At 47.9% G+C, this 71,499-nt stretch overlaps 4 protein-coding genes and 1 pseudogene across 4 annotated transcripts in view; all 5 read left to right on the forward strand.

Annotated features, from left to right (window-relative positions):
- Positions 1-1,054, forward strand: part of LOC135964540 (exonuclease GOR-like) — a 1,877-nt gene extending 823 nt beyond the window's left edge. The window contains exon 1 of the mRNA XM_065518683.1: positions 1-1,054. This exon is cut by the window's left edge and continues 823 nt beyond it. Within this exon, the coding sequence (XP_065374755.1) occupies positions 1-1,034 (1,034 nt within the window). The 3' untranslated portion in view covers positions 1,035-1,054.
- Positions 1,055-17,110: 16,056 nt separating this feature from the next.
- LOC135964509 (exonuclease GOR-like) lies at positions 17,111-20,354 on the forward strand (annotated as a pseudogene).
- A 12,396-nt stretch (positions 20,355-32,750) lies between these two features.
- LOC102128370 (exonuclease GOR) lies at positions 32,751-35,753 on the forward strand. The gene has a single exon (XM_015455218.4). The coding sequence runs from the start codon at positions 33,946-33,948 to the stop codon at positions 35,731-35,733; it is 1,788 nt and encodes a 595-aa protein (XP_015310704.3). The 5' UTR covers positions 32,751-33,945; the 3' UTR covers positions 35,734-35,753.
- A 5,810-nt stretch (positions 35,754-41,563) lies between these two features.
- Positions 41,564-44,549, forward strand: LOC135964541 (exonuclease GOR-like). The gene has a single exon (XM_065518684.2). The coding sequence runs from the start codon at positions 42,742-42,744 to the stop codon at positions 44,527-44,529; it is 1,788 nt and encodes a 595-aa protein (XP_065374756.1). The 5' UTR covers positions 41,564-42,741; the 3' UTR covers positions 44,530-44,549.
- A 20,611-nt stretch (positions 44,550-65,160) lies between these two features.
- Positions 65,161-67,196, forward strand: LOC135964542 (exonuclease GOR-like). Its single transcript, XM_065518685.1, has one exon. It carries the CDS (start codon positions 65,206-65,208, stop codon positions 66,991-66,993), a length of 1,788 nt encoding a protein of 595 aa, XP_065374757.1. The 5' UTR covers positions 65,161-65,205; the 3' UTR covers positions 66,994-67,196.
- Positions 67,197-71,499: the final 4,303 nt, after the last annotated feature.

Genomic DNA, 71,499 nt, shown 5'->3' on the forward strand with positions numbered 1-71,499 from the left:
CCCTCAAGAGACTGAAGGGCCTGACCCCCAGCTCCATGCCCGGCCTCAGCAGGACCGCTCTGTACAGCCGCCTCCAGGACTTCCTGCTCACTCGGGAGCAGCTCAAGGAGAACGGCTACCCCTTCCCGCACCCCGAGCGGCCCGGAGGCGCCGTCCTCTTCACTGCCCAGGGGAAGGGGCCAGGCGACTCCTCCCGCAGGGTCTGCTGCCGCTGTGGCACCGAGTACCTGGTGTCCCCTTCGGGCCGCTGTGTACGCGACCAGGTGTGTTACTACCACTGGGGGAGGGTCCGCTCCAGCCAAGTGGCCGGAGGCCGGCTTACCCAGTACACCTGCTGTGCAGCCGCTCCTGGCTCCGTGGGCTGCCAGGTGGCAAAGCAGCACGTGCGGGACGGCCGCAAGGAGAGCCTGGATGGCTTCGTGAAGACCTTCAAGAAAGAGTTTTCCAGAGACGCTTATCCCGGAATCTACGCCTTGGACTGTGAGATGTGCTACACCACGCACGGCCTAGAGCTGACCCGTGTCACCGTGGTGGACGCCGACATGCGGGTGGTGTACGACACCTTCGTCAAGCCCGACAACGAGATCGTGGACTACAACACCAGGTTTTCCGGCGTGACCGAGGCCGACGTCGCCCAGACCAGCATCACGTTGCCGAAAGTCCAAGCCATCCTGCTGAGCTTTTTCAGCGCCCAAACCATCCTCATCGGGCACAGCCTGGAGAGCGACCTGCTGGCCCTGAAGCTGATCCACAGCACCGTGGTGGACACGGCGGTGCTCTTCCCGCACTACCGGGGTTTCCCCTACAAGCGCTCCCTAAGGAATCTCACGGCCGACTACCTCGGACAGATCATCCAGGACAGCCAGGACGGGCACGACTCCTGCCAGGACGCAAACGCCTGCCTGCAGCTGGTGATGTGGAAAGTCCGAGAGCGCGCCGGGATCCAGCGAGGCCACCCGTCCGCCTCTCCCGCCGCCCTGGCCTGTCCTCAGACCCAGGCCTCTTCCACAACTGCGATCGCTCCCGAGAGCTAACCCAGTCCACCTGGCCGCAAAGCGACAGAAACCGAAGCAGCCGGTTTTGCAGGAGAGGGAAAAAAGCCAAGACTAACCCCGACCCCGACTTCCAGTCCCCCGGAGTCCCTGCCGCGGCCCCTCGCGACTGTCCCCATCCCTCTGCCCCTCCCAGACCTCTATCCTTCCACCAATCGCCTCCACCAGCCCCGAGCCCCCACTCCCAGGCCCCCGAGTCCCTGCCGCGGTCCCTCGCGACTGTCTCCATCCCTCAGCCCATCCCAGACCTCTGTCCTTCTTCCACCGCTAGCCTCCCTCAGCCCACCTGGACTTCCTTGGTCTCTGAGAACAAAGCCAGCCCCCTGGCCCTCCAGCCTCCTGCCAGTCTTCCCTGCTGGGCGTCTTCCTCTTCTCTGGGGCTTTCGGAACCTCCCCTCCCCCACCCGAGTTTTCCCCCACCCCCGGGGGCTGGCACAGAATCAATGTCTCTAGGAATTTCAAACGTAAAAATAAAAGAATTTAAAAACGACGGAAAGGCATTTGCTCCTCCATGTGCGCTCACCTGTTTTTCTGTAGAGGCACCACGCTGAGGTGGGTGAAGCACTTGGGCTCTGGAATTACACATCTGGCTTCAAATTCAACTTCCACCACTTACTGGCTTTGTCATATTGGACAAAGGACGTTTTTGTGCTTCTACGTATTTATCTTTAAAGCGTGATCATAAGGTCACGATAAGGCATGAATGAAGCAACACATGGCAGGCCTTGAAACAATCGCACATAGTAGGTATTCGATTCATGTTAACTATGTTTCCTTCTTAAAATGGCTTACATTGGGAAATCGTGAACACTGTATCATTAACCCTTGGAACAACCCAATGGGTAGGTAAATAAAGCTTAATTTTATACCTCAAGAAACCATGCGTCTTCACCTGCGCCAAATGCTCATGATTGTAAGGAGCACTGGTGGTTCGTTTATTATGTACTTGGTACTTTGCACCTATTAACCCAGTTAATCCTCTTAATAGTTGTGAGAGGGATAGCGTTCTTATCCCCATTTTACAGGTGAGGAAACTGAAGCACAAGTGTTAAGCAGTTTATCTGAGGTATCCTAGCTACAAGTCAGGTGCAGTCAGCCTGGCTGCAGAGCCCTTGCTCTGTCCGCTGCACTACCTGACTTCCCAGGAGTATGTATGGTGAGAGTCAAAGTGGATTCTTCCACACAACCAACCAATTACAATGTCTGAATCAGTCAGGCGACTTGCAACTGGGCTCCAGGAGAGAAGGAATCATCACACCTCTCTAAATCCATGTTCCCATTTTGAATCTTCAATGAGAGACGAGACGCTAAGTAGCTAGTTTTGGTGGAGTGGCTGATTTTACACGTGTTTGTGTGTGTGTGTGCGTGCGTGTGTGTGTGTGTGTGTGTGTATGTGCACCTAACTAAAGTAAACTGATAGTTTGAATGCTTACAGTACCATTAATTTAATTTGTATATGTGAGCCCCACACACCTATATACAAACACACCCTGATCCAGAACAATGACTTAGTGAAGAACGGGATTTCCACTCTGTCACACAAATTCAGGAAAGCACTGAAGTAGGGCATTTCTGATTGATTTTACCATTGCTGGAATTTTCCTTTACAACATAGACTCCTTCTGTGGAGATTCCATAAATAAAGTCTTTTTTTTTTATTGTGCGATATTTCTTTTAATTTTCATAATTTATTTAAATTTTAAATTTTAATTTTAAGTTGAAAATAAAAATTATACGTTCATGTCGTTCAACATGAGGTTTCATATATGTATACGTTGTGGAATGACAAAATGGAGCTAATTAGCATACTCATTTCCTCACATACATATTTCATTGTGATGAGAACATGTTTACAATCTACACTTACAGCTGTTTTCAAGTATACAATGCTTAGTTATTAACTATAGTTATCATGCTGTTCAGTAGATCTCTAGAACTATTCCTATCTGAAACTTTATATTGTTTGACTAACATCTCCCCCATCCCTCCTGGGCCCCTGCCTCGGGTAACCACCATTCTGCTCTCTACAACCATGAGTTCAATTTTGTTAGATTCCACGTAGAAGTGAGATCATGCAGCATTTGTCTTTCTGTGCTTGCTCTTTACAACTTTGTCACGTATTTATTCATCTTTCCAGACAAGGTCTCACTCTGTCACCCTGGCTGGAGTACAGTGACACAAACACGGCTCACCATGGCCTCCACCTCCCGCGGTCAAGAGATCCTCCCACTTCAGCCTCCTGAGTAGCTAATACCACAGGCGTCCACACCACACCTGGCTAATTGTTGTATTTTTTCTAGAGATGGGCTTCCTCCATGTTGCCCAGGTTGATCGCCAACTCCTGGGCTCAAGTGCTCCACCTGTCTTGGCATGCCAAAGAACCGGGATTAGAGGCATGAGCCACCGTGCCCGGCCTCGGCTTTATTTCACTCAGTATAACATCGTCTAGGCTCATTCATGTTACAAATGACATGTTTCCCTTCTTTTTTTTTAAATAGCATTCTATTGGATGTGTATGTCTTTTTTTTTTTTTTTTTTTTGACAGAGTTTCCCTCCCGTCGCCCGGACAGGAGTGCAGTGGCATGATGTTGGCTCACTACATCCTCTGCCTCCCAGGTGCAAGCTGATCTGGGCACAATGGTGTTCATAGCCACTGCAGGATTCATCTTCAACATCTTCTCATCTCTTCTTAAAACAAGCTGTACCTTCGTCAACAGCTGATTTCTTCGGGGGACTCTCCTTATAAGCTTTACATAAAACATCAATGAATTCTTCATTCCTCCACCCAAGCTTCACCGTAAATTTGATGTTTGTTTTTGCTGCCATTTTAGCGGAATTCGTGTTGCTCTGATAGGAGGCCTTTTCAGTGGGTGTCTCATCCTTCTTAGTGCCTCAGAGTGGATCTGGTTCAGAAAGGTTATAACAAGTTAGTATAAGTTTGTTTTAGTGTAAAACAACTGAAATCCATGCAGAGATTTTTCACAACGTCCATTTTCTGTGAACCTTTTGAAGACCCCCTGTGTTAAACGTTGGCCAGGTCCTTGGAGAGAAGTGGATGCCGTCCACTTCCTGTCCTCAAATTGCCCACAGTGCAGGAGTGCACAGAGCAGGGAAAGGCCACCCCAGAGAGGTCCTGCCCTCCAGCGTGCAGCAGACTGCCGGCCCAATCCTGACTCCCTGGTGTGCTGTGTGGGCCAGAGCAAGTTGATGAACCTCCCTGAAGCTCAGTTTACTCCTATGTAGCTCAGAACCAGTAGCCATGATAGGACTGCTTGGCAGGGACGGTTAATTAACTCAGGAAAAGCAACCTAGCTCCAAGGGTAGCAACCAGGAGTTCCAGTTGATTCCATCCGCAGACCCTCTGAGGCGTTCCCAAGCTGCGGTGTGGTGGAATATTAATTGGGTTTAGAGTGATTGGATTGAAGTGCCAATCTAATCAAGGAGAAGTCCCGCCCAAAGGGCAAAAAGCCAAGACTAACCCCGACCCCGACTCCCAGTCCCCCGGAGTACCTACCGCGGCCCCTCGCGACTGCCCCCATCCCTCTGCCCCTCCCAGACCTCTATCCTTCCACCAATCGCCTCCCCCAGTCCCGAGCCCCCACTCCCAGGCCCCCGAGTCCCTGCCGCGGTCCCTCGCGCCTGGCCCCATCCCTCTGCCCCTCCCAGACCTCTGTCCTTCTTCCACCGCTAGCCTCCCTCAGCCCACCTGGACTTCCATGATCTCTGAGAACAAAGCCAGCCCCCTGGCCCCCCAGCCTCCTGCCAGTCTTCCCTCCTGGGCGTCTTCCTCTTCTCTGGGGCTTTCGGAACCTCCCCTCCCCCACCCGAGTTTTCCCCCACCCCCGGGGGCTGGCACAGAATCAATGTCTCTAGGAATTTCAAACGTAAAAATAAAAGAATTTAAAAACGACGGAAAGGCATTTGCTCCTCCATGTGCGCTCACCTGTTTTTCTGTAGAGGCACCACGCTGAGGTGGGTGAAGCACTTGGGCTCTGGAATTACACATCTGGCTTCAAATTCAACTTCCACCACTTACTGGCTTTGTCATATTGGACAAAGGACGTTTTTGTGCTTCTACGTATTTATCTTTAAAGCGTGATCATAAGGTCACGATAAGGCATGAATGAAGCAACACATGGCAGGCCTTGAAACAATCGCACATAGTAGGTATTCGATTCATGTTAACTATGTTTCCTTCTTAAAATGGCTTACATTGGGAAATCGTGAACACTGTATCATTAACCCTTGGAACAACCCAATGGGTAGGTAAATAAAGCTTAATTTTATACCTCAAGAAACCATGCGTCTTCACCTGCGCCAAATGCTCATGATTGTAAGGAGCACTGGTGGTTCGTTTATTATGTACTTGGTACTTTGCACCTATTAACCCAGTTAATCCTCTTAATAGTTGTGAGAGGGATAGCGTTCTTATCCCCATTTTACAGGTGAGGAAACTGAAGCACAAGTGTTAAGCAGTTTATCTGAGGTATCCTAGCTACAAGTCAGGTGCAGTCAGCCTGGCTGCAGAGCCCTTGCTCTGTCCGCTGCACTACCTGACTTCCCAGGAGTATGTATGGTGAGAGTCAAAGTGGATTCTTCCACACAACCAACCAATTACAATGTCTGAATCAGTCAGGCGACTTGCAACTGGGCTCCAGGAGAGAAGGAATCATCACACCTCTCTAAATCCATGTTCCCATTTTGAATCTTCAATGAGAGACGAGACGCTAAGTAGCTAGTTTTGGTGGAGTGGCTGATTTTACACGTGTTTGTGTGTGTGTGTGCGTGCGTGTGTGTGTGTGTGTGTGTGTATGTGCACCTAACTAAAGTAAACTGATAGTTTGAATGCTTACAGTACCATTAATTTAATTTGTATATGTGAGCCCCACACACCTATATACAAACACACCCTGATCCAGAACAATGACTTAGTGAAGAACGGGATTTCCACTCTGTCACACAAATTCAGGAAAGCACTGAAGTAGGGCATTTCTGATTGATTTTACCATTGCTGGAATTTTCCTTTACAACATAGACTCCTTCTGTGGAGATTCCATAAATAAAGTCTTTTTTTTTTATTGTGCGATATTTCTTTTAATTTTCATAATTTATTTAAATTTTAAATTTTAATTTTAAGTTGAAAATAAAAATTATACGTTCATGTCGTTCAACATGAGGTTTCATATATGTATACGTTGTGGAATGACAAAATGGAGCTAATTAGCATACTCATTTCCTCACATACATATTTCATTGTGATGAGAACATGTTTACAATCTACACTTACAGCTGTTTTCAAGTATACAATGCTTAGTTATTAACTATAGTTATCATGCTGTTCAGTAGATCTCTAGAACTATTCCTATCTGAAACTTTATATTGTTTGACTAACATCTCCCCCATCCCTCCTGGGCCCCTGCCTCGGGTAACCACCATTCTGCTCTCTACAACCATGAGTTCAATTTTGTTAGATTCCACGTAGAAGTGAGATCATGCAGCATTTGTCTTTCTGTGCTTGCTCTTTACAACTTTGTCACGTATTTATTCATCTTTCCAGACAAGGTCTCACTCTGTCACCCTGGCTGGAGTACAGTGACACAAACACGGCTCACCATGGCCTCCACCTCCCGCGGTCAAGAGATCCTCCCACTTCAGCCTCCTGAGTAGCTAATACCACAGGCGTCCACACCACACCTGGCTAATTGTTGTATTTTTTCTAGAGATGGGCTTCCTCCATGTTGCCCAGGTTGATCGCCAACTCCTGGGCTCAAGTGCTCCACCTGTCTTGGCATGCCAAAGAACCGGGATTAGAGGCATGAGCCACCGTGCCCGGCCTCGGCTTTATTTCACTCAGTATAACATCGTCTAGGCTCATTCATGTTACAAATGACATGTTTCCCTTCTTTTTTTTTAAATAGCATTCTATTGGATGTGTATGTCTTTTTTTTTTTTTTTTTTTTGACAGAGTTTCCCTCCCGTCGCCCGGACAGGAGTGCAGTGGCATGATGTTGGCTCACTACATCCTCTGCCTCCCAGGTGCAAGCTGATCTGGGCACAATGGTGTTCATAGCCACTGCAGGATTCATCTTCAACATCTTCTCATCTCTTCTTAAAACAAGCTGTACCTTCGTCAACAGCTGATTTCTTCGGGGGACTCTCCTTATAAGCTTTACATAAAACATCAATGAATTCTTCATTCCTCCACCCAAGCTTCACCGTAAATTTGATGTTTGTTTTTGCTGCCATTTTAGCGGAATTCGTGTTGCTCTGATAGGAGGCCTTTTCAGTGGGTGTCTCATCCTTCTTAGTGCCTCAGAGTGGATCTGGTTCAGAAAGGTTATAACAAGTTAGTATAAGTTTGTTTTAGTGTAAAACAACTGAAATCCATGCAGAGATTTTTCACAACGTCCATTTTCTGTGAACCTTTTGAAGACCCCCTGTGTTAAACGTTGGCCAGGTCCTTGGAGAGAAGTGGATGCCGTCCACTTCCTGTCCTCAAATTGCCCACAGTGCAGGAGTGCACAGAGCAGGGAAAGGCCACCCCAGAGAGGTCCTGCCCTCCAGCGTGCAGCAGACTGCCGGCCCAATCCTGACTCCCTGGTGTGCTGTGTGGGCCAGAGCAAGTTGATGAACCTCCCTGAAGCTCAGTTTACTCCTATGTAGCTCAGAACCAGTAGCCATGATAGGACTGCTTGGCAGGGACGGTTAATTAACTCAGGAAAAGCAACCTAGCTCCAAGGGTAGCAACCAGGAGTTCCAGTTGATTCCATCCGCAGACCCTCTGAGGCGTTCCCAAGCTGCGGTGTGGTGGAATATTAATTGGGTTTAGAGTGATTGGATTGAAGTGCCAATCTAATCAAGGAGAAGTCCCGCCCAAAGGGCAAAAAGCCAAGACTAACCCCGACCCCGACTCCCAGTCCCCCGGAGTACCTACCGCGGCCCCTCGCGACTGCCCCCATCCCTCTGCCCCTCCCAGACCTCTATCCTTCCACCAATCGCCTCCCCCAGTCCCGAGCCCCCACTCCCAGGCCCCCGAGTCCCTGCCGCGGTCCCTCGCGCCTGGCCCCATCCCTCTGCCCCTCCCAGACCTCTGTCCTTCTTCCACCGCTAGCCTCCCTCAGCCCACCTGGACTTCCATGATCTCTGAGAACAAAGCCAGCCCCCTGGCCCCCCAGCCTCCTGCCAGTCTTCCCTCCTGGGCGTCTTCCTCTTCTCTGGGGCTTTCGGAACCTCCCCTCCCCCACCCGAGCTTTCCCCCACCCCCAGGGGCAGGCAAAGAATCAATGTCTCTAGGAATTTCAAATGTAAAAATAAAAGAATTTAAAAACAACGGAAAGGCATTTGCTCCTCCATGTGCGCTTACCTGTTTTTCTGTAGAGGCACCACGCTGAGGTGGGTGAAGCACTTGGGCTCTGGAATTACACATCTGGCTTCAAATTCAACTTACACCACTTACTGGCTTTGTCATATTGGACAAAGGGCGTTTTTGTGCTTCTACGTATTTATCTTTAAAGCGTGATCATAAGGTCACGATAAGGCATGAATGAAGCAACACATGGCAGGCCTTGAAACAATCGCACATAGTAGGTATTCGATTCATGTTAACTATGTTTCCTTCTTAAAATGGCTTACATTGGGAAATCGTGAACACTGTATCATTAACCCTTGGAACAACCCAATGGGTAGGTAAATAAAGCTTAATTTTATACCTCAAGAAACCATGCGTCTTCACCTGCGCCAAATGCTCATGATTGTAAGGAGCACTGGTGGTTCGTTTATTATGTACTTGGTACTTTGCACCTATTAACCCAGTTAGTCCTCATAATAGTTGTGAGAGAGATAGCGTTTTATCCCCATTTTACAGATGAGGAAACTGAAGCACAAGTGTTAAGCAGTTTATCTGAGGTATCCTAGCTACAAGTCAGGTGCAGTCAGCCTGGCTGCAGAGCCCTTGCTCTGTCCGCTGCACTACCTGACTTCCCAGGAGTATGTATGGTGAGAGTCAAAGTGGATTCTTCCACACAACCAACCAATTACAATGTCTGAATCAGTCAGGCGAGTTCCAACTGGGCTCCAGGAGAGAAGGAATCATCACGCCTGTCTAAATCCATGTTCCCATTTTGAATCTTCAATGAGAGACGAGACGCTAAGTAGCTAGTTTTGGTGGAGTGGCTGATTTTACACGTGTTTGTGTGTGTGTGTGCGTGCGTGTGTGTGTGTGTGTGTGTATGTGCACCTAACTAAAGTAAACTGATAGTTTGAATGCTTACAGTACCATTAATTTAATTTGTATATGTGAGCCCCACACACCTATATACAAACACACCCTGATCCAGAACAATGACTTAGTGAAGAACGGGATTTCCACTCTGTCACACAAATTCAGGAAAGCACTGAAGTAGGGCATTTCTGATTGATTTTACCATTGCTGGAATTTTCCTTTACAACATAGACTCCTTCTGTGGAGATTCCATAAATAAAGTCTTTTTTTTTTATTGTGCGATATTTCTTTTAATTTTCATAATTTATTTAAATTTTAAATTTTAATTTTAAGTTGAAAATAAAAATTATACGTTCATGTCGTTCAACATGAGGTTTCATATATGTATACGTTGTGGAATGACAAAATGGAGCTAATTAGCATACTCATTTCCTCACATACATATTTCATTGTGATGAGAACATGTTTACAATCTACACTTACAGCTGTTTTCAAGTATACAATGCTTAGTTATTAACTATAGTTATCATGCTGTTCAGTAGATCTCTAGAACTATTCCTATCTGAAACTTTATATTGTTTGACTAACATCTCCCCCATCCCTCCTGGGCCCCTGCCTCGGGTAACCACCATTCTGCTCTCTACAACCATGAGTTCAATTTTGTTAGATTCCACGTAGAAGTGAGATCATGCAGCATTTGTCTTTCTGTGCTTGCTCTTTACAACTTTGTCACGTATTTATTCATCTTTCCAGACAAGGTCTCACTCTGTCACCCTGGCTGGAGTACAGTGACACAAACACGGCTCACCATGGCCTCCACCTCCCGCGGTCAAGAGATCCTCCCACTTCAGCCTCCTGAGTAGCTAATACCACAGGCGTCCACACCACACCTGGCTAATTGTTGTATTTTTTCTAGAGATGGGCTTCCTCCATGTTGCCCAGGTTGATCGCCAACTCCTGGGCTCAAGTGCTCCACCTGTCTTGGCATGCCAAAGAACCGGGATTAGAGGCATGAGCCACCGTGCCCGGCCTCGGCTTTATTTCACTCAGTATAACATCGTCTAGGCTCATTCATGTTACAAATGACATGTTTCCCTTCTTTTTTTTTAAATAGCATTCTATTGGATGTGTATGTCTTTTTTTTTTTTTTTTTTTTGACAGAGTTTCCCTCCCGTCGCCCGGACAGGAGTGCAGTGGCATGATGTTGGCTCACTACATCCTCTGCCTCCCAGGTGCAAGCTGATCTGGGCACAATGGTGTTCATAGCCACTGCAGGATTCATCTTCAACATCTTCTCATCTCTTCTTAAAACAAGCTGTACCTTCGTCAACAGCTGATTTCTTCGGGGGACTCTCCTTATAAGCTTTACATAAAACATCAATGAATTCTTCATTCCTCCACCCAAGCTTCACCGTAAATTTGATGTTTGTTTTTGCTGCCATTTTAGCGGAATTCGTGTTGCTCTGATAGGAGGCCTTTTCAGTGGGTGTCTCATCCTTCTTAGTGCCTCAGAGTGGATCTGGTTCAGAAAGGTTATAACAAGTTAGTATAAGTTTGTTTTAGTGTAAAACAACTGAAATCCATGCAGAGATTTTTCACAACGTCCATTTTCTGTGAACCTTTTGAAGACCCCCTGTGTTAAACGTTGGCCAGGTCCTTGGAGAGAAGTGGATGCCGTCCACTTCCTGTCCTCAAATTGCCCACAGTGCAGGAGTGCACAGAGCAGGGAAAGGCCACCCCAGAGAGGTCCTGCCCTCCAGCGTGCAGCAGACTGCCGGCCCAATCCTGACTCCCTGGTGTGCTGTGTGGGCCAGAGCAAGTTGATGAACCTCCCTGAAGCTCAGTTTACTCCTATGTAGCTCAGAACCAGTAGCCATGATAGGACTGCTTGGCAGGGACGGTTAATTAACTCAGGAAAAGCAACCTAGCTCCAAGGGTAGCAACCAGGAGTTCCAGTTGATTCCATCCGCAGACCCTCTGAGGCGTTCCCAAGCTGCGGTGTGGTGGAATATTAATTGGGTTTAGAGTGATTGGATTGAAGTGCCAATCTAATCAAGGAGAAGTCCCGCCCAAAGGGCAAAAAGCCAAGACTAACCCCGACCCCGACTCCCAGTCCCCCGGAGTACCTACCGCGGCCCCTCGCGACTGCCCCCATCCCTCTGCCCCTCCCAGACCTCTATCCTTCCACCAATCGCCTCCCCCAGCCCCGAGCCCCCACTCCCAGGCCCCCGAGTCCCTGCCGCGGTCCCTCACGCTTGGCCCCATCCCTCTGCCCCTCCCAGACCTCTGTCCTTCTTCCACCGCTAGACTCCCTCAGCCCACCTGGACTTCCATGATCTCTGAGAACAAAGCCAGCCCCCTGGCCCCCCAGCCTCCTGCCAGTCTTCCCTCCTGGGCGTCTTCCTCTTCTCTGGGGCTTTCGGAACCTCCCCTCCCCCACCCGAGCTTTCCCCCACCCCCGGGGGCTGGCAAAGAATCAATGTCTCTAGGAATTTCAAAAAATAAAAGAATTTAAAAACAACGAAAAGGCATTTGCTCCTCCATGTGCCCTCACCTGTTTTTCTGTAGAGGCACCACGCTGAGGTGGGTGAAGCACTTGGGCTCTGGAATTACACATCTGGCTTCAAATTCAACTTACACCACTTACTGGCTTTGTCATATTGGACAAAGGACGTTTTTGTGCTTCTACGTATTTATCTTTAAAGCGTGATCATAAGGTCACGATAAGGCATGAATGAAGCAACACATGGCAGGCCTTGAAACAATCGCACATAGTAGGTATTCGATTCATGTTAACTGTGTTTCCTTCTTAAAATGGCTTACATTGGGAAATCGTGAACACTGTATCATTAACCCTTGGAACAACCCAATGGGTAGGTAAATAAAGCTTAATTTTATACCTCAAGAAACCATGCGTCTTCACCTGCGCCAAATGCTCATGATTGTAAGGAGCACTGGTGGTTCGTTTATTATGTACTTGGTACTTTGCACCTATTAACCCAGTTAATCCTCTTAATAGTTGTGAGAGGGATAGCGTTCTTATCCCCATTTTACAGATGAGGAAACTGAAGCACAAGTGTTAAGCAGTTTATCTGAGGTATCCTAGCTACAAGTCAGGTGCAGTCAGCCTGGCTGCAGAGCCCTTGCTCTGTCCGCTGCACTACCTGACTTCCCAGGAGTATGTATGGTGAGAGTCAAAGTGGATTCTTCCACACAACCAACCAATTACAATGTCTGAATCAGTCAGGCGACTTGCAACTGGGCTCCAGGAGAGAAGGAATCATCACACCTCTCTAAATCCATGTTCCCATTTTGAATCTTCAATGAGAGACGAGACGCTAAGTAGCTAGTTTTGGTGGAGTGGCTGATTTTACACGTGTTTGTGTGTGTGTGTGCGTGCGTGTGTGTGTGTGTGTGTGTATGTGCACCTAACTAAAGTAAACTGATAGTTTGAATGCTTACAGTACCATTAATTTAATTTGTATATGTGAGCCCCACACACCTATATACAAACACACCCTGATCCAGAACAATGACTTAGTGAAGAACGGGATTTCCACTCTGTCACACAAATTCAGGAAAGCACTGAAGTAGGGCATTTCTGATTGATTTTACCATTGCTGGAATTTTCCTTTACAACATAGACTCCTTCTGTGGAGATTCCATAAATAAAGTCTTTTTTTTTTATTGTGCGATATTTCTTTTAATTTTCATAATTTATTTAAATTTTAAATTTTAATTTTAAGTTGAAAATAAAAATTATACGTTCATGTCGTTCAACATGAGGTTTCATATATGTATACGTTGTGGAATGACAAAATGGAGCTAATTAGCATACTCATTTCCTCACATACATATTTCATTGTGATGAGAACATGTTTACAATCTACACTTACAGCTGTTTTCAAGTATACAATGCTTAGTTATTAACTATAGTTATCATGCTGTTCAGTAGATCTCTAGAACTATTCCTATCTGAAACTTTATATTGTTTGACTAACATCTCCCCCATCCCTCCTGGGCCCCTGCCTCGGGTAACCACCATTCTGCTCTCTACAACCATGAGTTCAATTTTGTTAGATTCCACGTAGAAGTGAGATCATGCAGCATTTGTCTTTCTGTGCTTGCTCTTTACAACTTTGTCACGTATTTATTCATCTTTCCAGACAAGGTCTCACTCTGTCACCCTGGCTGGAGTACAGTGACACAAACACGGCTCACCATGGCCTCCACCTCCCGCGGTCAAGAGATCCTCCCACTTCAGCCTCCTGAGTAGCTAATACCACAGGCGTCCACACCACACCTGGCTAATTGTTGTATTTTTTCTAGAGATGGGCTTCCTCCATGTTGCCCAGGTTGATCGCCAACACCTGGGCTCAAGTGCTCCACCTGTCTTGGCATGCCAAAGAACCGGGATTAGAGGCATGAGCCACCGTGCCCGGCCTCGGCTTTATTTCACTCAGTATAACATCGTCTAGGCTCATTCATGTTACAAATGACATGTTTCCCTTCTTTTTTTTTAAATAGCATTCTATTGGATGTGTATGTCTTTTTTTTTTTTTTTTTTTTTTTGACAGAGTTTCCCTCCCGTCGCCCGGACAGGAGTGCAGTGGCATGATGTTGGCTCACTACATCCTCTGCCTCCCAGGTGCAAGCTGATCTGGGCACAATGGTGTTCATAGCCACTGCAGGATTCATCTTCAACATCTTCTCATCTCTTCTTAAAACAAGCTGTACCTTCGTCAACAGCTGATTTCTTCGGGGGACTCTCCTTATAAGCTTTACATAAAACATCAATGAATTCTTCATTCCTCCACCCAAGCTTCACCGTAAATTTGATGTTTGTTTTTGCTGCCATTTTAGCGGAATTCGTGTTGCTCTGATAGGAGGCCTTTTCAGTGGGTGTCTCATCCTTCTTAGTGCCTCAGAGTGGATCTGGTTCAGAAAGGTTATAACAAGTTAGTATAAGTTTGTTTTAGTGTAAAACAACTGAAATCCATGCAGAGATTTTTCACAACGTCCATTTTCTGTGAACCTTTTGAAGACCCCCTGTGTTAAACGTTGGCCAGGTCCTTGGAGAGAAGTGGATGCCGTCCACTTCCTGTCCTCAAATTGCCCACAGTGCAGGAGTGCACAGAGCAGGGAAAGGCCACCCCAGAGAGGTCCTGCCCTCCAGCGTGCAGCAGACTGCCGGCCCAATCCTGACTCCCTGGTGTGCTGTGTGGGCCAGAGCAAGTTGATGAACCTCCCTGAAGCTCAGTTTACTCCTATGTAGCTCAGAACCAGTAGCCATGATAGGACTGCTTGGCAGGGACGGTTAATTAACTCAGGAAAAGCAACCTAGCTCCAAGGGTAGCAACCAGGAGTTCCAGTTGATTCCATCCGCAGACCCTCTGAGGCGTTCCCAAGCTGCGGTGTGGTGGAATATTAATTGGGTTTAGAGTGATTGGATTGAAGTGCCAATCTAATCAAGGAGAAGTCCCGCCCAAAGGGCAAAAAGCCAAGACTAACCCCGACCCCGACTCCCAGTCCCCCGGAGTACCTACCGCGGCCCCTCGCGACTGCCCCCATCCCTCTGCCCCTCCCAGACCTCTATCCTTCCACCAATCGCCTCCCCCAGCCCCGAGCCCCCACTCCCAGGCCCCCGAGTCCCTGCCGCGGTCCCTCGCGCCTGGCCCCATCCCTCTGCCCCTCCCAGACCTCTGTCCTTCTTCCACCGCTAGCCTCCCTCAGCCCACCTGGACTTCCATGATCTCTGAGAACAAAGCCAGCCCCCTGGCCCCCCAGCCTCCTGCCAGTCTTCCCTCCTGGGCGTCTTCCTCTTCTCTGGGGCTTTCGGAACCTCCCCTCCCCCACCCGAGCTTTCCCCCACCCCCAGGGGCAGGCAAAGAATCAATGTCTCTAGGAATTTCAAATGTAAAAATAAAAGAATTTAAAAACAACGGAAAGGCATTTGCTCCTCCATGTGCGCTTACCTGTTTTTCTGTAGAGGCACCACGCTGAGGTGGGTGAAGCACTTGGGCTCTGGAATTACACATCTGGCTTCAAATTCAACTTACACCACTTACTGGCTTTGTCATATTGGACAAAGGACGTTTTTGTGCTTCTACGTATTTATCTTTAAAGCGTGATCATAAGGTCACGATAAGGCATGAATGAAGCAACACATGGCAGGCCTTGAAACAATCGCACATAGTAGGTACTCCATTCATGTTAACTCTGTTTCCTTCTTATAATAGCTTATAATGGGAATTCGTGAAGACTGTATCATTAATCCTTGGAACAACCCAATGGGTAGGTAAATAAAGCTTAATTTTATACCTCAAGAAACCATGCGTCTTCACCTGCGCCAAATGCTCATGATTGTAAGGAGCACTGGTGGTTCGTTTATTATGTACTTGGTACTTTGCACCTATTAACCCAGTTAGTCCTCTTAATAGTTGTGAGAGGAATAGCGTTCTTATCCCCATTTTACAGATGAGGAAACTGAAGCACAAGTGTTAAGCAGTTTATCCGAGGTATCCTAGCTACAAGACAGGTGCAGTCAGCCTGGCTGCAGAGCCCTTGCTCTGTCCGCTGCACTACCTGACTTCCCAGGAGTATGTATGGTGAGAGTCAAAGTGGATTCTTCCACACAACCAACCAATTACAATGTCTGATCAGTCAGGCGACTTCCAACTGGGCTCCAGGAGAGAAGGAATCATCACACCTCTCTAAATCCATGTTCCCATTTTGAATCTTCAATGAGAGACGAGACACTAAGTAGCTAGTTTTGGTGGAGTGGCTGATTTTACACGTGTTTGTGTGTGTGTGTGTGTGTGTGCATGCGTGTGTGTGTGTGTGTGTGTGTCTGTGTACCTCACTAAAGTAAACTGATAGTTTGAATGCTTACAGTACCATTAATTTAATTTGTATATGTGAGCCCCCACACACCTATATACAAACACACCCTGATCCAGAACAATGACTTAGTGAAGAACTGGATTTCCACTCTGTCACACAAACTGAGGAAAACACTGAAGTAGGGCATTTCTGATTGATTTTACCGTTGCTGAAATTTTCTTTTCCTTTATAACATAGACTCCTTCTTTGGAGATTTCAAAAATAAAATATTTTTTTTATTGTATGTTATTTCTTTTAATTTTCATAATTTATTTAAACTTAATTTTAAGTTGAAAATAAAAATTATATATGTTCATGGCATTCAACGTGAGGTTTCATATATGTATACATTGTGGAATGACAAAATGGAGCTAATTAGTATACTCATTTCCTCACATACATATTTCATTGTGATGAGAACATGTTTACAATCTACACTTACAGCTGTTTTCAAGTATACAATGCTTAGTTATTAACTATAGTTGTCATGCTGTTCAGTAGATCTCTAGAACTATTCCTATCTGAAATTTTGTATTGTTTGACTAACATCTCCCGAGTCCCTCCACGGCCCCTGCCTCTGGTAACCACCTTTCTGCTCTCTACAAGCATGAGTTCAACTTTGTTAGATTCCACGTAGAAGTGAGATCATGCAGCATTTGTCTTTCTGTCTTTGCTCTTTACAACTTTGTCACGTATTTATTCACCTTTCCAGAGGGGGTCTCACTCTGTCACCCAGGCTGGAGTACAGTGACACAAACACGGCTCACCATGGCCTCCACCTCCCGTGGTCAAGAGATCCTCCCACTTCAGCCTCCTGAGTAGCTAATACCACAGGCGTCCACACCACACCTGGCTAATTGTTGTATTTTTTCTAGAGATGGGCTTCCTCCATGTTGCCCAGGTCGATCGCCAACTCCTGGGCTCAAGTGCTCCACATGTCTTGGCATGCCAAAGAACCGGGATTAGAGGCATGAGCCACCGTGCCCGGCCTCGGCTTTATTTCACTCAGTATAACATCGTCTAGGCTCATTCATGTTACAAATGACATGTTCACCTTCCTTTTTTTTAAATAGCATTCTATTGGATGTGTATGTTTTTTTTTTTTTTTTTTTTTTTTTTTTTTGACAGAGTTTCCCTCCCGTCGCCCGGACAGGAGTGCAGTGGCATGATGTTGGCTCACTACATCCTCTGCCTCCCGGGTGCAAGCTGATCTGGGCACAATGGTGTTCATAGCCACTGCAGGATTCATCTTCAACATCTTCTCATCTCTTCTTAAAACAAGCTGTACCTTCGTCAACAGCTGATTTCTTCGGGGGACTCTCCTTATAAGCTTTACATAAAACATCAATGAATTCTTCATTCCTCCACCCAAGCTTCACCGTAAATTTGATGTTTGTTTTTGCTGCCATTTTAGCGGAATTCGTGTTGCTCTGATAGGAGTCCTTTTCAGTGGGTGTCTCATGCTTCTTAGTGCCTCAGAGTGGATCTGGTTCAGAAAGGTTATAACAAGTTAGTATAAGTTTTAGTGTAAAACAACTGAAATCCATGCAGAGATTTTTCACAACGTCCATTTTCTGTGAACCTTTTGAAGACCCCCTGTGTTGAACGTTGGCCATGTCCTTGGAGAGAAGTGGATGCCGTCCACTTCCTGTCCTCAAATTGCCCACAGTGCAGGAGTGCACAGAGCAGGGAAAGGCCACCCCAGCGAGGTCCTGCCCTCCAACGTGCAGCAGACTGCCGGCCCAATCCTGACTCCCTGGTGTGCTGTGTGGGCCAGAGCAAGTTGACGAACCTCCCTGAAGCTCAGTTTACTCCTATGTAGCTCAGAACCAGTAGCCATGATAGGACTGCTTGGCAGGGACGGTTAATTAACTCAGGAAAAGCAACCTAGCTCCAAGGGTAGCAACCAGGAGTTCCAGTTGATTCCATCCGCAGACCCTCTGAGGCGTTCCCAAGCTGCGGTGTGGCGGAAAATTAATTGGGTTTAGTGTGATTGGATTGAAGTGCCAATCTAATCAAGGGGAAGTCCCGCCCACTCTGCCCTGTGCCTATATAAAGGCGAGGCGCGGCGGCCGCGGCACTCACTGAAGCCCGCGAGTCCGCAGAGCAGCAGAGCCAGGCCAGTGCTCCAGAAGGCAGCAAGATGTTGAGAGCCACAGCTCCTTGCTGGTTCCCACCCGGATATCCAGAAGCTAAGAAGGTGGCCGAGGAGCTGGCCCTCGAGGCTCTAGAGCTCCCACTGCCCTCTCATCAACCTGCCCGGAACTTCGGGCTCTGGGTGCCCCAGATGTACAACCAGGCCTCAGCGCTTGTGGGGATCCAGGCGGAGCCTCAGAATAGCGGTCCGGCCGTGGCCCCAGAGTGGCCCAAGATGGTGACGGAGGCGTGGTACTTCCCTGCGCAGAGGGCATCGGCCTGCCAGCCGCCAGCCGCCCCAAGGCTGACAGAGAGGCCCCCCGCAGTCCGCATCTCAGCCCCCAGGGAGAGGAAGAGGATCGCCCACTTTCCCAGCCCTTGCTTGGACACAGGTCCCACAGATGCCAAGAGAACCCTGGCGTCCAGCAGCCACCAACGCTCCGATGGCTCCAAGGTCGGCACACAGCCATGGAAGACGCACAACAGGTCAGGGATGGCATACAGGACCTCCACCACCGACAGCTCTAAGCGAATCGCCCATCGTCCATCCTTACGGAGTCTGAAGAAACCCATCCTCCTCCGAAAGTCTGGGTGCCGAGTCCCCACCGTCATCCGCCGAGGCTATCTCCAACTGCTCACCAAAGAGTGTCTCCAGTTCTGCGCCTCCGAGCAGGAGGCGAAGGAGAAGGCGCTGAACGAGGAGAAGGTGGCCCACGACCGCAGCCCCAACAAGAACGTCTACCTGAATGTGGTGCTGAACGCCCTCAAGAGACTGAAGGGCCTGACCCCCAGCTCCATGCCCGGCCTCAGCAGGACCGCTCTGTACAGCCGCCTCCAGGACTTCCTGCTCACTCGGGAGCAGCTCAAGGAGAACGGCTACCCCTTCCCGCACCCCGAGCGGCCCGGAGGCGCCGTCCTCTTCACTGCCCAGGGGAAGGGGCCAGGCGACTCCTCCCGCAGGGTCTGCTGCCGCTGTGGCACCGAGTACCTGGTGTCCCCTTCGGGCCGCTGTGTACGCGACCAGGTGTGTTACTACCACTGGGGGAGGGTCCGCTCCAGCCAAGTGGCCGGAGGCCGGCTTACCCAGTACACCTGCTGTGCAGCCGCTCCTGGCTCCGTGGGCTGCCAGGTGGCAAAGCAGCACGTGCGGGACGGCCGCAAGGAGAGCCTGGATGGCTTCGTGAAGACCTTCAAGAAAGAGTTTTCCAGAGACGCTTATCCCGGAATCTACGCCTTGGACTGTGAGATGTGCTACACCACGCACGGCCTAGAGCTGACCCGTGTCACCGTGGTGGACGCCGACATGCGGGTGGTGTACGACACCTTCGTCAAGCCCGACAACGAGATCGTGGACTACAACACCAGGTTTTCCGGCGTGACCGAGGCCGACGTCGCCCAGACCAGCATCACGTTGCCGAAAGTCCAAGCCATCCTGCTGAGCTTTTTCAGCGCCCAAACCATCCTCATCGGGCACAGCCTGGAGAGCGACCTGCTGGCCCTGAAGCTGATCCACAGCACCGTGGTGGACACGGCGGTGCTCTTCCCGCACTACCGGGGTTTCCCCTACAAGCGCTCCCTAAGGAATCTCACGGCCGACTACCTCGGACAGATCATCCAGGACAGCCAGGACGGGCACGACTCCTGCCAGGACGCAAACGCCTGCCTGCAGCTGGTGATGTGGAAAGTCCGCGAGCGCCCGTCCGCCTCTCCCGCCGCCCTGGCCTGTCCTCAGACCCAGGCCTCTTCCACAACTGCGATCGCTCCCGAGAGCTAACCCAGTCCACCTGGCCGCAAAGCGACAGAAACCGAAGCAGCCGGTTTTGCAGGAGAGGGAAAAAAGCCAAGACTAACCCCGACCCCGACTTCCAGTCCCCCGGAGTCCCTGCCGCGGCCCCTCGCGACTGTCCCCATCCCTCTGCCCCTCCCAGACCTCTATCCTTCCACCAATCGCCTCCACCAGCCCCGAGCCCCCACTCCCAGGCCCCCGAGTCCCTGCCGCGGTCCCTCGCGACTGTCTCCATCCCTCAGCCCATCCCAGACCTCTGTCCTTCTTCCACCGCTAGCCTCCCTCAGCCCACCTGGACTTCCTTGGTCTCTGAGAACAAAGCCAGCCCCCTGGCCCTCCAGCCTCCTGCCAGTCTTCCCTGCTGGGCGTCTTCCTCTTCTCTGGGGCTTTCGGAACCTCCCCTCCCCCACCCGAGTTTTCCCCCACCCCCGGGGGCTGGCACAGAATCAATGTCTCTAGGAATTTCAAACGTAAAAATAAAAGAATTTAAAAACGACGGAAAGGCATTTGCTCCTCCATGTGCGCTCACCTGTTTTTCTGTAGAGGCACCACGCTGAGGTGGGTGAAGCACTTGGGCTCTGGAATTACACATCTGGCTTCAAATTCAACTTCCACCACTTACTGGCTTTGTCATATTGGACAAAGGACGTTTTTGTGCTTCTACGTATTTATCTTTAAAGCGTGATCATAAGGTCACGATAAGGCATGAATGAAGCAACACATGGCAGGCCTTGAAACAATCGCACATAGTAGGTATTCGATTCATGTTAACTGTGTTTCCTTCTTAAAATGGCTTACATTGGGAAATCGTGAACACTGTATCATTAACCCTTGGAACAACCCAATGGGTAGGTAAATAAAGCTTAATTTTATACCTCAAGAAACCATGCGTCTTCACCTGCGCCAAATGCTCATGATTGTAAGGAGCACTGGTGGTTCGTTTATTATGTACTTGGTACTTTGCACCTATTAACCCAGTTAATCCTCTTAATAGTTGTGAGAGGGATAGCGTTCTTATCCCCATTTTACAGATGAGGAAACTGAAGCACAAGTGTTAAGCAGTTTATCTGAGGTATCCTAGCTACAAGTCAGGTGCAGTCAGCCTGGCTGCAGAGCCCTTGCTCTGTCCGCTGCACTACCTGACTTCCCAGGAGTATGTATGGTGAGAGTCAAAGTGGATTCTTCCACACAACCAACCAATTACAATGTCTGAATCAGTCAGGCGACTTGCAACTGGGCTCCAGGAGAGAAGGAATCATCACACCTCTCTAAATCCATGTTCCCATTTTGAATCTTCAATGAGAGACGAGACGCTAAGTAGCTAGTTTTGGTGGAGTGGCTGATTTTACACGTGTTTGTGTGTGTGTGTGCGTGCGTGTGTGTGTGTGTGTGTGTATGTGCACCTAACTAAAGTAAACTGATAGTTTGAATGCTTACAGTACCATTAATTTAATTTGTATATGTGAGCCCCACACACCTATATACAAACACACCCTGATCCAGAACAATGACTTAGTGAAGAACGGGATTTCCACTCTGTCACACAAATTCAGGAAAGCACTGAAGTAGGGCATTTCTGATTGATTTTACCATTGCTGGAATTTTCCTTTACAACATAGACTCCTTCTGTGGAGATTCCATAAATAAAGTCTTTTTTTTTTATTGTGCGATATTTCTTTTAATTTTCATAATTTATTTAAATTTTAAATTTTAATTTTAAGTTGAAAATAAAAATTATACGTTCATGTCGTTCAACATGAGGTTTCATATATGTATACGTTGTGGAATGACAAAATGGAGTTATTAGCATACTCATTTCCTCACATACATATTTCATTGTGATGAGAACATGTTTACAATCTACACTTACAGCTGTTTTCAAGTATACAATGCTTAGTTATTAACTATAGTTATCATGCTGTTCAGTAGATCTCTAGAACTATTCCTATCTGAAACTTTATATTGTTAGACTAACATCTCCCCCATCCCTCCTGGGCCCCTGCCTCGGGTAACCACCATTCTGCTCTCTACAACCATGAGTTCAATTTTGTTAGATTCCACGTAGAAGTGAGATCATGCAGCATTTGTCTTTCTGTGCTTGCTCTTTACAACTTTGTCACGTATTTATTCATCTTTCCAGACAAGGTCTCACTCTGTCACCCTGGCTGGAGTACAGTGACACAAACACGGCTCACCATGGCCTCCACCTCCCGCGGTCAAGAGATCCTCCCACTTCAGCCTCCTGAGTAGCTAATACCACAGGCGTCCACACCACACCTGGCTAATTGTTGTATTTTTTCTAGAGATGGGCTTCCTCCATGTTGCCCAGGTTGATCGCCAACTCCTGGGCTCAAGTGCTCCACCTGTCTTGGCATGCCAAAGAACCGGGATTAGAGGCATGAGCCACCGTGCCCGGCCTCGGCTTTATTTCACTCAGTATAACATCGTCTAGGCTCATTCATGTTACAAATGACATGTTTCCCTTCTTTTTTTTTAAATAGCATTCTATTGGATGTGTATGTCTTTTTTTTTTTTTTTTTTTTTTTTGACAGAGTTTCCCTCCCGTCGCCCGGACAGGAGTGCAGTGGCATGATGTTGGCTCACTACATCCTCTGCCTCCCAGGTGCAAGCTGATCTGGGCACAATGGTGTTCATAGCCACTGCAGGATTCATCTTCAACATCTTCTCATCTCTTCTTAAAACAAGCTGTACCTTCGTCAACAGCTGATTTCTTCGGGGGACTCTCCTTATAAGCTTTACATAAAACATCAATGAATTCTTCATTCCTCCACCCAAGCTTCACCGTAAATTTGATGTTTGTTTTTGCTGCCATTTTAGCGGAATTCGTGTTGCTCTGATAGGAGGCCTTTTCAGTGGGTGTCTCATCCTTCTTAGTGCCTCAGAGTGGATCTGGTTCAGAAAGGTTATAACAAGTTAGTATAAGTTTGTTTTAGTGTAAAACAACTGAAATCCATGCAGAGATTTTTCACAACGTCCATTTTCTGTGAACCTTTTGAAGACCCCCTGTGTTAAACGTTGGCCAGGTCCTTGGAGAGAAGTGGATGCCGTCCACTTCCTGTCCTCAAATTGCCCACAGTGCAGGAGTGCACAGAGCAGGGAAAGGCCACCCCAGAGAGGTCCTGCCCTCCAGCGTGCAGCAGACTGCCGGCCCAATCCTGACTCCCTGGTGTGCTGTGTGGGCCAGAGCAAGTTGATGAACCTCCCTGAAGCTCAGTTTACTCCTATGTAGCTCAGAACCAGTAGCCATGATAGGACTGCTTGGCAGGGACGGTTAATTAACTCAGGAAAAGCAACCTAGCTCCAAGGGTAGCAACCAGGAGTTCCAGTTGATTCCATCCGCAGACCCTCTGAGGCGTTCCCAAGCTGCGGTGTGGTGGAATATTAATTGGGTTTAGAGTGATTGGATTGAAGTGCCAATCTAATCAAGGAGAAGTCCCGCCCAAAGGGCAAAAAGCCAAGACTAACCCCGACCCCGACTCCCAGTCCCCCGGAGTACCTACCGCGGCCCCTCGCGACTGCCCCCATCCCTCTGCCCCTCCCAGACCTCTATCCTTCCACCAATCGCCTCCCCCAGCCCCGAGCCCCCACTCCCAGGCCCCCGAGTCCCTGCCGCGGTCCCTCGCGCCTGGCCCCATCCCTCTGCCCCTCCCAGACCTCTGTCCTTCTTCCACCGCTAGCCTCCCTCAGCCCACCTGGACTTCCATGATCTCTGAGAACAAAGCCAGCCCCCTGGCCCCCCAGCCTCCTGCCAGTCTTCCCTCCTGGGCGTCTTCCTCTTCTCTGGGGCTTTCGGAACCTCCCCTCCCCCACCCGAGCTTTCCCCCACCCCCGGGGGCTGGCAAAGAATCAATGTCTCTAGGAATTTCAAATGTAAAAATAAAAGAATTTAAAAACAACGGAAAGGCATTTGCTCCTCCATGTGCGCTTACCTGTTTTTCTGTAGAGGCACCACGCTGAGGTGGGTGAAGCACTTGGGCTCTGGAATTACACATCTGGCTTCAAATTCAACTTACACCACTTACTGGCTTTGTCATATTCGACAAAAGACGTCTTTGTGCGTCTTCGTTTTTTCTTTAATGTGTAATCATAATTGTCACGGTGAGGAATGAATGAAGCAACACATGGCAAGCCTTGAAACAATCGCACATAGTAGGTACTCCATTCATGTTAACTCTGTTTCCTTCTTATAATAGCTTATAATGGGAATTCGTGAAGACTGTATCATTAATCCTTGGAACAACCCAATGGGTAGGTAAATAAAGCTTAATTTTATACCTCAAGAAACCATGCGTCTTCACCTGCGCCAAATGCTCATGATTGTAAGGAGCACTGGTGGTTCGTTTATTATGTACTTGGTACTTTGCACCTATTAACCCAGTTAGTCCTCTTAATAGTTGTGAGAGGAATAGCGTTCTCATCCCCATTTTACAGATGAGGAAACTGAAGCACAAGTGTTAAGCAGTTTATCCGAGGTATCCTAGCTACAAGACAGGTGCAGTCAGCCTGGCTGCAGAGCCCTTGCTCTGTCCGCTGCACTACCTGACTTCCCAGGAGTATGTATGGTGAGAGTCAAAGTGGATTCTTCCACACAACCAACCAATTACAATGTCTGATCAGTCAGGCGACTTCCAACTGGGCTCCAGGAGAGAAGGAATCATCACACCTCTCTAAATCCATGTTCCCATTTTGAATCTTCAATGAGAGACGAGACACTAAGTAGCTAGTTTTGGTGGAGTGGCTGATTTTACACGTGTTTGTGTGTGTGTGTGTGTGTGTGTGTGTGCGTGCGTGTGTGTGTGTGTGTGTGTGTCTGTGTACCTCACTAAAGTAAACTGATAGTTTGAATGCTTACAGTACCATTAATTTAATTTGTATATGTGAGCCCCCACACACCTATATACAAACACACCCTGTTCCAGAACAATGACTTAGTGAAGAACTGGATTTCCACTCTGTCACACAAACTGAGGAAAGCACTGAAGTAGGGCATTTCTGATTGATTTTACCGTTGCTGGAATTTTCCTTTACAACATAGACTCCTTCTGTGGAGATTCCATAAATAAAGTCTTTTTTTTTTTATTGTGCGATATTTCTTTTAATTTTCATAATTTATTTAAATTTTAAATTTTAATTTTAAGTTGAAAATAAAAATTATACGTTCATGTCGTTCAACATGAGGTTTCATATATGTATACGTTGTGCAATGACAAAATGGAGCTAATTAGCATACTCATTTCCTCACATACATATTTCATTGTGATGAGAACATGTTTACAATCTACACTTACAGCTGTTTTCAAGTATACAATGCTTAGTTATTAACTATAGTTATCATGCTGTTCAGTAGATCTCTAGAACTATTCCTATCTGAAACTTTATATTGTGTGACTAACATCTCCCCCATCCCTCCTGGGCCCCTGCCTCGGGTAACCACCATTCTGCTCTCTACAACCATGAGTTCAATTTTGTTAGATTCCACGTAGAAGTGAGATCATGCAGCATTTGTCTTTCTGTGCTTGCTCTTTACAACTTTGTCACGTATTTATTCATCTTTCCAGACAAGGTCTCACTCTGTCACCCTGGCTGGAGTACAGTGACACAAACACGGCTCACCATGGCCTCCACCTCCCGCGGTCAAGAGATCCTCCCACTTCAGCCTCCTGAGTAGCTAATACCACAGGCGTCCACACCACACCTGGCTAATTGTTGTATTTTTTCTAGAGATGGGCTTCCTCCATGTTGCCCAGGTTGATCGCCAACTCCTGGGCTCAAGTGCTCCACCTGTCTTGGCATGCCAAAGAACCGGGATTAGAGGCATGAGCCACCGTGCCCGGCCTCGGCTTTATTTCACTCAGTATAACATCGTCTAGGCTCATTCATGTTACAAATGACATGTTTCCCTTCTTTTTTTTTAAATAGCATTCTATTGGATGTGTATGTCTTTTTTTTTTTTTTTTTTTTTTTGACAGAGTTTCCCTCCCGTCGCCCGGACAGGAGTGCAGTGGCATGATGTTGGCTCACTACATCCTCTGCCTCCCAGGTGCAAGCTGATCTGGGCACAATGGTGTTCATAGCCACTGCAGGATTCATCTTCAACATCTTCTCATCTCTTCTTAAAACAAGCTGTACCTTCGTCAACAGCTGATTTCTTCGGGGGACTCTCCTTATAAGCTTTACATAAAACATCAATGAATTCTTCATTCCTCCACCCAAGCTTCACCGTAAATTTGATGTTTGTTTTTGCTGCCATTTTAGCGGAATTCGTGTTGCTCTGATAGGAGGCCTTTTCAGTGGGTGTCTCATCCTTCTTAGTGCCTCAGAGTGGATCTGGTTCAGAAAGGTTATAACAAGTTAGTATAAGTTTGTTTTAGTGTAAAACAACTGAAATCCATGCAGAGATTTTTCACAACGTCCATTTTCTGTGAACCTTTTGAAGACCCCCTGTGTTAAACGTTGGCCAGGTCCTTGGAGAGAAGTGGATGCCGTCCACTTCCTGTCCTCAAATTGCCCACAGTGCAGGAGTGCACAGAGCAGGGAAAGGCCACCCCAGAGAGGTCCTGCCCTCCAGCGTGCAGCAGACTGCCGGCCCAATCCTGACTCCCTGGTGTGCTGTGTGGGCCAGAGCAAGTTGATGAACCTCCCTGAAGCTCAGTTTACTCCTATGTAGCTCAGAACCAGTAGCCATGATAGGACTGCTTGGCAGGGACGGTTAATTAACTCAGGAAAAGCAACCTAGCTCCAAGGGTAGCAACCAGGAGTTCCAGTTGATTCCATCCGCAGACCCTCTGAGGCGTTCCCAAGCTGCGGTGTGGTGGAATATTAATTGGGTTTAGAGTGATTGGATTGAAGTGCCAATCTAATCAAGGAGAAGTCCCGCCCAAAGGGCAAAAAGCCAAGACTAACCCCGACCCCGACTCCCAGTCCCCCGGAGTACCTACCGCGGCCCCTCGCGACTGCCCCCATCCCTCTGCCCCTCCCAGACCTCTATCCTTCCACCAATCGCCTCCCCCAGCCCCGAGCCCCCACTCCCAGGCCCCCGAGTCCCTGCCGCGGTCCCTCGAGCCTGGCCCCATCCCTCTGCCCCTCCCAGACCTCTGTCCTTCTTCCACCGCTAGCCTCCCTCAGCCCACCTGGACTTCCACGATCTCTGAGAACAAAGCCAGCCCCCTGGCCCCCCAGCCTCCTGCCAGTCTTCCTTCCTGGGCGTCTTCCTCTTCTCTGGGGCTTTCGGAACCTCCCCTCCCCCACCCGAGCTTTCCCCCACCCCCGGGGGCTGGCAAAGAATCAATGTCTCTAGGAATTTCAAATGTAAAAATAAAAGAATTTAAAAACAACGGAAAGGCATTTGCTCCTCCATGTGCCCTTACCTGTTTTTCTGTAGAGGCACCACGCTGAGGTGGGTGAAGCACTTGGGCTCTGGAATTACACATCTGGCTTCAAATTCAACTTACACCACTTACTGGCTTTGTCATATTCGACAAAAGACGTCTTTGTGCTTCTACGTATTTATCTTTAAAGCGTGATCATAAGGTCACGATAAGGCATGAATGAAGCAACACATGGCAGGCCTTGAAACAATCGCACATAGTACGTATTCGATTCATGTTAACTATGTTTCCTTCTTAAAATGGCTTACATTGGGAAATCGTGAACACTGTATCATTAACCCTTGGAACAACCCAATGGGTAGGTAAATAAAGCTTAATTTTATACCTCAAGAAACCATGCGTCTTCACCTGCGCCAAATGCTCATGATTGTAAGGAGCACTGGTGGTTCGTTTATTATGTACTTGGTACTTTGCACCTATTAACCCAGTTAGTCCTCATAATAGTTGTGAGAGAGATAGCGTTTTATCCCCATTTTACAGATGAGGAAACTGAATCACAAGTGTTAAGCAGTTTATCTGAGGTATCCTAGCTACAAGTCAGGTGCAGTCAGCCTGGCTGCAGAGCCCTTGCTCTGTCCGCTGCACTACCTGACTTCCCAGGGGTATGTATGGTGAGAGTCAAAGTGGATTCTTCCACACAACCAACCAATTACAATGTCTGAATCAGTCAGGCGACTTGCAACTGGGCTCCAGGAGAGAAGGAATCATCACGCCTCTCTAAATCCATGTTCCCATTTTGAATCTTCAATGAGAGACGAGACGCTAAGTAGCTAGTTTTGGTGGAGTGGCTGATTTTACACGTGTTTGTGTGTGTGTGTGTGTGTGTGTGTGCGTGCGTGCGTGTGTGTGTGTGTGTGTATGTGCACCTAACTAAAGTAAACTGATAGTTTGAATGCTTACAGTACCATTAATTTAATTTGTATATGTGAGCCCCACACACCTATATACAAACACACCCTGATCCAGAACAATGACTTAGTGAAGAACGGGATTTCCACTCTGTCACACAAATTCAGGAAAGCACTGAAGTAGGGCATTTCTGATTGATTTTACCATTGCTGGAATTTTCCTTTACAACATAGACTCCTTCTGTGGAGATTCCATAAATAAAGTCTTTTTTTTTTATTGTGCGATATTTCTTTTAATTTTCATAATTTATTTAAATTTTAAATTTTAATTTTAAGTTGAAAATAAAAATTATACGTTCATGTCGTTCAACATGAGGTTTCATATATGTATACGTTGTGGAATGACAAAATGGAGCTAATTAGCATACTCATTTCCTCACATACATATTTCATTGTGATGAGAACATGTTTACAATCTACACTTACAGCTGTTTTCAAGTATACAATGCTTAGTTATTAACTATAGTTATCATGCTGTTCAGTAGATCTCTAGAACTATTCCTATCTGAAACTTTATATTGTTTGACTAACATCTCCCCCATCCCTCCTGGGCCCCTGCCTCGGGTAACCACCATTCTGCTCTCTACAACCATGAGTTCAATTTTGTTAGATTCCACGTAGAAGTGAGATCATGCAGCATTTGTCTTTCTGTGCTTGCTCTTTACAACTTTGTCACGTATTTATTCATCTTTCCAGACAAGGTCTCACTCTGTCACCCTGGCTGGAGTACAGTGACACAAACACGGCTCACCATGGCCTCCACCTCCCGCGGTCAAGAGATCCTCCCACTTCAGCCTCCTGAGTAGCTAATACCACAGGCGTCCACACCACACCTGGCTAATTGTTGTATTTTTTCTAGAGATGGGCTTCCTCCATGTTGCCCAGGTTGATCGCCAACTCCTGGGCTCAAGTGCTCCACCTGTCTTGGCATGCCAAAGAACCGGGATTAGAGGCATGAGCCACCGTGCCCGGCCTCGGCTTTATTTCACTCAGTATAACATCGTCTAGGCTCATTCATGTTACAAATGACATGTTTCCCTTCTTTTTTTTTAAATAGCATTCTATTGGATGTGTATGTCTTTTTTTTTTTTTTTTTTTTTTTGACAGAGTTTCCCTCCCGTCGCCCGGACAGGAGTGCAGTGGCATGATGTTGGCTCACTACATCCTCTGCCTCCCAGGTGCAAGCTGATCTGGGCACAATGGTGTTCATAGCCACTGCAGGATTCATCTTCAACATCTTCTCATCTCTTCTTAAAACAAGCTGTACCTTCGTCAACAGCTGATTTCTTCGGGGGACTCTCCTTATAAGCTTTACATAAAACATCAATGAATTCTTCATTCCTCCACCCAAGCTTCACCGTAAATTTGATGTTTGTTTTTGCTGCCATTTTAGCGGAATTCGTGTTGCTCTGATAGGAGGCCTTTTCAGTGGGTGTCTCATCCTTCTTAGTGCCTCAGAGTGGATCTGGTTCAGAAAGGTTATAACAAGTTAGTATAAGTTTGTTTTAGTGTAAAACAACTGAAATCCATGCAGAGATTTTTCACAACGTCCATTTTCTGTGAACCTTTTGAAGACCCCCTGTGTTAAACGTTGGCCAGGTCCTTGGAGAGAAGTGGATGCCGTCCACTTCCTGTCCTCAAATTGCCCACAGTGCAGGAGTGCACAGAGCAGGGAAAGGCCACCCCAGAGAGGTCCTGCCCTCCAGCGTGCAGCAGACTGCCGGCCCAATCCTGACTCCCTGGTGTGCTGTGTGGGCCAGAGCAAGTTGATGAACCTCCCTGAAGCTCAGTTTACTCCTATGTAGCTCAGAACCAGTAGCCATGATAGGACTGCTTGGCAGGGACGGTTAATTAACTCAGGAAAAGCAACCTAGCTCCAAGGGTAGCAACCAGGAGTTCCAGTTGATTCCATCCGCAGACCCTCTGAGGCGTTCCCAAGCTGCGGTGTGGTGGAATATTAATTGGGTTTAGAGTGATTGGATTGAAGTGCCAATCTAATCAAGAAGTCCCGCCCAAAGGGCAAAAAGCCAAGACTAACCCCGACCCCGACTCCCAGTCCCCCGGAGTACCTACCGCGGCCCCTCGCGACTGCCCCCATCCCTCTGCCCCTCCCAGACCTCTATCCTTCCACCAATCGCCTCCCCCAGCCCCGAGCCCCCACTCCCAGGCCCCCGAGTCCCTGCCGCGGTCCCTCGAGCCTGGCCCCATCCCTCTGCCCCTCCCAGACCTCTGTCCTTCTTCCACCGCTAGCCTCCCTCAGCCCACCTGGACTTCCATGATCTCTGAGAACAAAGCCAGCCCCCTGGCCCCCCAGCCTCCTGCCAGTCTTCCCTCCTGGGCGTCTTCCTCTTCTCTGGGGCTTTCGGAACCTCCCCTCCCCCACCCGAGCTTTCCCCCACCCCCGGGGGCTGGCAAAGAATCAATGTCTCTAGGAATTTCAAATGTAAAAATAAAAGAATTTAAAAACAACGGAAAGGCATTTGCTCCTCCATGTGCCCTTACCTGTTTTTCTGTAGAGGCACCACGCTGAGGTGGGTGAAGCACTTGGGCTCTGGAATTACACATCTGGCTTCAAATTCAACTTACACCACTTACTGGCTTTGTCATATTCGACAAAAGACGTCTTTGTGCGTCTACGTTTTTTCTTTAATGTGTAATCATAATTGTCACGGTGAGGAATGAATGAAGCAACACATGGCAAGCCTTGAAACAATCGCACATAGTAGGTACTCCATTCATGTTAACTCTGTTTCCTTCTTATAATAGCTTATAATGGGAATTCGTGAAGACTGTATCATTAATCCTTGGAACAACCCAATGGGTAGGTAAATAAAGCTTAATTTTATACCTCAAGAAACCATGCGTCTTCACCTGCGCCAAATGCTCATGATTGTAAGGAGCACTGGTGGTTCGTTTATTATGTACTTGGTACTTTGCACCTATTAACCCAGTTAGTCCTCTTAATAGTTGTGAGAGGAATAGCGTTCTTATCCCCATTTTACAGATGAGGAAACTGAAGCACAAGTGTTAAGCAGTTTATCCGAGGTATCCTAGCTACAAGACAGGTGCAGTCAGCCTGGCTGCAGAGCCCTTGCTCTGTCCGCTGCACTACCTGACTTCCCAGGAGTATGTATGGTGAGAGTCAAAGTGGATTCTTCCACACAACCAACCAATTACAATGTCTGATCAGTCAGGCGACTTCCAACTGGGCTCCAGGAGAGAAGGAATCATCACACCTCTCTAAATCCATGTTCCCATTTTGAATCTTCAATGAGAGACGAGACACTAAGTAGCTAGTTTTGGTGGAGTGGCTGATTTTACACGTGTTTGTGTGTGTGTGTGTGTGTGTGCATGCGTGTGTGTGTGTGTGTGTGTGTCTGTGTACCTCACTAAAGTAAACTGATAGTTTGAATGCTTACAGTACCATTAATTTAATTTGTATATGTGAGCCCCCACACACCTATATACAAACACACCCTGATCCAGAACAATGACTTAGTGAAGAACTGGATTTCCACTCTGTCACACAAACTGAGGAAAACACTGAAGTAGGGCATTTCTGATTGATTTTACCGTTGCTGAAATTTTCTTTTCCTTTATAACATAGACTCCTTCTTTGGAGATTTCAAAAATAAAATATTTTTTTTATTGTATGTTATTTCTTTTAATTTTCATAATTTATTTAAACTTAATTTTAAGTTGAAAATAAAAATTATATATGTTCATGGCATTCAACGTGAGGTTTCATATATGTATACATTGTGGAATGACAAAATGGAGCTAATTAGTATACTCATTTCCTCACATACATATTTCATTGTGATGAGAACATGTTTACAATCTACACTTACAGCTGTTTTCAAGTATACAATGCTTAGTTATTAACTATAGTTGTCATGCTGTTCAGTAGATCTCTAGAACTATTCCTATCTGAAATTTTGTATTGTTTGACTAACATCTCCCGAGTCCCTCCACGGCCCCTGCCTCTGGTAACCACCTTTCTGCTCTCTACAAGCATGAGTTCAACTTTGTTAGATTCCACGTAGAAGTGAGATCATGCAGCATTTGTCTTTCTGTCTTTGCTCTTTACAACTTTGTCACGTATTTATTCACCTTTCCAGAGGGGGTCTCACTCTGTCACCCAGGCTGGAGTACAGTGACACAAACACGGCTCACCATGGCCTCCACCTCCCGTGGTCAAGAGATCCTCCCACTTCAGCCTCCTGAGTAGCTAATACCACAGGCGTCCACACCACACCTGGCTAATTGTTGTATTTTTTCTAGAGATGGGCTTCCTCCATGTTGCCCAGGTCGATCGCCAACTCCTGGGCTCAAGTGCTCCACATGTCTTGGCATGCCAAAGAACCGGGATTAGAGGCATGAGCCACCGTGCCCGGCCTCGGCTTTATTTCACTCAGTATAACATCGTCTAGGCTCATTCATGTTACAAATGACATGTTCACCTTCCTTTTTTTTAAATAGCATTCTATTGGATGTGTATGTTTTTTTTTTTTTTTTTTTTTTTTTTTTTGACAGAGTTTCCCTCCCGTCGCCCGGACAGGAGTGCAGTGGCATGATGTTGGCTCACTACATCCTCTGCCTCCCAGGTGCAAGCTGATCTGGGCACAATGGTGTTCATAGCCACTGCAGGATTCATCTTCAACATCTTCTCATCTCTTCTTAAAACAAGCTGTACCTTCGTCAACAGCTGATTTCTTCGGGGGACTCTCCTTATAAGCTTTACATAAAACATCAATGAATTCTTCATTCCTCCACCCAAGCTTCACCGTAAATTTGATGTTTGTTTTTGCTGCCATTTTAGCGGAATTCGTGTTGCTCTGATAGGAGTCCTTTTCAGTGGGTGTCTCATGCTTCTTAGTGCCTCAGAGTGGATCTGGTTCAGAAAGGTTATAACAAGTTAGTATAAGTTTTAGTGTAAAACAACTGAAATCCATGCAGAGATTTTTCACAACGTCCATTTTCTGTGAACCTTTTGAAGACCCCCTGTGTTGAACGTTGGCCATGTCCTTGGAGAGAAGTGGATGCCGTCCACTTCCTGTCCTCAAATTGCCCACAGTGCAGGAGTGCACAGAGCAGGGAAAGGCCACCCCAGCGAGGTCCTGCCCTCCAACGTGCAGCAGACTGCCGGCCCAATCCTGACTCCCTGGTGTGCTGTGTGGGCCAGAGCAAGTTGACGAACCTCCCTGAAGCTCAGTTTACTCCTATGTAGCTCAGAACCAGTAGCCATGATAGGACTGCTTGGCAGGGACGGTTAATTAACTCAGGAAAAGCAACCTAGCTCCAAGGGTAGCAACCAGGAGTTCCAGTTGATTCCATCCGCAGACCCTCTGAGGCGTTCCCAAGCTGCGGTGTGGCGGAAAATTAATTGGGTTTAGTGTGATTGGATTGAAGTGCCAATCTAATCAAGGGGAAGTCCCGCCCACTCTGCCCTGTGCCTATATAAAGGCGAGGCGCGGCGGCCGCGGCACTCACTGAAGCCCGCGAGTCCGCAGAGCAGCAGAGCCAGGCCAGTGCTCCAGAAGGCAGCAAGATGTTGAGAGCCACAGCTCCTTGCTGGTTCCCACCCGGATATCCAGAAGCTAAGAAGGTGGCCGAGGAGCTGGCCCTCGAGGCTCTAGAGCTCCCACTGCCCTCTCATCAACCTGCCCGGAACTTCGGGCTCTGGGTGCCCCAGATGTACAACCAGGCCTCAGCGCTTGTGGGGATCCAGGCGGAGCCTCAGAATAGCGGTCCGGCCGTGGCCCCAGAGTGGCCCAAGATGGTGACGGAGGCGTGGTACTTCCCTGCGCAGAGGGCATCGGCCTGCCAGCCGCCAGCCGCCCCAAGGCTGACAGAGAGGCCCCCCGCAGTCCGCATCTCAGCCCCCAGGGAGAGGAAGAGGATCGCCCACTTTCCCAGCCCTTGCTTGGACACAGGTCCCACAGATGCCAAGAGAACCCTGGCGGCCAGCAGCCACCAACGCTCCGATGGCTCCAAGGTCGGCACACAGCCATGGAAGACGCACAACAGGTCAGGGATGGCATACAGGACCTCCACCACCGACAGCTCTAAGCGAATCGCCCATCGTCCATCCTTACGGAGTCTGAAGAAACCCATCCTCCTCCGAAAGTCTGGGTGCCGAGTCCCCACCGTCATCCGCCGAGGCTATCTCCAACTGCTCACCAAAGAGTGTCTCCAGTTCTGCGCCTCCGAGCAGGAGGCGAAGGAGAAGGCGCTGAACGAGGAGAAGGTGGCCCACGACCGCAGCCCCAACAAGAACGTCTACCTGAATGTGGTGCTGAACGCCCTCAAGAGACTGAAGGGCCTGACCCCCAGCTCCATGCCCGGCCTCAGCAGGACCGCTCTGTACAGCCGCCTCCAGGACTTCCTGCTCACTCGGGAGCAGCTCAAGGAGAACGGCTACCCCTTCCCGCACCCCGAGCGGCCCGGAGGCGCCGTCCTCTTCACTGCCCAGGGGAAGGGGCCAGGCGACTCCTCCCGCAGGGTCTGCTGCCGCTGTGGCACCGAGTACCTGGTGTCCCCTTCGGGCCGCTGTGTACGCGACCAGGTGTGTTACTACCACTGGGGGAGGGTCCGCTCCAGCCAAGTGGCCGGAGGCCGGCTTACCCAGTACACCTGCTGTGCAGCCGCTCCTGGCTCCGTGGGCTGCCAGGTGGCAAAGCAGCACGTGCGGGACGGCCGCAAGGAGAGCCTGGATGGCTTCGTGAAGACCTTCAAGAAAGAGTTTTCCAGAGACGCTTATCCCGGAATCTACGCCTTGGACTGTGAGATGTGCTACACCACGCACGGCCTAGAGCTGACCCGTGTCACCGTGGTGGACGCCGACATGCGGGTGGTGTACGACACCTTCGTCAAGCCCGACAACGAGATCGTGGACTACAACACCAGGTTTTCCGGCGTGACCGAGGCCGACGTCGCCCAGACCAGCATCACGTTGCCGAAAGTCCAAGCCATCCTGCTGAGCTTTTTCAGCGCCCAAACCATCCTCATCGGGCACAGCCTGGAGAGCGACCTGCTGGCCCTGAAGCTGATCCACAGCACCGTGGTGGACACGGCGGTGCTCTTCCCGCACTACCGGGGTTTCCCCTACAAGCGCTCCCTAAGGAATCTCACGGCCGACTACCTCGGACAGATCATCCAGGACAGCCAGGACGGGCACGACTCCTGCCAGGACGCAAACGCCTGCCTGCAGCTGGTGATGTGGAAAGTCCGAGAGCGCGCCGGGATCCAGCGAGGCCACCCGTCCGCCTCTCCCGCCGCCCTGGCCTGTCCTCAGACCCAGGCCTCTTCCACAACTGCGATCGCTCCCGAGAGCTAACCCAGTCCACCTGGCCGCAAAGCGACAGAAACCGAAGCAGCCGGTTTTGCAGGAGAGGGAAAAAAGCCAAGACTAACCCCGACCCCGACTTCCAGTCCCCCGGAGTCCCTGCCGCGGCCCCTCGCGACTGTCCCCATCCCTCTGCCCCTCCCAGACCTCTATCCTTCCACCAATCGCCTCCACCAGCCCCGAGCCCCCACTCCCAGGCCCCCGAGTCCCTGCCGCGGTCCCTCGCGACTGTCTCCATCCCTCAGCCCATCCCAGACCTCTGTCCTTCTTCCACCGCTAGCCTCCCTCAGCCCACCTGGACTTCCTTGGTCTCTGAGAACAAAGCCAGCCCCCTGGCCCTCCAGCCTCCTGCCAGTCTTCCCTGCTGGGCGTCTTCCTCTTCTCTGGGGCTTTCGGAACCTCCCCTCCCCCACCCGAGTTTTCCCCCACCCCCGGGGGCTGGCACAGAATCAATGTCTCTAGGAATTTCAAACGTAAAAATAAAAGAATTTAAAAACGACGGAAAGGCATTTGCTCCTCCATGTGCGCTTACCTGTTTTTCTGTAGAGGCACCACGCTGAGGTGGGTGAAGCACTTGGGCTCTGGAATTACACATCTGGCTTCAAATTCAACTTCCACCACTTACTGGCTTTGTCATATTGGACAAAGGACGTTTTTGTGCTTCTACGTATTTATCTTTAAAGCGTGATCATAAGGTCACGATAAGGCATGAATGAAGCAACACATGGCAGGCCTTGAAACAATCGCACATAGTAGGTATTCGATTCATGTTAACTATGTTTCCTTCTTAAAATGGCTTACATTGGGAAATCGTGAACACTGTATCATTAACCCCTGGAACAACCCAATGGGTAGGTAAATAAAGCTTAATTTTATACCTCAAGAAACCATGCGTCTTCACCTGCTCCAAATGCTCATGATTGTAAGGAGCACTGGTGGTTCGTTTATTATGTACTTGGTACTTTGCACCTATTAACCCAGTTAATCCTCTTAATAGTTGTGAGAGGGATAGCGTTCTTATCCCCATTTTACAGGTGAGGAAACTGAAGCACAAGTGTTAAGCAGTTTATCTGAGGTATCCTAGCTACAAGTCAGGTGCAGTCAGCCTGGCTGCAGAGCCCTTGCTCTGTCCGCTGCACTACCTGACTTCCCAGGAGTATGTATGGTGAGAGTCAAAGTGGATTCTTCCACACAACCAACCAATTACAATGTCTGAATCAGTCAGGCGACTTGCAACTGGGCTCCAGGAGAGAAGGAATCATCACACCTCTCTAAATCCATGTTCCCATTTTGAATCTTCAATGAGAGACGAGACGCTAAGTAGCTAGTTTTGGTGGAGTGGCTGATTTTACACGTGTTTGTGTGTGTGTGTGCGTGCGTGTGTGTGTGTGTGTGTATGTGCACCTAACTAAAGTAAACTGATAGTTTGAATGCTTACAGTACCATTAATTTAATTTGTATATGTGAGCCCCACACACCTATATACAAACACACCCTGATCCAGAACAATGACTTAGTGAAGAACGGGATTTCCACTCTGTCACACAAATTCAGGAAAGCACTGAAGTAGGGCATTTCTGATTGATTTTACCATTGCTGGAATTTTCCTTTACAACATAGACTCCTTCTGTGGAGATTCCATAAATAAAGTCTTTTTTTTTTATTGTGCGATATTTCTTTTAATTTTCATAATTTATTTAAATTTTAAATTTTAATTTTAAGTTGAAAATAAAAATTATACGTTCATGTCGTTCAACATGAGGTTTCATATATGTATACGTTGTGGAATGACAAAATGGAGCTAATTAGCATACTCATTTCCTCACATACATATTTCATTGTGATGAGAACATGTTTACAATCTACACTTACAGCTGTTTTCAAGTATACAATGCTTAGTTATTAACTATAGTTATCATGCTGTTCAGTAGATCTCTAGAACTATTCCTATCTGAAACTTTATATTGTTTGACTAACATCTCCCCCATCCCTCCTGGGCCCCTGCCTCGGGTAACCACCATTCTGCTCTCTACAACCATGAGTTCAATTTTGTTAGATTCCACGTAGAAGTGAGATCATGCAGCATTTGTCTTTCTGTGCTTGCTCTTTACAACTTTGTCACGTATTTATTCATCTTTCCAGACAAGGTCTCACTCTGTCACCCTGGCTGGAGTACAGTGACACAAACACGGCTCACCATGGCCTCCACCTCCCGCGGTCAAGAGATCCTCCCACTTCAGCCTCCTGAGTAGCTAATACCACAGGCGTCCACACCACACCTGGCTAATTGTTGTATTTTTTCTAGAGATGGGCTTCCTCCATGTTGCCCAGGTTGATCGCCAACTCCTGGGCTCAAGTGCTCCACCTGTCTTGGCATGCCAAAGAACCGGGATTAGAGGCATGAGCCACCGTGCCCGGCCTCGGCTTTATTTCACTCAGTATAACATCGTCTAGGCTCATTCATGTTACAAATGACATGTTTCCCTTCTTTTTTTTTAAATAGCATTCTATTGGATGTGTATGTCTTTTTTTTTTTTTTTTTTTTTTTTGACAGAGTTTCCCTCCCGTCGCCCGGACAGGAGTGCAGTGGCATGATGTTGGCTCACTACATCCTCTGCCTCCCAGGTGCAAGCTGATCTGGGCACAATGGTGTTCATAGCCACTGCAGGATTCATCTTCAACATCTTCTCATCTCTTCTTAAAACAAGCTGTACCTTCGTCAACAGCTGATTTCTTCGGGGGACTCTCCTTATAAGCTTTACATAAAACATCAATGAATTCTTCATTCCTCCACCCAAGCTTCACCGTAAATTTGATGTTTGTTTTTGCTGCCATTTTAGCGGAATTCGTGTTGCTCTGATAGGAGGCCTTTTCAGTGGGTGTCTCATCCTTCTTAGTGCCTCAGAGTGGATCTGGTTCAGAAAGGTTATAACAAGTTAGTATAAGTTTGTTTTAGTGTAAAACAACTGAAATCCATGCAGAGATTTTTCACAACGTCCATTTTCTGTGAACCTTTTGAAGACCCCCTGTGTTAAACGTTGGCCAGGTCCTTGGAGAGAAGTGGATGCCGTCCACTTCCTGTCCTCAAATTGCCCACAGTGCAGGAGTGCACAGAGCAGGGAAAGGCCACCCCAGAGAGGTCCTGCCCTCCAGCGTGCAGCAGACTGCCGGCCCAATCCTGACTCCCTGGTGTGCTGTGTGGGCCAGAGCAAGTTGATGAACCTCCCTGAAGCTCAGTTTACTCCTATGTAGCTCAGAACCAGTAGCCATGATAGGACTGCTTGGCAGGGACGGTTAATTAACTCAGGAAAAGCAACCTAGCTCCAAGGGTAGCAACCAGGAGTTCCAGTTGATTCCATCCGCAGACCCTCTGAGGCGTTCCCAAGCTGCGGTGTGGTGGAATATTAATTGGGTTTAGAGTGATTGGATTGAAGTGCCAATCTAATCAAGGAGAAGTCCCGCCCAAAGGGCAAAAAGCCAAGACTAACCCCGACCCCGACTCCCAGTCCCCCGGAGTACCTACCGCGGCCCCTCGCGACTGCCCCCATCCCTCTGCCCCTCCCAGACCTCTATCCTTCCACCAATCGCCTCCCCCAGCCCCGAGCCCCCACTCCCAGGCCCCCGAGTCCCTGCCGCGGTCCCTCGAGCCTGGCCCCATCCCTCTGCCCCTCCCAGACCTCTGTCCTTCTTCCACCGCTAGCCTCCCTCAGCCCACCTGGACTTCCACGATCTCTGAGAACAAAGCCAGCCCCCTGGCCCCCCAGCCTCCTGCCAGTCTTCCCTCCTGGGCGTCTTCCTCTTCTCTGGGGCTTTCGGAACCTCCCCTCCCCCACCCGAGCTTTCCCCCACCCCCGGGGGCTGGCAAAGAATCAATGTCTCTAGGAATTTCAAATGTAAAAATAAAAGAATTTAAAAACAACGGAAAGGCATTTGCTCCTCCATGTGCGCTTACCTGTTTTTCTGTAGAGGCACCACGCTGAGGTGGGTGAAGCACTTGGGCTCTGGAATTACACATCTGGCTTCAAATTCAACTTACACCACTTACTGGCTTTGTCATATTCGACAAAAGACGTCTTTGTGCGTCTTCGTTTTTTCTTTAATGTGTAATCATAATTGTCACGGTGAGGAATGAATGAAGCAACACATGGCAAGCCTTGAAACAATCGCACATAGTAGGTACTCCATTCATGTTAACTCTGTTTCCTTCTTATAATAGCTTATAATGGGAATTCGTGAACACTGTATCATTAATCCTTGGAACAACCCAATGGGTAGGTAAATAAAGCTTAATTTTATACCTCAAGAAACCATGCGTCTTCACCTGCGCCAAATGCTCATGATTGTAAGGAGCACTGGTGGTTCGTTTATTATGTACTTGGTACTTTGCACCTATTAACCCAGTTAGTCCTCTTAATAGTTGTGAGAGGAATAGCGTTCTTATCCCCATTTTACAGATGAGGAAACTGAAGCACAAGTGTTAAGCAGTTTATCCGAGGTATCCTAGCTACAAGACAGGTGCAGTCAGCCTGGCTGCAGAGCCCTTGCTCTGTCCGCTGCACTACCTGACTTCCCAGGAGTATGTATGGTGAGAGTCAAAGTGGATTCTTCCACACAACCAACCAATTACAATGTCTGATCAGTCAGGCGACTTCCAACTGGGCTCCAGGAGAGAAGGAATCATCACACCTCTCTAAATCCATGTTCCCATTTTGAATCTTCAATGAGAGACGAGACACTAAGTAGCTAGTTTTGGTGGAGTGGCTGATTTTACACGTGTTTGTGTGTGTGTGTGTGTGTGTGCATGCGTGTGTGTGTGTGTGTGTGTGTCTGTGTACCTCACTAAAGTAAACTGATAGTTTGAATGCTTACAGTACCATTAATTTAATTTGTATATGTGAGCCCCCACACACCTATATACAAACACACCCTGATCCAGAACAATGACTTAGTGAAGAACTGGATTTCCACTCTGTCACACAAACTGAGGAAAACACTGAAGTAGGGCATTTCTGATTGATTTTACCGTTGCTGAAATTTTCTTTTCCTTTATAACATAGACTCCTTCTTTGGAGATTTCAAAAATAAAATATTTTTTTTATTGTATGTTATTTCTTTTAATTTTCATAATTTATTTAAACTTAATTTTAAGTTGAAAATAAAAATTATATATGTTCATGGCATTCAACGTGAGGTTTCATATATGTATACATTGTGGAATGACAAAATGGAGCTAATTAGTATACTCATTTCCTCACATACATATTTCATTGTGATGAGAACATGTTTACAATCTACACTTACAGCTGTTTTCAAGTATACAATGCTTAGTTATTAACTATAGTTGTCATGCTGTTCAGTAGATCTCTAGAACTATTCCTATCTGAAATTTTGTATTGTTTGACTAACATCTCCCGAGTCCCTCCACGGCCCCTGCCTCTGGTAACCACCTTTCTGCTCTCTACAAGCATGAGTTCAACTTTGTTAGATTCCACGTAGAAGTGAGATCATGCAGCATTTGTCTTTCTGTCTTTGCTCTTTACAACTTTGTCACGTATTTATTCACCTTTCCAGAGGGGGTCTCACTCTGTCACCCAGGCTGGAGTACAGTGACACAAACACGGCTCACCATGGCCTCCACCTCCCGTGGTCAAGAGATCCTCCCACTTCAGCCTCCTGAGTAGCTAATACCACAGGCGTCCACACCACACCTGGCTAATTGTTGTATTTTTTCTAGAGATGGGCTTCCTCCATGTTGCCCAGGTCGATCGCCAACTCCTGGGCTCAAGTGCTCCACATGTCTTGGCATGCCAAAGAACCGGGATTAGAGGCATGAGCCACCGTGCCCGGCCTCGGCTTTATTTCACTCAGTATAACATCGTCTAGGCTCATTCATGTTACAAATGACATGTTCACCTTCCTTTTTTTTAAATAGCATTCTATTGGATGTGTATGTTTTTTTTTTTTTTTTTTTTTTTTTTTGACAGAGTTTCCCTCCCGTCGCCCGGACAGGAGTGCAGTGGCATGATGTTGGCTCACTACATCCTCTGCCTCCCAGGTGCAAGCTGATCTGGGCACAATGGTGTTCATAGCCACTGCAGGATTCATCTTCAACATCTTCTCATCTCTTCTTAAAACAAGCTGTACCTTCGTCAACAGCTGATTTCTTCGGGGGACTCTCCTTATAAGCTTTACATAAAACATCAATGAATTCTTCATTCCTCCACCCAAGCTTCACCGTAAATTTGATGTTTGTTTTTGCTGCCATTTTAGCGGAATTCGTGTTGCTCTGATAGGAGTCCTTTTCAGTGGGTGTCTCATGCTTCTTAGTGCCTCAGAGTGGATCTGGTTCAGAAAGGTTATAACAAGTTAGTATAAGTTTTAGTGTAAAACAACTGAAATCCATGCAGAGATTTTTCACAACGTCCATTTTCTGTGAACCTTTTGAAGACCCCCTGTGTTGAACGTTGGCCATGTCCTTGGAGAGAAGTGGATGCCGTCCACTTCCTGTCCTCAAATTGCCCACAGTGCAGGAGTGCACAGAGCAGGGAAAGGCCACCCCAGCGAGGTCCTGCCCTCCAACGTGCAGCAGACTGCCGGCCCAATCCTGACTCCCTGGTGTGCTGTGTGGGCCAGAGCAAGTTGACGAACCTCCCTGAAGCTCAGTTTACTCCTATGTAGCTCAGAACCAGTAGCCATGATAGGACTGCTTGGCAGGGACGGTTAATTAACTCAGGAAAAGCAACCTAGCTCCAAGGGTAGCAACCAGGAGTTCCAGTTGATTCCATCCGCAGACCCTCTGAGGCTTTCCCAAGCTGCGGTGTGGCGGAAAATTAATTGGGTTTAGTGTGATTGGATTGAAGTGCCAATCTAATCAAGGGGAAGTCCCGCCCACTCTGCCCTGTGCCTATATAAAGGCGAGGCGCGGCGGCCGCGGCACTCACTGAAGCCCGCGAGTCCGCAGAGCAGCAGAGCCAGGCCAGTGCTCCAGAAGGCAGCAAGATGTTGAGAGCCACAGCTCCTTGCTGGTTCCCACCCGGATATCCAGAAGCTAAGAAGGTGGCCGAGGAGCTGGCCCTCGAGGCTCTAGAGCTCCCACTGCCCTCTCATCAACCTGCCCGGAACTTCGGGCTCTGGGTGCCCCAGATGTACAACCAGGCCTCAGCGCTTGTGGGGATCCAGGCGGAGCCTCAGAATAGCGGTCCGGCCGTGGCCCCAGAGTGGCCCAAGATGGTGACGGAGGCGTGGTACTTCCCTGCGCAGAGGGCATCGGCCTGCCAGCCGCCAGCCGCCCCAAGGCTGACAGAGAGGCCCCCCGCAGTCCGCATCTCAGCCCCCAGGGAGAGGAAGAGGATCGCCCACTTTCCCAGCCCTTGCTTGGACACAGGTCCCACAGATGCCAAGAGAACCCTGGCGGCCAGCAGCCACCAACGCTCCGATGGCTCCAAGGTCGGCACACAGCCATGGAAGACGCACAACAGGTCAGGGATGGCATACAGGACCTCCACCACCGACAGCTCTAAGCGAATCGCCCATCGTCCATCCTTACGGAGTCTGAAGAAACCCATCCTCCTCCGAAAGTCTGGGTGCCGAGTCCCCACCGTCATCCGCCGAGGCTATCTCCAACTGCTCACCAAAGAGTGTCTCCAGTTCTGCGCCTCCGAGCAGGAGGCGAAGGAGAAGGCGCTGAACGAGGAGAAGGTGGCCCACGACCGCAGCCCCAACAAGAACGTCTACCTGAATGTGGTGCTGAACGCCCTCAAGAGACTGAAGGGCCTGACCCCCAGCTCCATGCCCGGCCTCAGCAGGACCGCTCTGTACAGCCGCCTCCAGGACTTCCTGCTCACTCGGGAGCAGCTCAAGGAGAACGGCTACCCCTTCCCGCACCCCGAGCGGCCCGGAGGCGCCGTCCTCTTCACTGCCCAGGGGAAGGGGCCAGGCGACTCCTCCCGCAGGGTCTGCTGCCGCTGTGGCACCGAGTACCTGGTGTCCCCTTCGGGCCGCTGTGTACGCGACCAGGTGTGTTACTACCACTGGGGGAGGGTCCGCTCCAGCCAAGTGGCCGGAGGCCGGCTTACCCAGTACACCTGCTGTGCAGCCGCTCCTGGCTCCGTGGGCTGCCAGGTGGCAAAGCAGCACGTGCGGGACGGCCGCAAGGAGAGCCTGGATGGCTTCGTGAAGACCTTCAAGAAAGAGTTTTCCAGAGACGCTTATCCCGGAATCTACGCCTTGGACTGTGAGATGTGCTACACCACGCACGGCCTAGAGCTGACCCGTGTCACCGTGGTGGACGCCGACATGCGGGTGGTGTACGACACCTTCGTCAAGCCCGACAACGAGATCGTGGACTACAACACCAGGTTTTCCGGCGTGACCGAGGCCGACGTCGCCCAGACCAGCATCACGTTGCCGAAAGTCCAAGCCATCCTGCTGAGCTTTTTCAGCGCCCAAACCATCCTCATCGGGCACAGCCTGGAGAGCGACCTGCTGGCCCTGAAGCTGATCCACAGCACCGTGGTGGACACGGCGGTGCTCTTCCCGCACTACCGGGGTTTCCCCTACAAGCGCTCCCTAAGGAATCTCACGGCCGACTACCTCGGACAGATCATCCAGGACAGCCAGGACGGGCACGACTCCTGCCAGGACGCAAACGCCTGCCTGCAGCTGGTGATGTGGAAAGTCCGAGAGCGCGCCGGGATCCAGCGAGGCCACCCGTCCGCCTCTCCCGCCGCCCTGGCCTGTCCTCAGACCCAGGCCTCTTCCACAACTGCGATCGCTCCCGAGAGCTAACCCAGTCCACCTGGCCGCAAAGCGACAGAAACCGAAGCAGCCGGTTTTGCAGGAGAGGGAAAAAAGCCAAGACTAACCCCGACCCCGACTTCCAGTCCCCCGGAGTCCCTGCCGCGGCCCCTCGCGACTGTCCCCATCCCTCTGCCCCTCCCAGACCTCTATCCTTCCACCAATCGCCTCCACCAGCCCCGAGCCCCCACTCCCAGGCCCCCGAGTCCCTGCCGCGGTCCCTCGCGACTGTCTCCATCCCTCAGCCCATCCCAGACCTCTGTCCTTCTTCCACCGCTAGCCTCCCTCAGCCCACCTGGACTTCCTTGGTCTCTGAGAACAAAGCCAGCCCCCTGGCCCTCCAGCCTCCTGCCAGTCTTCCCTGCTGGGCGTCTTCCTCTTCTCTGGGGCTTTCGGAACCTCCCCTCCCCCACCCGAGTTTTCCCCCACCCCCGGGGGCTGGCACAGAATCAATGTCTCTAGGAATTTCAAACGTAAAAATAAAAGAATTTAAAAACGACGGAAAGGCATTTGCTCCTCCATGTGCGCTTACCTGTTTTTCTGTAGAGGCACCACGCTGAGGTGGGTGAAGCACTTGGGCTCTGGAATTACACATCTGGCTTCAAATTCAACTTCCACCACTTACTGGCTTTGTCATATTGGACAAAGGACGTTTTTGTGCTTCTACGTATTTATCTTTAAAGCGTGATCATAAGGTCACGATAAGGCATGAATGAAGCAACACATGGCAGGCCTTGAAACAATCGCACATAGTAGGTATTCGATTCATGTTAACTATGTTTCCTTCTTAAAATGGCTTACATTGGGAAATCGTGAACACTGTATCATTAACCCTTGGAACAACCCAATGAGTAGGTAAATAAAGCTTAATTTTATACCTCAAGAAACCATGCGTCTTCACCTGCGCCAAATGCTCATGATTGTAAGGAGCACTGGTGGTTCGTTTATTATGTACTTGGTACTTTGCACCTATTAACCCAGTTAATCCTCTTAATAGTTGTGAGAGGGATAGCGTTCTTATCCCCATTTTACAGGTGAGGAAACTGAAGCACAAGTGTTAAGCAGTTTATCTGAGGTATCCTAGCTACAAGTCAGGTGCAGTCAGCCTGGCTGCAGAGCCCTTGCTCTGTCCGCTGCACTACCTGACTTCCCAGGAGTATGTATGGTGAGAGTCAAAGTGGATTCTTCCACACAACCAACCAATTACAATGTCTGAATCAGTCAGGCGACTTGCAACTGGGCTCCAGGAGAGAAGGAATCATCACACCTCTCTAAATCCATGTTCCCATTTTGAATCTTCAATGAGAGACGAGACGCTAAGTAGCTAGTTTTGGTGGAGTGGCTGATTTTACACGTGTTTGTGTGTGTGTGTGCGTGCGTGTGTGTGTGTGTGTGTATGTGCACCTAACTAAAGTAAACTGATAGTTTGAATGCTTACAGTACCATTAATTTAATTTGTATATGTGAGCCCCACACACCTATATACAAACACACCCTGATCCAGAACAATGACTTAGTGAAGAACGGGATTTCCACTCTGTCACACAAATTCAGGAAAGCACTGAAGTAGGGCATTTCTGATTGATTTTACCATTGCTGGAATTTTCCTTTACAACATAGACTTCTTCTGTGGAGATTCCATAAATAAAGTCTTTTTTTTTTATTGTGCGATATTTCTTTTAATTTTCATAATTTATTTAAATTTTAAATTTTAATTTTAAGTTGAAAATAAAAATTATACGTTCATGTCGTTCAACATGAGGTTTCATATATGTATACGTTGTGGAATGACAAAATGGAGCTAATTAGCATACTCATTTCCTCACATACATATTTCATTGTGATGAGAACATGTTTACAATCTACACTTACAGCTGTTTTCAAGTATACAATGCTTAGTTATTAACTATAGTTATCATGCTGTTCAGTAGATCTCTAGAACTATTCCTATCTGAAACTTTATATTGTTTGACTAACATCTCCCCCATCCCTCCTGGGCCCCTGCCTCGGGTAACCACCATTCTGCTCTCTACAACCATGAGTTCAATTTTGTTAGATTCCACGTAGAAGTGAGATCATGCAGCATTTGTCTTTCTGTGCTTGCTCTTTACAACTTTGTCACGTATTTATTCATCTTTCCAGACAAGGTCTCACTCTGTCACCCTGGCTGGAGTACAGTGACACAAACACGGCTCACCATGGCCTCCACCTCCCGCGGTCAAGAGATCCTCCCACTTCAGCCTCCTGAGTAGCTAATACCACAGGCGTCCACACCACACCTGGCTAATTGTTGTATTTTTTCTAGAGATGGGCTTCCTCCATGTTGCCCAGGTTGATCGCCAACTCCTGGGCTCAAGTGCTCCACCTGTCTTGGCATGCCAAAGAACCGGGATTAGAGGCATGAGCCACCGTGCCCGGCCTCGGCTTTATTTCACTCAGTATAACATCGTCTAGGCTCATTCATGTTACAAATGACATGTTTCCCTTCTTTTTTTTTAAATAGCATTCTATTGGATGTGTATGTCTTTTTTTTTTTTTTTTTTTTTTTTGACAGAGTTTCCCTCCCGTCGCCCGGACAGGAGTGCAGTGGCATGATGTTGGCTCACTACATCCTCTGCCTCCCAGGTGCAAGCTGATCTGGGCACAATGGTGTTTATAGCCACTGCAGGATTCATCTTCAACATCTTCTCATCTCTTCTTAAAACAAGCTGTACCTTCGTCAACAGCTGATTTCTTCGGGGGACTCTCCTTATAAGCTTTACATAAAACATCAATGAATTCTTCATTCCTCCACCCAAGCTTCACCGTAAATTTGATGTTTGTTTTTGCTGCCATTTTAGCGGAATTCGTGTTGCTCTGATAGGAGGCCTTTTCAGTGGGTGTCTCATCCTTCTTAGTGCCTCAGAGTGGATCTGGTTCAGAAAGGTTATAACAAGTTAGTATAAGTTTGTTTTAGTGTAAAACAACTGAAATCCATGCAGAGATTTTTCACAACGTCCATTTTCTGTGAACCTTTTGAAGACCCCCTGTGTTAAACGTTGGCCAGGTCCTTGGAGAGAAGTGGATGCCGTCCACTTCCTGTCCTCAAATTGCCCACAGTGCAGGAGTGCACAGAGCAGGGAAAGGCCACCCCAGAGAGGTCCTGCCCTCCAGCGTGCAGCAGACTGCCGGCCCAATCCTGACTCCCTGGTGTGCTGTGTGGGCCAGAGCAAGTTGATGAACCTCCCTGAAGCTCAGTTTACTCCTATGTAGCTCAGAACCAGTAGCCATGATAGGACTGCTTGGCAGGGACGGTTAATTAACTCAGGAAAAGCAACCTAGCTCCAAGGGTAGCAACCAGGAGTTCCAGTTGATTCCATCCGCAGACCCTCTGAGGCGTTCCCAAGCTGCGGTGTGGTGGAATATTAATTGGGTTTAGAGTGATTGGATTGAAGTGCCAATCTAATCAAGGAGAAGTCCCGCCCAAAGGGCAAAAAGCCAAGACTAACCCCGACCCCGACTCCCAGTCCCCCGGAGTACCTACCGCGGCCCCTCGCGACTGCCCCCATCCCTCTGCCCCTCCCAGACCTCTATCCTTCCACCAATCGCCTCCACCAGCCCCGAGCCCCCACTCCCAGGCCCCCGAGTCCCTGCCGCGGTCCCTCGCGACTGTCTCCATCCCTCAGCCCATCCCAGACCTCTGTCCTTCTTCCACCGCTAGCCTCCCTCAGCCCACCTGGACTTCCTTGGTCTCTGAGAACAAAGCCAGCCCCCTGGCCCTCCAGCCTCCTGCCAGTCTTCCCTGCTGGGCGTCTTCCTCTTCTCTGGGGCTTTCGGAACCTCCCCTCCCCCACCCGAGTTTTCCCCCACCCCCGGGGGCTGGCACAGAATCAATGTCTCTAGGAATTTCAAACGTAAAAATAAAAGAATTTAAAAACGACGGAAAGGCATTTGCTCCTCCATGTGCGCTTACCTGTTTTTCTGTAGAGGCACCACGCTGAGGTGGGTGAAGCACTTGGGCTCTGGAATTACACATCTGGCTTCAAATTCAACTTCCACCACTTACTGGCTTTGTCATATTGGACAAAGGACGTTTTTGTGCTTCTACGTATTTATCTTTAAAGCGTGATCATAAGGTCACGATAAGGCATGAATGAAGCAACACATGGCAGGCCTTGAAACAATCGCACATAGTAGGTATTCGATTCATGTTAACTATGTTTCCTTCTTAAAATGGCTTACATTGGGAAATCGTGAACACTGTATCATTAACCCTTGGAACAACCCAATGAGTAGGTAAATAAAGCTTAATTTTATACCTCAAGAAACCATGCGTCTTCACCTGCGCCAAATGCTCATGATTGTAAGGAGCACTGGTGGTTCGTTTATTATGTACTTGGTACTTTGCACCTATTAACCCAGTTAATCCTCTTAATAGTTGTGAGAGGGATAGCGTTCTTATCCCCATTTTACAGGTGAGGAAACTGAAGCACAAGTGTTAAGCAGTTTATCTGAGGTATCCTAGCTACAAGTCAGGTGCAGTCAGCCTGGCTGCAGAGCCCTTGCTCTGTCCGCTGCACTACCTGACTTCCCAGGAGTATGTATGGTGAGAGTCAAAGTGGATTCTTCCACACAACCAACCAATTACAATGTCTGAATCAGTCAGGCGACTTGCAACTGGGCTCCAGGAGAGAAGGAATCATCACACCTCTCTAAATCCATGTTCCCATTTTGAATCTTCAATGAGAGACGAGACGCTAAGTAGCTAGTTTTGGTGGAGTGGCTGATTTTACACGTGTTTGTGTGTGTGTGTGCGTGCGTGTGTGTGTGTGTGTGTATGTGCACCTAACTAAAGTAAACTGATAGTTTGAATGCTTACAGTACCATTAATTTAATTTGTATATGTGAGCCCCACACACCTATATACAAACACACCCTGATCCAGAACAATGACTTAGTGAAGAACGGGATTTCCACTCTGTCACACAAATTCAGGAAAGCACTGAAGTAGGGCATTTCTGATTGATTTTACCATTGCTGGAATTTTCCTTTACAACATAGACTTCTTCTGTGGAGATTCCATAAATAAAGTCTTTTTTTTTTATTGTGCGATATTTCTTTTAATTTTCATAATTTATTTAAATTTTAAATTTTAATTTTAAGTTGAAAATAAAAATTATACGTTCATGTCGTTCAACATGAGGTTTCATATATGTATACGTTGTGGAATGACAAAATGGAGCTAATTAGCATACTCATTTCCTCACATACATATTTCATTGTGATGAGAACATGTTTACAATCTACACTTACAGCTGTTTTCAAGTATACAATGCTTAGTTATTAACTATAGTTATCATGCTGTTCAGTAGATCTCTAGAACTATTCCTATCTGAAACTTTATATTGTTTGACTAACATCTCCCCCATCCCTCCTGGGCCCCTGCCTCGGGTAACCACCATTCTGCTCTCTACAACCATGAGTTCAATTTTGTTAGATTCCACGTAGAAGTGAGATCATGCAGCATTTGTCTTTCTGTGCTTGCTCTTTACAACTTTGTCACGTATTTATTCATCTTTCCAGACAAGGTCTCACTCTGTCACCCTGGCTGGAGTACAGTGACACAAACACGGCTCACCATGGCCTCCACCTCCCGCGGTCAAGAGATCCTCCCACTTCAGCCTCCTGAGTAGCTAATACCACAGGCGTCCACACCACACCTGGCTAATTGTTGTATTTTTTCTAGAGATGGGCTTCCTCCATGTTGCCCAGGTTGATCGCCAACTCCTGGGCTCAAGTGCTCCACCTGTCTTGGCATGCCAAAGAACCGGGATTAGAGGCATGAGCCACCGTGCCCGGCCTCGGCTTTATTTCACTCAGTATAACATCGTCTAGGCTCATTCATGTTACAAATGACATGTTTCCCTTCTTTTTTTTTAAATAGCATTCTATTGGATGTGTATGTCTTTTTTTTTTTTTTTTTTTTTTTTGACAGAGTTTCCCTCCCGTCGCCCGGACAGGAGTGCAGTGGCATGATGTTGGCTCACTACATCCTCTGCCTCCCAGGTGCAAGCTGATCTGGGCACAATGGTGTTCATAGCCACTGCAGGATTCATCTTCAACATCTTCTCATCTCTTCTTAAAACAAGCTGTACCTTCGTCAACAGCTGATTTCTTCGGGGGACTCTCCTTATAAGCTTTACATAAAACATCAATGAATTCTTCATTCCTCCACCCAAGCTTCACCGTAAATTTGATGTTTGTTTTTGCTGCCATTTTAGCGGAATTCGTGTTGCTCTGATAGGAGGCCTTTTCAGTGGGTGTCTCATCCTTCTTAGTGCCTCAGAGTGGATCTGGTTCAGAAAGGTTATAACAAGTTAGTATAAGTTTGTTTTAGTGTAAAACAACTGAAATCCATGCAGAGATTTTTCACAACGTCCATTTTCTGTGAACCTTTTGAAGACCCCCTGTGTTAAACGTTGGCCAGGTCCTTGGAGAGAAGTGGATGCCGTCCACTTCCTGTCCTCAAATTGCCCACAGTGCAGGAGTGCACAGAGCAGGGAAAGGCCACCCCAGAGAGGTCCTGCCCTCCAGCGTGCAGCAGACTGCCGGCCCAATCCTGACTCCCTGGTGTGCTGTGTGGGCCAGAGCAAGTTGATGAACCTCCCTGAAGCTCAGTTTACTCCTATGTAGCTCAGAACCAGTAGCCATGATAGGACTGCTTGGCAGGGACGGTTAATTAACTCAGGAAAAGCAACCTAGCTCCAAGGGTAGCAACCAGGAGTTCCAGTTGATTCCATCCGCAGACCCTCTGAGGCGTTCCCAAGCTGCGGTGTGGTGGAATATTAATTGGGTTTAGAGTGATTGGATTGAAGTGCCAATCTAATCAAGGAGAAGTCCCGCCCAAAGGGCAAAAAGCCAAGACTAACCCCGACCCCGACTCCCAGTCCCCCGGAGTACCTACCGCGGCCCCTCGCGACTGCCCCCATCCCTCTGCCCCTCCCAGACCTCTATCCTTCCACCAATCGCCTCCACCAGCCCCGAGCCCCCACTCCCAGGCCCCCGAGTCCCTGCCGCGGTCCCTCGCGACTGTCTCCATCCCTCAGCCCATCCCAGACCTCTGTCCTTCTTCCACCGCTAGCCTCCCTCAGCCCACCTGGACTTCCTTGGTCTCTGAGAACAAAGCCAGCCCCCTGGCCCTCCAGCCTCCTGCCAGTCTTCCCTGCTGGGCGTCTTCCTCTTCTCTGGGGCTTTCGGAACCTCCCCTCCCCCACCCGAGTTTTCCCCCACCCCCGGGGGCTGGCACAGAATCAATGTCTCTAGGAATTTCAAACGTAAAAATAAAAGAATTTAAAAACGACGGAAAGGCATTTGCTCCTCCATGTGCGCTTACCTGTTTTTCTGTAGAGGCACCACGCTGAGGTGGGTGAAGCACTTGGGCTCTGGAATTACACATCTGGCTTCAAATTCAACTTACACCACTTACTGGCTTTGTCATATTGGACAAAGGGCGTTTTTGTGCTTCTACGTATTTATCTTTAAAGCGTGATCATAAGGTCACGATAAGGCATGAATGAAGCAACACATGGCAGGCCTTGAAACAATCGCACATAGTACGTATTCGATTCATGTTAACTATGTTTCCTTCTTAAAATGGCTTACATTGGGAAATCGTGAACACTGTATCATTAACCCTTGGAACAACCCAATGGGTAGGTAAATAAAGCTTAATTTTATACCTCAAGAAACCATGCGTCTTCACCTGCGCCAAATGCTCATGATTGTAAGGAGCACTGGTGGTTCGTTTATTATGTACTTGGTACTTTGCACCTATTAACCCAGTTAGTCCTCATAATAGTTGTGAGAGAGATAGCGTTTTATCCCCATTTTACAGATGAGGAAACTGAATCACAAGTGTTAAGCAGTTTATCTGAGGTATCCTAGCTACAAGTCAGGTGCAGTCAGCCTGGCTGCAGAGCCCTTGCTCTGTCCGCTGCACTACCTGACTTCCCAGGGCTATGTATGGTGAGAGTCAAAGTGGATTCTTCCACACAACCAACCAATTACAATGTCTGAATCAGTCAGGCGAGTTCCAACTGGGCTCCAGGAGAGAAGGAATCATCACGCCTGTCTAAATCCATGTTCCCATTTTGAATCTTCAATGAGAGATGAGACGCTAAGTAGCTAGTTTTGGTGGAGTGGCTGATTTTACACGTGTTTGTGTGTGTGTGTGCGTGCGTGTGTGTGTGTGTGTGTATGTGCACCTAACTAAAGTAAACTGATAGTTTGAATGCTTACAGTACCATTAATTTAATTTGTATATGTGAGCCCCACACACCTATATACAAACACACCCTGATCCAGAACAATGACTTAGTGAAGAACGGGATTTCCACTCTGTCACACAAATTCAGGAAAGCACTGAAGTAGGGCATTTCTGATTGATTTTACCATTGCTGGAATTTTCCTTTACAACATAGACTCCTTCTGTGGAGATTCCATAAATAAAGTCTTTTTTTTTTATTGTGCGATATTTCTTTTAATTTTCATAATTTATTTAAATTTTAAATTTTAATTTTAAGTTGAAAATAAAAATTATACGTTCATGTCGTTCAACATGAGGTTTCATATATGTATACGTTGTGGAATGACAAAATGGAGCTAATTAGCATACTCATTTCCTCACATACATATTTCATTGTGATGAGAACATGTTTACAATCTACACTTACAGCTGTTTTCAAGTATACAATGCTTAGTTATTAACTATAGTTATCATGCTGTTCAGTAGATCTCTAGAACTATTCCTATCTGAAACTTTATATTGTTTGACTAACATCTCCCCCATCCCTCCTGGGCCCCTGCCTCGGGTAACCACCATTCTGCTCTCTACAACCATGAGTTCAATTTTGTTAGATTCCACGTAGAAGTGAGATCATGCAGCATTTGTCTTTCTGTGCTTGCTCTTTACAACTTTGTCACGTATTTATTCATCTTTCCAGACAAGGTCTCACTCTGTCACCCTGGCTGGAGTACAGTGACACAAACACGGCTCACCATGGCCTCCACCTCCCGCGGTCAAGAGATCCTCCCACTTCAGCCTCCTGAGTAGCTAATACCACAGGCGTCCACACCACACCTGGCTAATTGTTGTATTTTTTCTAGAGATGGGCTTCCTCCATGTTGCCCAGGTTGATCGCCAACTCCTGGGCTCAAGTGCTCCACCTGTCTTGGCATGCCAAAGAACCGGGATTAGAGGCATGAGCCACCGTGCCCGGCCTCGGCTTTATTTCACTCAGTATAACATCGTCTAGGCTCATTCATGTTACAAATGACATGTTTCCCTTCTTTTTTTTTAAATAGCATTCTATTGGATGTGTATGTCTTTTTTTTTTTTTTTTTTTTTTTTTTTTTTTGACAGAGTTTCCCTCCCGTCGCCCGGACAGGAGTGCAGTGGCATGATGTTGGCTCACTACATCCTCTGCCTCCCAGGTGCAAGCTGATCTGGGCACAATGGTGTTCATAGCCACTGCAGGATTCATCTTCAACATCTTCTCATCTCTTCTTAAAACAAGCTGTACCTTCGTCAACAGCTGATTTCTTCGGGGGACTCTCCTTATAAGCTTTACATAAAACATCAATGAATTCTTCATTCCTCCACCCAAGCTTCACCGTAAATTTGATGTTTGTTTTTGCTGCCATTTTAGCGGAATTCGTGTTGCTCTGATAGGAGGCCTTTTCAGTGGGTGTCTCATCCTTCTTAGTGCCTCAGAGTGGATCTGGTTCAGAAAGGTTATAACAAGTTAGTATAAGTTTGTTTTAGTGTAAAACAACTGAAATCCATGCAGAGATTTTTCACAACGTCCATTTTCTGTGAACCTTTTGAAGACCCCCTGTGTTAAACGTTGGCCAGGTCCTTGGAGAGAAGTGGATGCCGTCCACTTCCTGTCCTCAAATTGCCCACAGTGCAGGAGTGCACAGAGCAGGGAAAGGCCACCCCAGAGAGGTCCTGCCCTCCAGCGTGCAGCAGACTGCCGGCCCAATCCTGACTCCCTGGTGTGCTGTGTGGGCCAGAGCAAGTTGATGAACCTCCCTGAAGCTCAGTTTACTCCTATGTAGCTCAGAACCAGTAGCCATGATAGGACTGCTTGGCAGGGACGGTTAATTAACTCAGGAAAAGCAACCTAGCTCCAAGGGTAGCAACCAGGAGTTCCAGTTGATTCCATCCGCAGACCCTCTGAGGCGTTCCCAAGCTGCGGTGTGGTGGAATATTAATTGGGTTTAGAGTGATTGGATTGAAGTGCCAATCTAATCAAGGAGAAGTCCCGCCCAAAGGGCAAAAAGCCAAGACTAACCCCGACCCCGACTCCCAGTCCCCCGGAGTACCTACCGCGGCCCCTCGCGACTGCCCCCATCCCTCTGCCCCTCCCAGACCTCTATCCTTCCACCAATCGCCTCCCCCAGCCCCGAGCCCCCACTCCCAGGCCCCCGAGTCCCTGCCGCGGTCCCTCGCGCCTGGCCCCATCCCTCTGCCCCTCCCAGACCTCTGTCCTTCTTCCACCGCTAGCCTCCCTCAGCCCACCTGGACTTCCACGATCTCTGAGAACAAAGCCAGCCCCCTGGCCCCCCAGCCTCCTGCCAGTCTTCCCTCCTGGGCGTCTTCCTCTTCTCTGGGGCTTTAGGAACCTCCCCTCCCCCACCCGAGCTTTCCCCCACCCCCAGGGGCAGGCAAAGAATCAATGTCTCTAGGAATTTCAAAAAATAAAAGAATTTAAAAACAACGAAAAGGCATTTGCTCCTCCATGTGCCCTTACCTATTTTTCTGTAGAGGCACCACGCTGAGGTGGGTGAAGCACTTGGGCTCTGGAATTACACATCTGGCTTCAAATTCAACTTACACCACTTACTGGCTTTGTCATATTGGACAAAGGACGTTTTTGTGCTTCTACGTATTTATCTTTAAAGCGTGATCATAAGGTCACGATAAGGCATGAATGAAGCAACACATGGCAGGCCTTGAAACAATCGCACATAGTAGGTATTCGATTCATGTTAACTATGTTTCCTTCTTAAAATGGCTTACATTGGGAAATCGTGAACACTGTATCATTAACCCTTGGAACAACCCAATGGGTAGGTAAATAAAGCTTAATTTTATACCTCAAGAAACCATGCGTCTTCACCTGCGCCAAATGCTCATGATTGTAAGGAGCACTGGTGGTTCGTTTATTATGTACTTGGTACTTTGCACCTATTAACCCAGTTAGTCCTCATAATAGTTGTGAGAGAGATAGCGTTTTATCCCCATTTTACAGATGAGGAAACTGAAGCACAAGTGTTAAGCAGTTTATCTGAGGTATCCTAGCTACAAGTCAGGTGCAGTCAGCCTGGCTGCAGAGCCCTTGCTCTGTCCGCTGCACTACCTGACTTCCCAGGAGTATGTATGGTGAGAGTCAAAGTGGATTCTTCCACACAACCAACCAATTACAATGTCTGAATCAGTCAGGCGACTTGCAACTGGGCTCCAGGAGAGAAGGAATCATCACACCTCTCTAAATCCATGTTCCCATTTTGAATCTTCAATGAGAGACGAGACGCTAAGTAGCTAGTTTTGGTGGAGTGGCTGATTTTACACGTGTTTGTGTGTGTGTGTGCGTGCGTGTGTGTGTGTGTGTGTGTATGTGCACCTAACTAAAGTAAACTGATAGTTTGAATGCTTACAGTACCATTAATTTAATTTGTATATGTGAGCCCCACACACCTATATACAAACACACCCTGATCCAGAACAATGACTTAGTGAAGAACGGGATTTCCACTCTGTCACACAAATTCAGGAAAGCACTGAAGTAGGGCATTTCTGATTGATTTTACCATTGCTGGAATTTTCCTTTACAACATAGACTCCTTCTGTGGAGATTCCATAAATAAAGTCTTTTTTTTTTATTGTGCGATATTTCTTTTAATTTTCATAATTTATTTAAATTTTAAATTTTAATTTTAAGTTGAAAATAAAAATTATACGTTCATGTCGTTCAACATGAGGTTTCATATATGTATACGTTGTGGAATGACAAAATGGAGGTAATTAGCATATTCATTTCCTCACATACATATTTCATTGTGATGAGAACATGTTTACAATCTACACTTACAGCTGTTTTCAAGTATACAATGCTTAGTTATTAACTATAGTTATCATGCTGTTCAGTAGATCTCTAGAACTATTCCTATCTGAAACTTTATATTGTTTGACTAACATCTCCCCCATCCCTCCTGGGCCCCTGCCTCGGGTAACCACCATTCTGCTCTCTACAACCATGAGTTCAATTTTGTTAGATTCCACGTAGAAGTGAGATCATGCAGCATTTGTCTTTCTGTGCTTGCTCTTTACAACTTTGTCACGTATTTATTCATCTTTCCAGACAAGGTCTCACTCTGTCACCCTGGCTGGAGTACAGTGACACAAACACGGCTCACCATGGCCTCCACCTCCCGCGGTCAAGAGATCCTCCCACTTCAGCCTCCTGAGTAGCTAATACCACAGGCGTCCACACCACACCTGGCTAATTGTTGTATTTTTTCTAGAGATGGGCTTCCTCCATGTTGCCCAGGTTGATCGCCAACTCCTGGGCTCAAGTGCTCCACCTGTCTTGGCATGCCAAAGAACCGGGATTAGAGGCATGAGCCACCGTGCCCGGCCTCGGCTTTATTTCACTCAGTATAACATCGTCTAGGCTCATTCATGTTACAAATGACATGTTTCCCTTCTTTTTTTTTAAATAGCATTCTATTGGATGTGTATGTCTTTTTTTTTTTTTTTTGACAGAGTTTCCCTCCCGTCGCCCGGACAGGAGTGCAGTGGCATGATGTTGGCTCACTACATCCTCTGCCTCCCAGGTGCAAGCTGATCTGGGCACAATGGTGTTCATAGCCACTGCAGGATTCATCTTCAACATCTTCTCATCTCTTCTTAAAACAAGCTGTACCTTCGTCAACAGCTGATTTCTTCGGGGGACTCTCCTTATAAGCTTTACATAAAACATCAATGAATTCTTCATTCCTCCACCCAAGCTTCACCGTAAATTTGATGTTTGTTTTTGCTGCCATTTTAGCGGAATTCGTGTTGCTCTGATAGGAGGCCTTTTCAGTGGGTGTCTCATCCTTCTTAGTGCCTCAGAGTGGATCTGGTTCAGAAAGGTTATAACAAGTTAGTATAAGTTTGTTTTAGTGTAAAACAACTGAAATCCATGCAGAGATTTTTCACAACGTCCATTTTCTGTGAACCTTTTGAAGACCCCCTGTGTTAAACGTTGGCCAGGTCCTTGGAGAGAAGTGGATGCCGTCCACTTCCTGTCCTCAAATTGCCCACAGTGCAGGAGTGCACAGAGCAGGGAAAGGCCACCCCAGAGAGGTCCTGCCCTCCAGCGTGCAGCAGACTGCCGGCCCAATCCTGACTCCCTGGTGTGCTGTGTGGGCCAGAGCAAGTTGATGAACCTCCCTGAAGCTCAGTTTACTCCTATGTAGCTCAGAACCAGTAGCCATGATAGGACTGCTTGGCAGGGACGGTTAATTAACTCAGGAAAAGCAACCTAGCTCCAAGGGTAGCAACCAGGAGTTCCAGTTGATTCCATCCGCAGACCCTCTGAGGCGTTCCCAAGCTGCGGTGTGGTGGAATATTAATTGGGTTTAGAGTGATTGGATTGAAGTGCCAATCTAATCAAGGAGAAGTCCCGCCCAAAGGGCAAAAAGCCAAGACTAACCCCGACCCCGACTCCCAGTCCCCCGGAGTACCTACCGCGGCCCCTCGCGACTGCCCCCATCCCTCTGCCCCTCCCAGACCTCTATCCTTCCACCAATCGCCTCCCCCAGCCCCGAGCCCCCACTCCCAGGCCCCCGAGTCCCTGCCGCGGTCCCTCGCGCCTGGCCCCATCCCTCTGCCCCTCCCAGACCTCTGTCCTTCTTCCACCGCTAGCCTCCCTCAGCCCACCTGGACTTCCACGATCTCTGAGAACAAAGCCAGCCCCCTGGCCCCCCAGCCTCCTGCCAGTCTTCCCTCCTGGGCGTCTTCCTCTTCTCTGGGGCTTTAGGAACCTCCCCTCCCCCACCCGAGCTTTCCCCCACCCCCAGGGGCAGGCAAAGAATCAATGTCTCTAGGAATTTCAAAAAATAAAAGAATTTAAAAACAACGAAAAGGCATTTGCTCCTCCATGTGCCCTTACCTATTTTTCTGTAGAGGCACCACGCTGAGGTGGGTGAAGCACTTGGGCTCTGGAATTACACATCTGGCTTCAAATTCAACTTACACCACTTACTGGCTTTGTCATATTGGACAAAGGACGTTTTTGTGCTTCTACGTATTTATCTTTAAAGCGTGATCATAAGGTCACGATAAGGCATGAATGAAGCAACACATGGCAGGCCTTGAAACAATCGCACATAGTAGGTATTCGATTCATGTTAACTATGTTTCCTTCTTAAAATGGCTTACATTGGGAAATCGTGAACACTGTATCATTAACCCTTGGAACAACCCAATGGGTAGGTAAATAAAGCTTAATTTTATACCTCAAGAAACCATGCGTCTTCACCTGCGCCAAATGCTCATGATTGTAAGGAGCACTGGTGGTTCGTTTATTATGTACTTGGTACTTTGCACCTATTAACCCAGTTAGTCCTCATAATAGTTGTGAGAGAGATAGCGTTTTATCCCCATTTTACAGATGAGGAAACTGAAGCACAAGTGTTAAGCAGTTTATCTGAGGTATCCTTGCTACAAGTCAGGTGCAGTCAGCCTGGCTGCAGAGCCCTTGCTCTGTCCGCTGCACTACCTGACTTCCCAGGAGTATGTATGGTGAGAGTCAAAGTGGATTCTTCCACACAACCAACCAATTACAATGTCTGAATCAGTCAGGCGACTTCCAACTGGGCTCCAGGAGAGAAGGAATCATCACGCCTGTCTAAATCCATGTTCCCATTTTGAATCTTCAATGAGAGACGAGACGCTAAGTAGCTAGTTTTGGTGGAGTGGCTGATTTTACACGTGTTTGTGTGTGTGTGTGCGTGCGTGTGTGTGTGTGTGTGTGTGTATGTGCACCTAACTAAAGTAAACTGATAGTTTGAATGCTTACAGTACCATTAATTTAATTTGTATATGTGAGCCCCACACACCTATATACAAACACACCCTGTTCCAGAACAATGACTTAGTGAAGAACTGGATTTCCACTCTGTCACACAAACTGAGGAAAGCACTGAAGTAGGGCATTTCTGATTGATTTTACCGTTGCTGGAATTTTCCTTTACAACATAGACTCCTTCTGTGGAGATTCCATAAATAAAGTCTTTTTTTTTTATTGTGCGATATTTCTTTTAATTTTCATAATTTATTTAAATTTTAAATTTTAATTTTAAGTTGAAAATAAAAATTATACGTTCATGTCGTTCAACATGAGGTTTCATATATGTATACGTTGTGGAATGACAAAATGGAGCTAATTAGCATACTCATTTCCTCACATACATATTTCATTGTGATGAGAACATGTTTACAATCTACACTTACAGCTGTTTTCAAGTATACAATGCTTAGTTATTAACTATAGTTATCATGCTGTTCAGTAGATCTCTAGAACTATTCCTATCTGAAACTTTATATTGTTTGACTAACATCTCCCCCATCCCTCCTGGGCCCCTGCCTCGGGTAACCACCATTCTGCTCTCTACAACCATGAGTTCAATTTTGTTAGATTCCACGTAGAAGTGAGATCATGCAGCATTTGTCTTTCTGTGCTTGCTCTTTACAACTTTGTCACGTATTTATTCATCTTTCCAGACAAGGTCTCACTCTGTCACCCTGGCTGGAGTACAGTGACACAAACACGGCTCACCATGGCCTCCACCTCCCGCGGTCAAGAGATCCTCCCACTTCAGCCTCCTGAGTAGCTAATACCACAGGCGTCCACACCACACCTGGCTAATTGTTGTATTTTTTCTAGAGATGGGCTTCCTCCATGTTGCCCAGGTTGATCGCCAACTCCTGGGCTCAAGTGCTCCACCTGTCTTGGCATGCCAAAGAACCGGGATTAGAGGCATGAGCCACCGTGCCCGGCCTCGGCTTTATTTCACTCAGTATAACATCGTCTAGGCTCATTCATGTTACAAATGACATGTTTCCCTTCTTTTTTTTTAAATAGCATTCTATTGGATGTGTATGTCTTTTTTTTTTTTTTTTTTTTTTTGACAGAGTTTCCCTCCCGTCGCCCGGACAGGAGTGCAGTGGCATGATGTTGGCTCACTACATCCTCTGCCTCCCAGGTGCAAGCTGATCTGGGCACAATGGTGTTCATAGCCACTGCAGGATTCATCTTCAACATCTTCTCATCTCTTCTTAAAACAAGCTGTACCTTCGTCAACAGCTGATTTCTTCGGGGGACTCTCCTTATAAGCTTTACATAAAACATCAATGAATTCTTCATTCCTCCACCCAAGCTTCACCGTAAATTTGATGTTTGTTTTTGCTGCCATTTTAGCGGAATTCGTGTTGCTCTGATAGGAGGCCTTTTCAGTGGGTGTCTCATCCTTCTTAGTGCCTCAGAGTGGATCTGGTTCAGAAAGGTTATAACAAGTTAGTATAAGTTTGTTTTAGTGTAAAACAACTGAAATCCATGCAGAGATTTTTCACAACGTCCATTTTCTGTGAACCTTTTGAAGACCCCCTGTGTTAAACGTTGGCCAGGTCCTTGGAGAGAAGTGGATGCCGTCCACTTCCTGTCCTCAAATTGCCCACAGTGCAGGAGTGCACAGAGCAGGGAAAGGCCACCCCAGAGAGGTCCTGCCCTCCAGCGTGCAGCAGACTGCCGGCCCAATCCTGACTCCCTGGTGTGCTGTGTGGGCCAGAGCAAGTTGATGAACCTCCCTGAAGCTCAGTTTACTCCTATGTAGCTCAGAACCAGTAGCCATGATAGGACTGCTTGGCAGGGACGGTTAATTAACTCAGGAAAAGCAACCTAGCTCCAAGGGTAGCAACCAGGAGTTCCAGTTGATTCCATCCGCAGACCCTCTGAGGCGTTCCCAAGCTGCGGTGTGGTGGAATATTAATTGGGTTTAGAGTGATTGGATTGAAGTGCCAATCTAATCAAGGAGAAGTCCCGCCCAAAGGGCAAAAAGCCAAGACTAACCCCGACCCCGACTCCCAGTCCCCCGGAGTACCTACCGCGGCCCCTCGCGACTGCCCCCATCCCTCTGCCCCTCCCAGACCTCTATCCTTCCACCAATCGCCTCCCCCAGCCCCGAGCCCCCACTCCCAGGCCCCCGAGTCCCTGCCGCGGTCCCTCGCGCCTGGCCCCATCCCTCTGCCCCTCCCAGACCTCTGTCCTTCTTCCACCGCTAGCCTCCCTCAGCCCACCTGGACTTCCATGATCTCTGAGAACAAAGCCAGCCCCCTGGCCCCCCAGCCTCCTGCCAGTCTTCCCTCCTGGGCGTCTTCCTCATCTCTGGGGCTTTCGGAACCTCCCCTCCCCCACCCGAGCTTTCCCCCACCCCCAGGGGCAGGCAAAGAATCAATGTCTCTAGGAATTTCAAATGTAAAAATAAAAGAATTTAAAAACAACGGAAAGGCATTTGCTCCTCCATGTGCGCTTACCTGTTTTTCTGTAGAGGCACCACGCTGAGGTGGGTGAAGCACTTGGGCTCTGGAATTACACATCTGGCTTCAAATTCAACTTACACCACTTACTGGCTTTGTCATATTGGACAAAGGACGTTTTTGTGCTTCTGCGTATTTATCTTTAAAGCGTGATCATAAGGTCACGATAAGGCATGAATGAAGCAACACATGGCAGGCCTTGAAACAATCGCACATAGTAGGTATTCGATTCATGTTAACTATGTTTCCTTCTTAAAATGGCTTACATTGGGAAATCGTGAACACTGTATCATTAACCCTTGGAACAACCCAATGGGTAGGTAAATAAAGCTTAATTTTATACCTCAAGAAACCATGCGTCTTCACCTGCGCCAAATGCTCATGATTGTAAGGAGCACTGGTGGTTCGTTTATTATGTACTTGGTACGTTGCACCTATTAACCCAGTTAGTCCTCATAATAGTTGTGAGAGAGATAGCGTTTTATACCCATTTTACAGATGAGGAAACTGAAGCACAAGTGTTAAGCAGTTTATCTGAGGTATCCTTGCTACAAGTCAGGTGCAGTCAGCCTGGCTGCAGAGCCCTTGCTCTGTCCGCTGCACTACCTGACTTCCCAGGAGTATGTATGGTGAGAGTCAAAGTGGATTCTTCCACACAACCAACCAATTACAATGTCTGAATCAGTCAGGCGACTTCCAACTGGGCTCCAGGAGAGAAGGAATCATCACGCCTGTCTAAATCCATGTTCCCATTTTGAATCTTCAATGAGAGACGAGACGCTAAGTAGCTAGTTTTGGTGGAGTGGCTGATTTTACACGTGTTTGTGTGTGTGTGTGCGTGCGTGTGTGTGTGTGTGTGTGTGTATGTGCACCTAACTAAAGTAAACTGATAGTTTGAATGCTTACAGTACCATTAATTTAATTTGTATATGTGAGCCCCACACACCTATATACAAACACACCCTGTTCCAGAACAATGACTTAGTGAAGAACTGGATTTCCACTCTGTCACACAAACTGAGGAAAGCACTGAAGTAGGGCATTTCTGATTGATTTTACCGTTGCTGGAATTTTCCTTTACAACATAGACTCCTTCTGTGGAGATTCCATAAATAAAGTCTTTTTTTTTTATTGTGCGATATTTCTTTTAATTTTCATAATTTATTTAAATTTTAAATTTTAATTTTAAGTTGAAAATAAAAATTATACGTTCATGTCGTTCAACATGAGGTTTCATATATGTATACGTTGTGGAATGACAAAATGGAGCTAATTAGCATACTCATTTCCTCACATACATATTTCATTGTGATGAGAACATGTTTACAATCTACACTTACAGCTGTTTTCAAGTATACAATGCTTAGTTATTAACTATAGTTATCATGCTGTTCAGTAGATCTCTAGAACTATTCCTATCTGAAACTTTATATTGTTTGACTAACATCTCCCCCATCCCTCCTGGGCCCCTGCCTCGGGTAACCACCATTCTGCTCTCTACAACCATGAGTTCAATTTTGTTAGATTCCACGTAGAAGTGAGATCATGCAGCATTTGTCTTTCTGTGCTTGCTCTTTACAACTTTGTCACGTATTTATTCATCTTTCCAGACAAGGTCTCACTCTGTCACCCTGGCTGGAGTACAGTGACACAAACACGGCTCACCATGGCCTCCACCTCCCGCGGTCAAGAGATCCTCCCACTTCAGCCTCCTGAGTAGCTAATACCACAGGCGTCCACACCACACCTGGCTAATTGTTGTATTTTTTCTAGAGATGGGCTTCCTCCATGTTGCCCAGGTTGATCGCCAACTCCTGGGCTCAAGTGCTCCACCTGTCTTGGCATGCCAAAGAACCGGGATTAGAGGCATGAGCCACCGTGCCCGGCCTCGGCTTTATTTCACTCAGTATAACATCGTCTAGGCTCATTCATGTTACAAATGACATGTTTCCCTTCTTTTTTTTTAAATAGCATTCTATTGGATGTGTATGTCTTTTTTTTTTTTTTTTTTTTTTTTGACAGAGTTTCCCTCCCGTCGCCCGGACAGGAGTGCAGTGGCATGATGTTGGCTCACTACATCCTCTGCCTCCCAGGTGCAAGCTGATCTGGGCACAATGGTGTTCATAGCCACTGCAGGATTCATCTTCAACATCTTCTCATCTCTTCTTAAAACAAGCTGTACCTTCGTCAACAGCTGATTTCTTCGGGGGACTCTCCTTATAAGCTTTACATAAAACATCAATGAATTCTTCATTCCTCCACCCAAGCTTCACCGTAAATTTGATGTTTGTTTTTGCTGCCATTTTAGCGGAATTCGTGTTGCTCTGATAGGAGGCCTTTTCAGTGGGTGTCTCATCCTTCTTAGTGCCTCAGAGTGGATCTGGTTCAGAAAGGTTATAACAAGTTAGTATAAGTTTGTTTTAGTGTAAAACAACTGAAATCCATGCAGAGATTTTTCACAACGTCCATTTTCTGTGAACCTTTTGAAGACCCCCTGTGTTAAACGTTGGCCAGGTCCTTGGAGAGAAGTGGATGCCGTCCACTTCCTGTCCTCAAATTGCCCACAGTGCAGGAGTGCACAGAGCAGGGAAAGGCCACCCCAGAGAGGTCCTGCCCTCCAGCGTGCAGCAGACTGCCGGCCCAATCCTGACTCCCTGGTGTGCTGTGTGGGCCAGAGCAAGTTGATGAACCTCCCTGAAGCTCAGTTTACTCCTATGTAGCTCAGAACCAGTAGCCATGATAGGACTGCTTGGCAGGGACGGTTAATTAACTCAGGAAAAGCAACCTAGCTCCAAGGGTAGCAACCAGGAGTTCCAGTTGATTCCATCCGCAGACCCTCTGAGGCTTTCCCAAGCTGCGGTGTGGCGGAAAATTAATTGGGTTTAGTGTGATTGGATTGAAGTGCCAATCTAATCAAGGGGAAGTCCCGCCCACTCTGCCCTGTGCCTATATAAAGGCGAGGCGCGGCGGCCGCGGCACTCACTGAAGCCCGCGAGTCCGCAGAGCAGCAGAGCCAGGCCAGTGCTCCAGAAGGCAGCAAGATGTTGAGAGCCACAGCTCCTTGCTGGTTCCCACCCGGATATCCAGAAGCTAAGAAGGTGGCCGAGGAGCTGGCCCTCGAGGCTCTAGAGCTCCCACTGCCCTCTCATCAACCTGCCCGGAACTTCGGGCTCTGGGTGCCCCAGATGTACAACCAGGCCTCAGCGCTTGTGGGGATCCAGGCGGAGCCTCAGAATAGCGGTCCGGCCGTGGCCCCAGAGTGGCCCAAGATGGTGACGGAGGCGTGGTACTTCCCTGCGCAGAGGGCATCGGCCTGCCAGCCGCCAGCCGCCCCAAGGCTGACAGAGAGGCCCCCCGCAGTCCGCATCTCAGCCCCCAGGGAGAGGAAGAGGATCGCCCACTTTCCCAGCCCTTGCTTGGACACAGGTCCCACAGATGCCAAGAGAACCCTGGCGTCCAGCAGCCACCAACGCTCCGATGGCTCCAAGGTCGGCACACAGCCATGGAAGACGCACAACAGGTCAGGGATGGCATACAGGACCTCCACCACCGACAGCTCTAAGCGAATCGCCCATCGTCCATCCTTACGGAGTCTGAAGAAACCCATCCTCCTCCGAAAGTCTGGGTGCCGAGTCCCCACCGTCATCCGCCGAGGCTATCTCCAACTGCTCACCAAAGAGTGTCTCCAGTTCTGCGCCTCCGAGCAGGAGGCGAAGGAGAAGGCGCTGAACGAGGAGAAGGTGGCCCACGACCGCAGCCCCAACAAGAACGTCTACCTGAATGTGGTGCTGAACGCCCTCAAGAGACTGAAGGGCCTGACCCCCAGCTCCATGCCCGGCCTCAGCAGGACCGCTCTGTACAGCCGCCTCCAGGACTTCCTGCTCAGTCGGGAGCAGCTCAAGGAGAACGGCTACCCCTTCCCGCACCCCGAGCGGCCCGGAGGCGCCGTCCTCTTCACTGCCCAGGGGAAGGGGCCAGGCGACTCCTCCCGCAGGGTCTGCTGCCGCTGTGGCACCGAGTACCTGGTGTCCCCTTCGGGCCGCTGTGTACGCGACCAGGTGTGTTACTACCACTGGGGGAGGGTCCGCTCCAGCCAAGTGGCCGGAGGCCGGCTTACCCAGTACACCTGCTGTGCAGCCGCTCCTGGCTCCGTGGGCTGCCAGGTGGCAAAGCAGCACGTGCGGGACGGCCGCAAGGAGAGCCTGGATGGCTTCGTGAAGACCTTCAAGAAAGAGTTTTCCAGAGACGCTTATCCCGGAATCTACGCCTTGGACTGTGAGATGTGCTACACCACGCACGGCCTAGAGCTGACCCGTGTCACCGTGGTGGACGCCGACATGCGGGTGGTGTACGACACCTTCGTCAAGCCCGACAACGAGATCGTGGACTACAACACCAGGTTTTCCGGCGTGACCGAGGCCGACGTCGCCCAGACCAGCATCACGTTGCCGAAAGTCCAAGCCATCCTGCTGAGCTTTTTCAGCGCCCAAACCATCCTCATCGGGCACAGCCTGGAGAGCGACCTGCTGGCCCTGAAGCTGATCCACAGCACCGTGGTGGACACGGCGGTGCTCTTCCCGCACTACCGGGGTTTCCCCTACAAGCGCTCCCTAAGGAATCTCACGGCCGACTACCTCGGACAGATCATCCAGGACAGCCAGGACGGGCACGACTCCTGCCAGGACGCAAACGCCTGCCTGCAGCTGGTGATGTGGAAAGTCCGAGAGCGCGCCGGGATCCAGCGAGGCCACCCGTCCGCCTCTCCCGCCGCCCTGGCCTGTCCTCAGACCCAGGCCTCTTCCACAACTGCGATCGCTCCCGAGAGCTAACCCAGTCCACCTGGCCGCAAAGCGACAGAAACCGAAGCAGCCGGTTTTGCAGGAGAGGGCAAAAAGCCAAGACTAACCCCGACCCCGACTTCCAGTCCCCCGGAGTCCCTGCCGCGGCCCCTCGCGACTGTCCCCATCCCTCTGCCCCTCCCAGACCTCTATCCTTCCACCAATCGCCTCCACCAGCCCCGAGCCCCCACTCCCAGGCCCCCGAGTCCCTGCCGGGGTCCCTCGCGACTGTCTCCATCCCTCAGCCCATCCCAGACCTCTGTCCTTCTTCCACCGCTAGCCTCCCTCAGCCCACCTGGACTTCCTTGGTCTCTGAGAACAAAGCCAGCCCCCTGGCCCTCCAGCCTCCTGCCAGTCTTCCCTGCTGGGCGTCTTCCTCTTCTCTGGGGCTTTCGGAACCTCCCCTCCCCCACCCGAGTTTTCCCCCACCCCCGGGGGCTGGCACAGAATCAATGTCTCTAGGAATTTCAAATGTAAAAATAAAAGAATTTAAAAACAACGGAAAGGCATTTGCTCCTCCATGTGCGCTTACCTGTTTTTCTGTAGAGGCACCACGCTGAGGTGGGTGAAGCACTTGGGCTCTGGAATTACACATCTGGCTTCAAATTCAACTTACACCACTTACTGGCTTTGTCATATTCGACAAAAGACGTCTTTGTGCGTCTACGTTTTTTCTTTAATGTGTGATCATAATTGTCACGGTGAGGAATGAATGAAGCAACACATGGCAAGCGTTGAAACAATCGCACATAGTAGGTATTCGATTCATGTTAACTCTGTTTCCTTCTTATAGTAGCTTATAATGGGAATTCGTGAACACTGTATCATTAATCCTTGGAACAACCCAATGGGTAGGTAAATAAAGCTTAATTTTATACCTCAAGAAACCATGCGTCTTCACCTGCGCCAAATGCTCATGATTGTAAGGAGCACTGGTGTTTCGTTTATTATGTACTTGGTACTTTGCACCTATTAACCCAGTTAGTCCTCATAATAGTTGTGAGAGAGACAGCGTTCTTATCCCCATTTTACAGATGAGGAAACTGAAGCACAAGTGTTAAGCAGTTTATCCGAAGTATCCTAGCTACAAGTCAGTTGCAGGCAGCCTGGCTGCAGAGCCCTTGCTCTGTCCGCTGCACTACCTGACTTCCCAGGAGTATGTATGGTGAGAGTCAAAGTGGATTCTTCCACACAACCAACCAGTTACAATGTCTGAATCAGTCAGGCGACTTCCAACTGGGCTTCAGGAGAGAAGGAATCATCACGGCCTCTCTAAATCCATGTTCCCATTTTGAATCTTCAATGAGAGATGAGACACTAAGTGGCTAGTTTTGGTGGAGTGGCTGATTTTATACGTGTGTGTGTGTGCGTATGTGTGTGTCTGTGTACCTCACTAAAGTAAACTGATAGTTTGAATGCTTACATTACCATTAATTTAATTTGTATATGTGAGCCCCCACACACCTATATACAAACACACCCTGATCCAGAACAATGACTTAGTGAAGAACGGGATTTCCACTCTGTCACACAAACTGAGGAAAGTACTGAAGTAGGGCATTTCTGATTGATTTTACTGTTGCTGGAATTTTCTTTTCCTTTATAACATAGACTCCTTCTGTGGAGATTTCATAAATAAAAGCCTTTTTTTTATTGTGCGTTATTTCTTTTAATTTTCATAATTTATTTAAATTTTAAATTATTATGATAAGTTGAAAATAAAGATCATATATGTTTATGGCTTCATATATGTATACATTGTGGAATGAGAAAATCGAGCTAATTAGCATACTCATTTCCTCACATATATATTTTATTGTGATGAGAACATGTTTACAATCTACACTTATAGCAATTTTCAAGTATACAATGCTTAGTTATTAACTATAGTTGTCATGCTGTTCAGTAGATCTCTAGAACTATTCCTATCTGAAATTTTGTATTGTTTGACTAACATCTCCCCCATTCCTCCTCAGCCCCTGCCTCGGGTAACCACCATTCTGCTCTCTACACGCATGAGTTTAATTTTTTTAGATTCCACGTAGACGTGAGATCATGCAACATTTGTCTTTCTGTGCTTGCTCTTTTAAACTTTATTATGTATGTATTCATTTTTCTAGACAGGGTCTCACTCTGTCACCCAGGCTGGAGTACATTGACACAAACATGGCTCACCACGGCCTCCACCTCCCGCAGTCAAGAGATCCTCCTACCTCAGCCGCCTGAGTAGCTAATACCACAGGTGTCCAACACCACACCTGGCTAATTGTTGTATTTTTTCTAGAGATGGGGTTTCACCATTGTTGCCCAGGTTGATGTCGAACTCCTGAGCTCAAGTGCTCCACCTGTCTTAGCATCCCAAGGAACTGAGATTAGAGGCATGATCGACCGTGCCCAGCCTCTTTATTTCACTCAGTATAACATCGTCTAGGCTCACTAATGTTGTAAATGACATGCTTTCTTTCTTTTATTTTAAGGATGAATAGCATTCTTTTAGTATGTATGCCCTTTTTTTTTGAGGCAAAGTTTCACTATCGTCACCCATGCTGGAGTGCAGTGGCATAATACTGGCTCACTACAACCTCTGCCTCCCAGTTTCAAGGGATCCTCCTGCCTCAACTGAGAGTAGAGGCATGTACCACTATGCCTGGCTAATTTTGTGTTTCTAGTACAGATGGGGTTTCACCATGTTGACCAGGCTGATCTTGAACTCGTGACCTCAACTGTTCCACCAGGCTTGGCTTCCCAATGTGCTGGGATTACAGGTGTGAACCACTGCGCTGGACCTTATTGTGGTTTTAATTTGCAACACGGAACTTTTACGAGAGACTTTACAAATTAGTTGGTTTGAAGGCCTTAATGGAGAATTGGGGAAACATCAGGAAAAAAACAATATACTCAGAAGAGAATACTTTACAGCACCCAAGAGAAGTCAAACATCTGTAGTAAGCATAGAAATGCAATTAAAATGTAAATGAGGCACTATTTTTAATCACTGGATTTTTAAAAAACACTATCCCCAATTCTGACAACTGTGTGGTATTTTGAGGCAGCATTAAATTGATAAAATATGTATTTGAAATAGATATCGATATATATCGATTGTCATTGATACCTTCATATCCTTTGATTGATGAATATCAAGTTTATATAATCTGTCTAAGGACATTGTCCAAAAGAACCTGAATCAAATGTACAAAAACATTACTACTCCATTATTATTTTTTATTTTTTACTATACTTGAAGTTCTAGGGCACGTGTGCACACTGTGCAGGCTTGTTACATAGGTATACATATGCCGTGCTGGCTGCTGTACCCATCATCTCATCATTTACATTAGGGATTTCTCCCAATGCTATCCCTTCCCCCGCCCTCCACCCCATGACAGACCCCGGTGTGTGATGTTCCCCACCCTGTATCCAAGAGTTCTCATTGTTCAGTTCCCACCTATGAGTGAGAACATGGGGTATCTGGTTCTCTGTCCTTGTGACAGTTTGCTCAGAATGATGGTTTCTAGCTGCATCCATGCCCCTGCAAAGGACATGAACTTATCCTTTTTTATGGCTGCATAGTATTCCATGGTGTATATATGCCACATTTTCTCAATCCAGTTTATCTTTGATGAACATTTGGGTTGGTTTCAAGTATTTGCTATTGTGAATAGTGCCACAATAATCATACGTATGCATGTGTCTTTATAGTAGCATGATTTCTAATATTTTGGGTATATACCCAGTATTGGGATCAATTGGTATTTCTGACTCTAGATCCTTGAGGAATCGCCAGACTGTCTTCCAGAATGGTTGAACTAGTTTACACTCCCACCAACCCGGGCAAACAGGGTCTGGAGTAGACCTCCAGCAAACTAAAAAGATCTACAGCTGAGGAACCTGACTGTTAGAAGGTAAACTCAAAAACAGAAAAAGGAATAGCATCAACATCAAGAAAAAGGACATCCACACCAAAACCCCAGCTGTAGGTCACCAACATCAAATACCAAACATAGATAAAACCACAAAGATGGAGAGAAACCAGAGCAGAAAAGCTGAAAATTCTCAAATCCAGACTGCCTCTTCTCCTCCAAAGGATCGCAGCTCCTTGCCAGCAACGGAACGAAGCTGGATGGAGAATGACGAGCTGACAGAAGTAGGCTTCAGAAGGTTGGTCATAAAAGTCTTTCTAATATGAGTCTGCAGTGATTTCTTCAATCTAAACTTGTAACAAACCTTTAGAGAACACATTTTAGGCTAAGGGATGCTGTCCATAGTAGTTGTTTAAACATCTGAATAACTTTAAAATTATTTTACAGCTGGGCACAGTGGCTGAGGCCTGTGATCCCAGCACTTTGGGAGGCAGAGGCGAGTGGATCATACAAGATCGCACCACTGCACTCCAGCCTGAGTGACAGCGTGAGACTTCATCTCAAAAAAACAAAAACAAACAAACACAAATTATTTTACATGTAAAAAGCTGAACTAAGATTCCAAAGGATAAAT

This window comes from Macaca fascicularis, chromosome 8, assembly GCF_037993035.2.
Source record: "Macaca fascicularis isolate 582-1 chromosome 8, T2T-MFA8v1.1".
NCBI lineage: Eukaryota > Metazoa > Chordata > Mammalia > Primates > Cercopithecidae > Macaca > Macaca fascicularis.

Excerpts from the sequence above, each read along its gene's own strand:
- LOC102128370 (XM_015455218.4), top strand. The coding sequence starts at position 33,946 with ATGTTGAGAGCCACAGCTCCTTGCTGGTTCCCACCCGGATATCCAGAA.
- LOC135964541 (XM_065518684.2), top strand. The coding sequence starts at position 42,742 with ATGTTGAGAGCCACAGCTCCTTGCTGGTTCCCACCCGGATATCCAGAA.
- LOC135964542 (XM_065518685.1), top strand. The coding sequence starts at position 65,206 with ATGTTGAGAGCCACAGCTCCTTGCTGGTTCCCACCCGGATATCCAGAA.